General features: G+C 44.9%; 1 protein-coding gene across 2 annotated transcripts; it reads right to left on the bottom strand.

The window, feature by feature from the left end:
• Positions 1-42,240: 42,240 nt before the first annotated feature.
• LOC123052628 (WD40 repeat-containing protein HOS15) lies at positions 42,241-67,218 on the bottom strand. 2 transcript variants are annotated; one of them, XM_044475922.1, is made up of 14 exons: positions 66,932-67,218; positions 64,930-65,075; positions 64,518-64,860; positions 62,696-62,778; positions 62,552-62,598; positions 61,990-62,137; positions 61,712-61,775; positions 61,310-61,468; positions 61,107-61,228; positions 59,538-59,612; positions 43,989-44,042; positions 43,833-43,906; positions 42,868-42,942; positions 42,241-42,780 (listed from the first exon to the last, which is right to left on the bottom strand). In XM_044475922.1, exons 1-14 carry the CDS (start codon positions 66,990-66,992, stop codon positions 42,561-42,563), a joined length of 1,671 nt encoding a protein of 556 aa, XP_044331857.1. In that variant the 5' UTR covers positions 66,993-67,218; the 3' UTR covers positions 42,241-42,560. The 2 variants fall into 2 exon arrangements, with proteins under 2 accessions (XP_044331857.1, XP_044331858.1); XM_044475923.1 differs by lacking the exon at positions 59,538-59,612.
• Between the last annotated feature and the right edge of the window lie 4,871 nt (positions 67,219-72,089).

The following is a 72,089-nucleotide window of genomic DNA, read 5'->3' as shown; positions in this document are numbered from 1 at the left end:
CGGGCTGGATTTTCATGATCTGGCCCCGACCTCTATTCTGCTTATCTCGGCGTTTATCGTCACGTGCGAGGCCTTCCTTCGAGTCCCTCCACACTTCAGCTTGTGGCTCAAGACCTTCCACGTAAAGCCGCAGACGATTGGGGGCAAGCGGGCGGAGTGTGCTGGCGCCACCGTGAGCAAGCTTAATAGCGATCTTTGGCTAAAAGGATCTTTCACCGAGTCCTCTGACTTATGGCAACGGGAGTGGTTCTACATCACCGAGCCCCGTGGCTCCAAGTGGGCGGTTGCGCCTGCGTTCCGACCCAGCCCTCCGATCCAGCTCGCATCATGGATTAATAAGGGGGTTGGACTGGGGATCAATTGATGAGGTACAGACTCTTCAGAGCCGCATCAGGAGCCTCCTCGAGAGGGACATTGATCTTATCAACGTTATTCAAGTAATGCTAGTTCGTCGGACCTTGCCGTGCCAGAGGCGACCTCTCCACATGTGGGAGTTTAATCCCGAAGGGCCGCGGACACTTCAACACTTCTTCGGCACTACGCACAAAGGGATGTGGAAATTATTTTTCGGGAAGCGAAAGCAGTGGCCAGATACTACCGAAGACATTGGCCTTGACTGTAACCATCCGGACACCACGGTAAGTACCCGTCTACCGAACACCTCATAGTCAGGTATCCTGTGGTAAGACACTGAGCAAACCATCTCTTTCCAGGGCTGGATAAAGAAAGCAGAACGGATTAGGTGTCCGGCCGCTCTTCCCAAAGACTCAGCGAACCCCGTGCTAACAAGGATGCTGGCACCGGCATTGTATCAGGCGCCGGTGGAGGAGGGCAAGGTGGACAGTGGGAAGACCCGGGATGGCCTTCATTCCGGAGGTAAATTAGACACCGAGTCCGGGGAAATCGACATTTCTTCGCCCGAAGACACGGGCGAAGGAGAAGCAAGCATCCCTTCTTCATACAGGAAGAAAAGGGCCGCCTCTGAAGGTTGGGAAGAACCGTCTCCCAAGAGGGGCAAGATGACATCGTTGGGCGGCTCGGGATTGGAAGGCGACGCCGTTGAACAGCTCCGTTGTGAGGACCAGCCTTCGACCAAATCGTAAGTAAATCCGGGGTGCTTTAATCACATCCCGTTCCTTTCCTATTATCGAAGCGACACGTAATATTCACGTGTGTCTTAACAGTTCAGCGCAGAGTGTTCCTGAGCGATCCTCTTCTTCGGGAGATCTTCTCCCAGAGATGATGGAAAGCGAGACGCCTCCCCCGGCCTCCTTGCCCAATAAGGCGGATGACTCCGAAGTGTCGTCTCGGAGGGTTTTTCTTAATCGACAAGCGGCGCGAGGGACGAAGGAGGCAGTACCCGAAGGTGAGCCTCCGATCATCCGGGATTCGGGGGCCAACAATGAAGGCCCCGGACTATCCGATTTTCAACCAGCGGTGATTCCGGATACGAGTGAACAGATTCCTTCAAAGGATGGTCGTGCTCCTACAGCGGCTTCCGGAGACCCAGCGGCGCCGGATATGTTGAGGGATATGCTGCGAAAGGCATCTGTCTCGGAGGAACAACGTACCTTGATGGGTACGGTGGTTGAGAGGATTCTGTCCGCGAAGAGCGTATTGAATGAAGCCTTCATGAGCCAACTAAGAGGCTTCGAGGTTTTTGATGTAATATTTTCAACTATATTTTATTTGCAACATGCACCTGTGTATAGGTAGTAGCCCCTGAGACTCGGGTTGGCTTCCCATGGAAGGCGATCATAGGATCAAAAAGATATGCTCAGGGAATAATCTGGTTAATTGGAACACAGGCTGTGTCGCCCTTGACGACTACCCGGACTACAGAAGTTGCCGAGGTGCAGCGGAAGCTTGATGGGGCAGGGGATGATATTGCATTAATCAATAGGCGTCTTGACGAGTCGCAAGGTATGTATTCGGAGCAGTCATTGCAAATACGTGTTTATAATATAAGCGTGACGCTGAAAATTGCATACTGGGACGAGGAGAAAATATCCACGATGGCACTCGAACTAAAAAATGTCGCTGGCCGCTGTGAATTCCTCGAGAAGGAGAATAAAGCCAAGATGGCTAATCTTGACAAGGCCTTGTGAGAGGCGAAAGAAGCGCGGTCCGAATCTAGAGCGGCCCGTGAGGAGATCCGGCAAGCTGGGGAGATTGTGGCTGGTAAGCCCTTTTTATTACAGACTAAGTTCGGCAATCCGAATTATGCTCAACTTAACCAAGTGTGGAGCTCTCCAGACGTGTTTTTGGACTTGCTGAAGAGCTCTTCCGATGCGGCGCAATTTTACCAAGCGCAAGAGGGATATGCAACGGAGAAGCTTTTCTGGTCGCAGTTTGGTGCATCAAAACGCCCTCTGTTGCTGAATGAACAGATGTCCCAATGGGCCGAGCTTCATAGGATATCCGGCGCTGCCATGAAGAATGTCATAATCCAGCTGTGGCCGACTAAGCCTATTCCGACTTCGGCTTGGTGCAGCGGCTTGCTGGTGCGGTGCCACGTATCGACGCCGTTAAGCGGTCGGCGTGCATTGAAGGTGCACGGATGGCCTTTGCCCGTGTCAAGACGTACTGGGGGAAGATGAAGGCCATCGATGTTGCGGCGAAGGGTCCACCCAAGGGCAAGGACCATCTCGCACCAGAGCATTATTTTGGGGATGTCTTAGAGGCTGCCCGCTTGATAGAAGGTCAATGTTCAAAAGACATAATATTCGAGTGAAGTGTATCCGAATTGTAAAAGACAATTTTTATAATCAGTCTATATTTTAGTTTTGCCTAAAAGGCTTTTGTTCCTCCTATGCGGCCATTTGTATATGATCTAAAAGTTTTCCAGTAGTTGGCTTCAGCCCCCTCGTAGGAAATACGGGGGTGTTCGGAAAAGCATCTAAGCACTCTTGACCCAACGTCTTGGTCCGTGAAGGAGGTGTCAATGCGGCGAACGAGGCAATCGGACTATAGGGCGTTAACACTTTCACTTAGCCATAGGAGTTTTATAGGGGGGGACTACGATATAGCCCCTGGTATGTGTACGGCTTATTCCAATATGGTGCGTTGCATATATGACCTGAAGAAAAAGGTCCTTCGTATAATAAGGAGGGAATCGCGAAAGATTCCGGTAGGTCATCGAGTGGTTGACCAGCTCTCGCGGCATCATGACAGTCGGTTTTCGGCTTTCTCTACTGGGGTGCTTGACTAGATGAACCGGAAGCACAATCGTAGTAGTTCTCCCTTTACTACCCTAGCCGATAGAGCGGAATGTAAGGTAGCAAGCACAGGAGCCGGGCAACCCAACCATTGACCCAAGACATGATTTGGAGCTGATGCATATAAGGCCAAACTCGCGACGCCGAAGTACGCTATAAAGTTGTACAGACTTTGTCGGCAACTCATTTGTTCCCATACCAAGCCCCTGGCAGGTTATGCCGAGGTATGCGTGTGAAACAACCATAGGGGCCAAATTCAAAAAAGAAATGAATGATGAATGCGAATTATGTTTATTGGGACCTGAGTGATATGTCAATGGTTACTTTATAGATAAAAAGACCATAACCCCGGCTATTTGACATGCCCGGGGTCGAAGGCGGAGGAAAAAGGCATATTACAGGCTCGAAACGAAGAGTGCGGTCTACAAAAAGTTATTTTGGACCTCATGTCGCACGTCTGCGCCACCTGTCCTCGGCGAGGGGATTCCTGGATGGAAGTATCCCCCTAGGTGAGTGTACGGATCCGAAGTCCGATAGAGTCAGTTAGATGTTTGTCCTTTGCGTCACCTATTTTTAAGAGATAAGAAAGAAAGAGTATTTTAGAGAGAAAAATGTTACAGAAATGCTTGTAGGCTTGTCCATATTGTGCTTCTGCCGATGCCCATGGTATCTTAAGTGCGTAGTTATGTATGCGCGATACAAATTTCGCAGGTATATGAGGTGGGCGGCGGAAGCCGAACTGCTATTTCCGCTCCGGAATTGGTCGATCCTGTTGAATGGAGACCGGTGGCTTAATGGCCAACAAGGTATGTGGTTTAATAAGACCATTTTGTATTGAAGCTGCCGCAGTATAATTTTTAGTCCGGAGGGAGTGCTTCTCCTGCTCCCTTATAGAGTTGTGTGTCGTGTATACCATGTTCACTACTTTTACTTCGGGGGGAAATTGCTTCTGACCCCCGGTATTTGGTTGGTGAGTCTCTTTGTCGTCGCTATCACCGGGCGGCCTCCTCCCCTTGTGTTCGGCGTTAAGCTTGCCGGCCTTCTTGAAGACCCAACAGCTTCTGTTGGTATGATTAGCTGGTTTGTCGGGGTTGCCGTGAATCTGGCAGGGTCGATCCAATATCCTGTCTAAATTGGATGGCCCGTCTCTGTTCACCTTGAATGGCTTTTTCCGTTGACCGGGTTTGGGACCGTTGAATCCGGCGTTGATCTCTGTGTCGCGCGTCCTTTCATTATCATTGCAACGCTTGTGTTTGCTGCGTCGTGGCTTGCCATTGCCGTCTCGGACTTCGGAAGTGCCCGGATCGCTGGCGTTGTTGCTTCTACGAGCGAGCCAGCTGTCTTCTCCCGCGCAAAAGCGGGTCATCAGAGCGGTAAGGGATGACATGGATTTTGGTTTTTCTTGACCGAGGTGGCGGGCAAGCCATTCGTCCCGGACGCAGTGTTTGAAGGCTGCTAGGGCTTCCGCGTCCGGACAGTCGACGATTTAGTTCTTTTTAACTAAGAACCTAGTCCAGAGCTTCCTGGCTGACTCTCCGGGCTGCTGGATAATATGACTTAAGTCATCGGCATCTCGTGGCCGGACATATATTCCTTGGAAGTTGTCGCGGAAGGCGTCTTCCAAGTCTTCCCAGCAGCCAATAGAGTTTTCCGGCAGACTATTTAACCAGTATCGAGCTGGTCCTTTGAGTTTTAATGGTAGGTATTTGATGGCATGGAGGTCATCGCCGCGGGCCATCTGGATATGGAGGAGGAAGTCCTCAATCCATACCGCGGGATCAGTTGTTCCGTCGTATGATTCGATGTTTATGGGCTTAAACCCGTCGGGAACTCATGCTCCATTACTTCGTTTGTGAAGCAAAGAGGGTGTGGGCGCCTCTATATTGGGCCACACTGTGACGTATCTCCGATGGAGTCCGTTTGCGGTTTTCGGCCCGGGCGTGGCTAGGTTTGTCATGTCCGAATAGATAGCCATCATCGCGTGTCGAGGCACGTCCTCGCGATCCGTAGATCGATCTTGTATGTCCTTCTCTGCTGTCCAGGCCCTGCCGGAGGTCGTATGTATAACCTCGAGCTGTTTTATTCCTGCCCTTACAGCGAGGTGGGGCGGTCTGGTGTTCGGCTTGAGTTGCCGCTTTATCCCGACCGCATGGCGGTCGGTCGGCCGCGTTGTGAGATGATGGTACGGGCTCCAGCGCCTCGTCATCGAACTGAGGTAGCAATTTGCGCTTCGGGTAATTTTTGGCTGGGCCACTAAGGCTGTATTCCTCGGCGGCCAGGACTTCGGTCCATCTATCATTGAGCAGATCTTGGTAAGCTTGAAGCTGCAGCTGCTTCTTTTTCAGGCTCCTTGCGGTGGCTATTAGCCGGCGTTTAAAGCACTCCTGCTCGAGAGGTTCCTCCGGACTTCGGCATCGTCCGGAGTATTGTTTTCTCCGGTGCCGGTGTTGCTGTCTTTTGCACGACGTGACTTAGAGCGGCGCCGCTCGCACCGGTGTCTGGGCTGTGTCTCAGGAGGTTTGTCCTCAGCTGGATCCTCTTTGTCATTGTTGTTAGTTTCTTTAGGTGTATCCACCATGTATACATCATATGAAGAAGTGGCCGTCCATTGCCCGGTAAGCGGCGGGTTTTGGCCCTGCTCCTCATCGACATCGTCGTCCATACCGTCGATGTCTTCGGAGCCGTAATCAAGCATGTCGGTTAAGTCCTCGACAGTGGCTATGAAGTGGGTGGCGGGTGGGAAGCGGAATTCTCCCCCATCATCAGCTTCCAGTTCAAACCGGGCATAATTCGGCTGTGAGTCCCCCGTCAAGGACAGATTTCTTAATGAATTTAGCACATCACCCAAGGGCGAATGCTGGAAGATGTGTGCGGCACTGAACTCAAAGACTGATGAACGATCAAGTTCGGCATCCGCGGGCTCACATGGTTCGGAACTTATAACCAGAGACGAGTCCGGAGTTCCGGTGACACAGATATCGTGTGAGGTTAAGTCCATGTGCGGCTCCAACGCCGGGGAATCTGTGGCCTCCGTGATGGGGTTGAGCTTCCCGCCCTTGGATGGCGCAGTCTGCTTCGGATCTAAGGCCAGAGCAGTTACAGGAGCTGTCTCCTGGATGCGATCCGATGACAGATTTAGGTCATGTTCATCGGGGTGACCACGAGTGGTTGCCGCGGTCTCGAATCCGGCAAAGATCAAATCTCCACGGATGTCTGCAACGTAGTTCAAGCTCCCAAATCTGACCTGGTGGCCAGGGGCATAGCTATCGATCTGCTCCAGATGGCCAAGCGAGTTGGCCCGCAGTGCGAAGCCGCCGAACATGAAGATCTGTCTAGGGAGGAAGGTCTCGCCTTGGACGGCATCGTCGCTGATGATTGAAGGGGCCATCAAACCTTTAAGGGGCGGCATAGTGGAACTCTCAATGAAAGCACCAATGTCGGTGCCAAAACCTGCGGATCTCGGGTAGGGGGTCCCGAACTGTGCGTCTAAGGTCGATGGTAACAGGAGACAGGGGACACGATGTTTACCCAGGTTCGAGCCCTCTCTATGGAGGTAATACCCTACTTCCTGCTTGATTGATCTTGATGAATATGAGTATTGCAAGAGTTGATCTACTACGAGATCGTAATGGCTAAAACCCTAGAGGCCTAGCCTGTATGACTATGGTAATGTATCTCTCGCTCCTCCGGACTAAGTCCTCCTGTTTATATAGACACCGGGAGGATCTAGGGTCACACAGGGTCGGTTACAAAGAAGGGAATCTACATATTTGATTGCCAAGCTTGCCTTCCACGCCAAGGAGAGTCCCCTCCGGACACGGGTGCAATCTTCGGTCTTCGTATCTTCACAGCCCATCAGTCCGGCCCATGGCTAACAGGCCGGACGCCCGAGGACCCCTTAGTCTAGGACTCCCTCAACAGCAGGTCGCACTCGGTGGTGGAGTCAACAATCTGGTCGATGCGCGGAAGCGGGAACGGATCTTGGGGACAGGCCTTGTTGAGGTTGGTGAAGTCGACACACATGCGCTCCTTCCCACCCTTCTTTGGCACGACGACGGGGTTCGCCAGCCACGCCGGTTATCGGACCTCGCGAATGACACCTGCTGTGTCACACCCTGATTTTCATGCCCCAACACTTAAGCTAATAAATCATGGTAAAATGTGGATTGAAAAAAAACTTTTGAGTGTTTTGGACTTTGCTTGATTTGATTTTTGTGTGTTGGTTGCAAGTGCTCTGAAAATCAAATAAATCCTCCAACTCTTATACTCCTTCTCCTTGATCCAAAACCTTGCCCAATGATCATGCCATGTGTGTAGGACAGAAAAATAATTTCTTGCAAAAATATTTTGGCCAAAAAGTATTTTCTAAATTAGGTTTTCCAAAAAAACCCTGAATTGAGGTTTGCACTACAAGTACTTGATTTGGGGTAGGAAAAATATTTCAAAGAGTATATTTGAAACCTATTAGATATAGGACTCCCATAAACCACAATAATATAATTTTAAAAGTAATTTTCCTATTTTATTTAAAGGCTTTTTCTTAAGGCCAGAAATGGTCTTTAATAGGTTAAAATTATTTTAAATCTTCAAAAATATTTGAGAAAAAATAGGGAAACTCAGTGGACATATATTTTCCATATATAAGAGTTTCAACACATGGTCATGTTCAAAATATTGGGCAAAACCCTCCAAAACCATTTCTGTCCATTTCAAGCATTTGAAATGTTTCTACAAGAAATATTTTCCAATAAATCCAGGAAATTCTAGCAAGTCACATATGCATAATATGATGACCTTGCAAAGTTTCAGCTCAATCCAAACTGTTTTGGTTCACCAAAGTGCCCCAAAACCTTCTCTATCCTTTTCCAAGTTTGAACAACTTTGCACTGCCAAACATGTCCAAATGCTCTCAAACTTGGTGCACATGCTCAAATGTTGTAATAATGCATCTAGACCAAATGGCACAAGTTGGAGAGAATGATATCATGATCAAAGTGTTCTAAAACCCTTTCTGTCCAGAACCAAATTTGAACAACTCTACATTGCCAAGTGTGTCCTTTTGATCTGAATTTTTGTGGACATGTTCAAATCCTCAAATGATGACACTACACGAAGTGGTTCATCAAGGAGAATAGATTTGCATGACTAAATCTTGGAAAAGCCATTTCTGTTGATTTCTAGGGTTTACAAAAGTTGCATTGGCCACTTTCTCCATTTGACATCGAAATTGGTGGTCACTACTAATCTGTAATGTCACTCACTCCTCTTAAGTATCAAAGCAAGTTGAGAAAAATAGCTAGCCCAAACCACCATCAAACACCTTTTGGCAGAATTTCAAAATGCAAGTTTCAACCCCTTCCACTAATCTCCATGAGCTGAAACTCTACCCACAGCCTCATCGGGTCCTCCTCTAACTCCTACATGTTTTGCTGCCCAAGGAGCAATGATTAAGGGGGGCAGAGACCCATTTTTCTTCTCTGGACAGTGGATTCCTCCCTCTCTCTCAGCCTCCTTCTCTCCCCTCAGCTTTCCAGAGCATCCAAGGCTCTCCCTAGCTTTTGCCCACGCACCCTACAGCTGCCAGACGCAAGTGGACGCGTGCGGACGCGGGAAAGCCGCGAATGCCGGCCAAAGTCGCGCTCTGGAGCGCCTGGCAGGGCACCCGACCGTTGACGCCGCGTCCCCCCACCACCTCGAGCCTCCCCCGCGCGCTAGTCGATGCCCCTCGACGTCCTCTCCATGCCAGCAGGCCGCCCCCTTGCTCCCGCGCCCTCCTCTCTCTCCTGCAGCTTGCGCCAGCGCCGCCCCGCTCGGCCAATGGTTGCGCCGCTCCCGTGGCCCGCCCGTAGCTCGTCCCGCTCCTCCTCTGTCTCCCTGGCACCCTAGACCACTCCCATGAACACCCCCGAGCCCTTCATTCCCTCTCTAACGGCCACCCGAGCCGATCCCGCGGGCACCTGTAGGCCGCGCCTACAGTGGACCTCGGCCAGCCTATATAAGGCGACCCCGAGCCTCTCTCTCACTCCATGTCGCTCCCCCACACTCCTAACCAACCTCCCGCACCATCCATTTGTCTCTGGAGCCGCTCGAGCTCGAGATCGAGCTCGAGCTCCGCCGCCTCGGCTCGTCGGCGTTCGCGCAGTACAGGGCCCCTCCGCCCCTGTTCTCTCTTGATCTGGAACCGCGCAGCATCACTGACCCTTTCCCCTCTCTTCCCCACTCTTTTTGCAGCCGGGAACGGCCGGAACCACCGACGCCCGAAGCACCTCCGCCGCGTGACCTCGTCGCCGGCGAACCAGGCTGCTCCGGCGACCACCTCCACCACCACCCGAACGGCGACATCCCCCTGAGTCCAACGGTGCCACCCGCTCGACCTGCCGTGCCCTGCAGCGTTGCCGGTGAGCTCGCCGACCCCTCTGGTCGCGAGGTTGGAGATGACAGGCGGGCCCGGCCTGTCATCCTCACCTCTCCCTCGCCCCTCTCTCTCTTGCTGACGCCCGGGCCCCGCCCATCAGGTTTGAAAACCTGGCACGCGCGCGCCGGCTCGCCTGGGCTAGATCCCCTCCGGGCCTGCTGCACTGTGGCCTTTCTGGCCCAGTGGCACAATGCCCTCTTGCTTTTTCTTTTTCTGTGCAAATTTGCAAAAATTCCACAGAATTAAATAAATATCCAAATGCAATAATTCCAGTTCCTAAATTCTTGTAAAAATCTCACCTATTTAATGGTGTAACTTTCATACATGCCCAACCAACTTTTCTGTGTTGTTCAAATTTAAATTCAAATTTGAGCAATTAAATCCTTGTTTGAAAATCCATTGCTCTCTCCCTGTAGCTCCAAATCCAAAACTAAGAATTTTCCCCTTCTTAGTCTTCACCCTAGTATTTAACAAAAATGAGTTGACATTTTTCTAAGCAATTTGGTTTTTCTGCTTTGAAGACCAAGAAGGCTTTGCTGAGCCAGGCAAGTAGCCCTTTGACCATGTCTAAGAAACCCTTTTTGTGCATGTCATATGGCACTTTTATTGCTTGCATCGAAGTCATGATAATGTGGTGACCACTTGAGGTGGTTTGCCTTTGTTGCTTTTCTCGTTGACACTTGCATGATGCATGACCCTACCATTCTATGAGGGTTATGCGAGTGGGTATAGTTATGATGCTAAGTAGCTGCTACGGAAATGGGATGGGTATATGCATGGTGAAGGAAACCAAGTTGTTTTCAAGGACTTTTCAAAACCCCATCGGGTGCCACTAATGCCTGAGGGAGATGGTGAGCTAGGTTACCGCTTGATAAAGAAGTGGTGTACTGGAGCAAGTTGTGTGGGAGTGTTTTCGAAAACGGATTAGATTTAAGATTTGTCGACTGTCCCAACCTTACATGCGCAACCACTCTACCCTTATATGGGAAAAGGCATTATTGATTACCTAGGCCGATACTAGCTTGGAGCCCGCATTACTAGTGATGGGAGAGTCGTTGCGCTCTCTCGGGATGGGGTCGTGCCAGGTAGGGCGGCCCTGACTGTTTTCACAGGGCACCGGACACACCGTTGGTACCCCGTGCTTGTGGTATGTGATGAATATGGGAGAGAGGCTCCACAATTTTAAGATGTGAAATGTTGGGCATGGGGGTTACTACCAATCGAGTGGACTCTATGTTAGTGTCGTCTAGGGAAAGATAGTGATCGGGTGCTTACCCCGGGTACTTGAGGTACCGCGGGTCGTGGATGACATGAAAGTTCCCCGGATCTTGTGGGTAAAGTGTGCAACCTCTGCAGAGTGTAAAACTATTCGAATAGCCGTGTCCACGGTCAAGGACAGTTGGGCGGTGCTGCTTAAACTATGTCCAGAGTATTGCAAACCGTGTGTGTGTGTGTGTTGATGAAACTATTTGGGTTAAGTCAGATGACTTGACACAATGATCAAGTTGGATTGGTGTCCAACTCTGTTTATGTTGATATCTGTAACTTGTTCATACGGGTATCTGTACTCTCATGATGCATACTTTACAGGTTGATAGATCATGTCAATGCACCCAAAACTAGCTTTCTGCAAACTACCTACTTAGTGCTATATCATTGCATCGTTGTGCCTCGTTCCAATCATGGGTTGCTTGCGAGTACATTCAAAGTACTCATTGGCTTGCCACTGGTTATTTTAATTGGCCAGGCATGGAAGAACAGGAGTTCGAAGAAGAGTTCTTTGGAGACGAACATGCGAACTAGGACGTTTCCCAGTCAGAATGCCTGTAGGGTTAAGGCAGATGGCATGGGTTCTACTTATCGACAAAGACTTCTGCTGCTTAATTTTATTTGGTATTCAGCCCTTGTGGCTTTATCTATGTAAGACTTGACCATAAGGGTCATAATTTGTGTAAGACGGTATGTATGGATGTAAGACTCTTGTTATTCAGCTTCTGTGTGTTCGGTGAGCATTGATCTCTGGGATCACTGTACACGTGCATTCGGTGATCACGACTTATGAGTCGGGGTCCCAACATGCTGCCTCCAGCTTGCGGGTTTCCTGGACGATGAAGGACTGCTTCTCTATGGACTATCGCCGCGCCTTCTGCTTCACAGGGCGCACATCGGGGCACACCCTTAAGTGATGCTCGATCACCCCCCTCGGGACCCCTACCAGCTGCTTGGGTTCCCAGGAGAATACCTCCTTGTTCGCGCGCAAGAACTTCACCAATGCCTCCTCTTGATCTGGGTCGAGGTTGGCGCCTATGGTGAAGGTGGCTCCTGAGGGTCCACCTTCCTCGACCGGCACTTGCTTCGTTTCGGCCCGATCTTGAGTGAACAGCTGCTTCTTCTTCACTGGCGCGGCCTCCTTAGCTCCGAGGGTGGCCTCGTCGGCCGGGCGTGCTGCCGCGGCGGCCTTGAAGGCAAGCTTGAGCACCGTCAAAGCCTCCTTGGTGTCCCCCGCCACGGTTAGGACGCGGTTGCTCCCAGGCATCTTCATAAGGTTGTAGGTTGGATGGGTTGCCACCATAAACTGAGCCAGGGTCGGGTACCCGAGGATGGCGTTGTATGGGAGGCTGATGCGGGTGATGTTGAAGTCGATCAGCTCGGTGTGGTAGTTGTCGCGAGTGCCGAAGGTCACAGGAAGGTGGATCTGTCCTAGGGGGCTGGTGGAGCCGCTACCGACTCCGGAGAAGGGCCTGGTGGGGCGGAGCTGTTCATGCGGCACGTGGAGCAAGCCGAAAGCTTCCACGGAGAGCACATTAAGGCCGGGCCCGTCGTCGATGAGGGTCTTGGTGACGGCTGCGTTGCAGATGGTGGGCGTGCAAAGCCTTGGGAGCACGCCCGAGCTGGCAGTGGTGACGGGGTGATCCCCCGAGTCGAAGGTGAGGTCGGCCTTGGGCACCGCCCATCCTGGAGGAGCTCCTTGCTGCACAGAGGCGGCGCCGATCTGGCGGAAGAACTGCTTGGTGTGACAGTCCGAGGGCGATGCTTGCGAGCCGCCGAGGAGGGCCGCGACAGCGATAGGCGCCGGTGCCGCGAAGCTCCTCCCAAGAGGCCACAGAGGATCCTGGGAGGGTGAGCAGCCAGGCGCGTGGTGCGCCAGTGAGGGCCATGGGAAACCAGTTGTCCATGACCTTGTCATCGCCTCCAGCTTCCAGGACGGCCTCCTCATACGCTAGCAGGAAGGCCGACGGATCCGCCGCGCCGTCGTAACGCGGCGGCATCTCCGACTTGAACTTGGGCGGCCACTGCACCCGCCGCAAGGCGGGGGTAAAAGCTCTGAGCCCCTTGGCGCCGTCATGGGCGTCCGTTGACCCAGTCGGAGGAGCAACGCCGACCATGGAGACAGGACGGGGAGGCAGTGTCGGCGGAGAGGCGAACTTCGGCGCACCCCTACCTGGCGCGCCAAATGTCGGATTACGGGTTCCGGCAAAACCCTTGAGGTTCGAACTCTGGGGTGCACACGAAGATCTCTCTCCCCCTCGCTCACGCTCTCACCATGATCTCAAAGCTCAGCTCACCGAACCCGGTGAACAAGGGACACAAGAGTTTATACTGGTTCGGGCCACCGATGTGGTGTAATACCCTACTCCAGTGTGGTGTGGTCGATTGCCTTGTAGGCTGGGGTGAACAAGTACAAGGGAAGAACTACCTCCTGAGGAGAGGTGTTCCTGAGCTCGGTGAGCTTTTCTGTGTGTGGATGGAATGGATCTGATCCAAGATCAGTTGGGGCCGAATCAGTTGCCTCCTACGGTGGTGGGTAGTCCTATTTATAGAGGCCCGGGTCCTCTTCCCAAATGTTAGGCAGGAAGGGATCCCACAATGGCCAATTTGAAGGGGGCAGCAAGTACAAGCTATCCTGACAAAAGGTGGTCTTCGCCTGCCAAAGGCTCTGGTGGTGACGCCGTCGTGGGCTCCGCGATGACCTCTGTCTTGCCGTCCTGCTGGTCTTGGTCTCATTGCACCGATATGGAAACCTTTGCATGATGCCTCGGGACTCCTCGCCTGTGTCTGCGCCTGCGCCTGCTCCTTTAGCACCGAAGAGGAAACCAGTACTCTATGCCCGCTGGCGCCCGCCTGGCCTTGGTCGTCATGGATCACGTCACGGGAACCTCACGAGGTGCCCCTCGCCTTGATCTCTCCGCTCCTCGCGAGCTGGCCTAGTGAGGCTGCCCCTGAGGAGGTCTTGTGTCGCCCGCCTCGCGAGGCTTGGCCCCTCATGAGGGTCTTGAGTGTTTGCTGGTGAAGATGGGCCATACCAGGCCGCTAGTGGAGCCACGCTGTGGGCCGCAGGCAGGCAAGTCTGGGGACCCCCGTTCCCAGAACGCCGACAATCACCATTTCCTCTTCAAGGGAAAAACCAACGCAAGCTCAAGAAGTATCACACCTCCCCCCCCCCAGGCGCGCTCTGGTGGGTGGTGGCCACCTTGTGACTCTTCTGGCCTTCCGACGAATATTCTAGTGTCTCTTTTCTTCCAAAAAAATCATCAAAAAGTTTTGTTGCATTTGGAAACTTGTATTTCTGCACAAAAAACAACACCACGGTAGTTATGCTGAAAACAGCGTCAGTCCAGGTTAGTTCCATTTAAATCAGAAAAATGCACCCAAACCATATAAAATTGTTGTAACATGGCATGAATACTTCATAAATTATATATACGTTGGAGACGTATCACTTCATTTGAGAGAAACCCATCCTTTGACGACTTTGAGAGAATCCTAAGTGAGGAAAGAACCAGAGCCAAAATGATTGAGCATCACTAAAGAGATTGATTTGTGTGATCCAACACATGTTACCTTTGAAGACTGCCATTCTTCCAGATGGTTAGGCGTCAAGTTCTTGAGTACACCAAGAGTCATTATGGTGTGCCGGTGAACAAGTCTGTGAAGGTTTTGGAAGTCTACCTTGAAGACTTACCATGAGTGATTGGGCGAGGACTAAGTGACCTTAGCTCAAGAGGAATACGGTGAGGACTGTGTGTCCTCTGAGTTACGACGCGGCCGCCTCAACCAGACGTACAATTGATGCAGCAACTGGAACAGGTCTACCAAATTGCATTGTCTTCACCGAGCAAACCCGGTTTCAAATTCATCACCCTCTCTTACTTCATTCCGCTGCTGAAGAATTTGTGATCTATGCTCTGACAAATTTGAACTGAAGAATTTCATCATGCTATTTTTTATTTCCTCAGTTCATATTCTTCATGCATGTATGATTGTATGATTGCATGTTCTTCACTCTTATGTATCCTCATTGCATGAACTCTAATTCTGTGATGACTTAGCTTCCCTTGTGTTTCTATTTCTTCACTCTAATCTTCGTCAAATTCCCTAGAGTTTGATGAATTTCTAAAAATCTCCCATTCACCCCCACCCTCTAGGAGAAAACCTACGCTTTCAATTGGTATCAGAGCAAGGTACTCCCTTGTTCTATGTGATTTAGGTTTAACCACCTGGAGTTTTAGTTATACCAACCGCAGGTATGATCAAGGTTTCTGTTGCGTGCCCCATCTTCGATGGCATTGACTATCCCAAGTGGAAGGCCATGATGAGGAAGCGTCTCCTATCGACGAAAAACAAGCTCTGGACTGTACTGAGATTGTTCTTACCGATCTATGCAAGATGGAACATGCTGATGACATTCGCAAGTACACTCGGCTGGACTGGGCAAGGGATATCATCTGCTCTAGCCTATCCGGAGATGAGTTCAGGTGGATCATGCACCTAGCCAAAACGAAGCTCATTTGAGACAGGATCTCTGATGTCTATGAAGGACGCCGCACTCGTCAAGATCCCTGGTTCCTCGAGTTCAAGGAATCCCTCAAACCCATGACGTATGATCCAGACTCATCGTCCTCAGCAACATGCCTAATGGCCAAAGGCATCAAGGTGCTCAAACAGTCCTCATCTTCTTCAAGTGAAGGTGAATCTGATGAAAACACGACTCCTAGCTACTCCTAACTTGCAAAAATTGTTGCAAAGCAATGAACTGCCATGGAAAGGATTCACAAACTGTTAGATAAAACTAGCAATTTGTTGAATGATGAAATGGAATGGTCTCAAATTCTGACTGAAGACCTTGAGCATCTCCAGTCAAAATATGACAAACTTGAAATTCGTCATGTGGCCCTCTCAGCTGCACATGAGAAGATGTCCTATGAATTTCTTCAAAGGAAGCAAGAACTCGAGAAGCTGAGAGCGTCTCATGATGATCTTCAGAAAGACAATGATTCATTACTCGTTCAACAGATCAGCACCGCTCAGGAAGAATTGGTTGCTCCATGCTTAAAATGCCTTGAACGTGATAATGCAAATTCTTCAGCTGAATGTTCAAATGATTCAACTGCTACTATATCTTCAAATGATTATGTGGTTTTAATTCCCTCATCTGAGGAGACCACGAGTGTCACTGACAAAATGCAGGTCTGAAGGAATTGTGCATCACGGGCATGTACAAAAGCCTCAAAGGGCACCAAATTCTTTGTGATGTGCTCAAGAAGCATATTCGGCAGGAACCCTAGGAAAGAGCGTATTGCTTTTGAGAGAAAGATGAACGCAGATCAACCTTATTGGAAACCTGAGCAGTATCCCAAAACCACATGGATTGCTGCAAAAGGACCTCCAGATGATCCATCCACTCTATCTGACTACAATTGTGATACTCCACATTCTTCTGATGAGTCATTTGACTCCAACTATAAGCTATTCAAAAATCAGAACGGTGAAGTATTTGCTAGATTTGTTGGTACTAACTGCAGGAATGGTCCCCCAGTGAAGAAAATCTGGGTGCCCAAAAGTGTTCTTCAAAATCTTTAGGTGATGTCATCATGACACCACCGAAGAAAAGGAACAACCCCAGGGAAAATTCTTCACCTAAACTAAAGTCATCAAATGGACGCAGACCAACTCATGCTCGTACTAACACCTCTATGTAGGGAAATAGACAACGATCTGATGAATCTTCAAATCACTATGTGCACAAAACTGCTAAGAATTCCTCTGCATATTCTTATGAGTACTATACACCGCCTGTGAAGAGAAATGCATATTCTTCAATGCCTAAGTTCTCCATCAATGCGTTACATTACACTACTTCTTAGCCACCCATTCAGATGTGGGTGGTTAAGAAGAAGAACTAATCTCTTCTACAGGATCAGGTCTTCAGACACAATAAATGTCTGATGAATTTGCTGAAGGCCTGACATAATGCTTGTTGGGATGCAGGCTAATCATGATGAAATGAATTCCTCATTTCATACATCCCTATCCTACTAGTTATATGATTACTAATGAAATTCGGTGACAAAATTGATCATCATACTCTTCAACTAAAGTATATGAATTTGTAAGTGAGACTAATGCTTCTACAGGATGATGCTCCAAAAGCTACCGAATGGGTTCTGGACAGTGGCTGCACCAATCACATGAGTGCTGATAGGAATCTCCTCACCGATGCTCCCCTTGCTCCGTCTCATCTGAAGCATGTCACCTACGCCGACAAAGGAAAAAAGCAAGGAATTGGGTCTAGGTAAGGTTGCTATCTCAAAGGAGCGACACATGGAAAAGGTGATGCTTATCGAGTCCCTAGAGTACAACCTCGTGCGTGTCTCAACTCTTTGTGATCTTGATGTGATTGTCATCTTTGGCAAATATAGATGCATTGTGCTAATGGAATCTGACAAGTCCAAAGTCTTCGAAGGCTTTAGGAGAGGTGATTTGTATATTATAGATTTCTCTCTAGGTCCTCAACCTGCCACGTGTCTGTTGGTAAAAGCTTCAGAGTGCTGGCTATGGCATCGTCGACTTGGACATGCTGGCATGAGGAATTTGAGCACACTCATCAGAAGGAGCATATCATTGGCGTTGAGGGCGTCGAGTTCGTCAAAGATCACCTTTGCGGTGCTTGTGAGGCTGGAAAGATGACCAGATCAAAGCTTCCTCGAAGAGAATCATGACCAAGAAGGAAATATGCCCTAGAGGCAATAATAAAGTTATTATTTATATTTCCTTCTATCATGATAAATTTTTATTATTCATGCTAGAATTGTATTAACCGGAAACTTAGTACATGTGTGAATACATAGACAAATAGAGTGTCCCTAGTATGCCTCTACTTGACTAGCTCGTTAATCAAAGATGGTTAAGTTTCCTAACCATAGATATGTGTTGTCATTTGATGAACGGGATCACATCATTAGAGAATGATGTGATGGACAAGACCCATCAGTTAGCTTGGCACAATGATCGTTTAGTTTTATTTGCTATTGCTTTCTTCATGACTTATACATGTTCCTCTCACTATGAGATTATGCAACTCCTGAATACCGGAGGAACACCTTGCGTGCTATCAAACATCACAATGTAACTGGATGATTATAAAGATGCTCTACAGGTGTCTCCGAAGGTGTTTGTTGGGTTGGCATAGATCAAGATTAGGATTTGTCACTCCATGTATTGGAGAGGTATCTCTGGGCCCTCTCGGTAATGCACATCACTATAAGCCTTGCAAGCAATGTGACTAATGAGTTAGTTGTGGGATGATGCATTATGGAACGAGTAAAGAGACTTGCCGGTAATGAGATTGAACTAGGTATGGTGATACCGACGATCGAATCTCGGGCAAGTAACATACCGATGACAAAGGGAACAACATATGTTGTTATGCGGTTTGACCGATAAAGATCTTCATAGAATATGTAGGAACCAATATGAGCATCCAGGTTCCGCTATTGATTATTGATCGGAGATGTGTCTCGATCATATCTACATAGTTCTCGAACCCGTAGGGTCCGCATGCTTAACGTTCGATGACGATTTGTATTATGAGTTATGTGATTTTATGACCGAAGTTTGTTCGGAGTCCCGGATGAGATCACGGACATGACGAGGAGTCTCGAAATGGTTGAGAGGTAAAGATTCATATATTGGAAGGCTATATTCGAATATCAGAAAGGTTCCGAGTGATTCGGGTATTTTTTTGAAGTATCGGGTAGTTGCGGGAATTCACCGGGAGAAGTAATGGGCCTTATTGGGATTTAGTGGAGAGAGGGGAGAAGTCCAAGAGGTGGCGCGTGCCTCCCCCCTGCCCAAACCGAATTGGACAAGGGGTGGGGGCGCAGCCCCCCTTTCTTTCTCCCTCTCCCTCTATTTCCTTCTCTCCTACTCCGAATAGGAAAGGGAATCCTACTAGGACTTGGGAGTCCTAGTAGGACTCCCTATGCTTGGCGCACCCCCTAGGTCGGCCGCCTCCTCCCTCCCTCCTTTATATAAGGGGGAGGGGAGCACCCCAAAGGCACACCAAAGTTTCTCTTAGCCGTGTGCAGTGCCCCCTCCACAGTTTCACACCTCGGTCATATCGTAGTAGTGCTTAGGCGAAGCCCTGCGCCGGTAACTTCATCATCACCATCACCACGCCGTCATGCTGACGAAACTCTCCCTCGGCCTCAACTGGATCAAGAGTTTGAGGGACGTCACCGAGCTGAACATGTGCAGATTCCGGAGGTGCCATACGTTCAGTACTTGGATCGGTTGGATCATGAAGACGTTCGACTAAATCAACCGTGTTACTAAACGCTTCCGCTTTCGGTCTACGAGGGTACGTGGACACACTCTCCCTGCTCGTTTCTATGCTTCTCCTAGATAGATCTTGCGTGATCGTAGGAAATTTTTTGAAACACTACATTCCCCAACAGACCACTACTCGTCCCTTTGAATTACTTCATATGGATCTCTTTGGTCCAACTCATTATGCCACACTAACCAATGCAGCATTTCTCTATGGATTCGTCATAGTTGATGATTATTCTCGTTACACCTGGGTGCATATCATTACCTTCAAGACTCGATGCAAGAACATGACTCTCATTGAGATGGCTCGCACTATGCTTGATGAATACATGACATCTCACTGATGGTGTCCTGAAGTAATTGATACTGCTTGTCACATCATCAATCAGGTATAACTTCACAAATTCCTCAAGAAGACTTCATATGAGCTCCTCACTGACAAGAAGCCCAATGTAAGTTATTTCAATGTCTTCGATGCTAAATGCTGGATTAGAGATCCACGTCACAATTCCAAATTTGCACCGAAAGCACATGAGGATTTTATGCTTCGTTACGAAAAGGACTCGCACACCTACAAAGTCTTCAACACCTACCACAACAAGGTTGTTGAAATTGTTGATGTGCGATTCGATGAAACTAACGGCTTGCAAAGAGAGCACCTGCCTCATGTGCTAGATGAAATGCCTCCTGAGGAATCTATCAAGTTGATGGGCACTAGTGAAATAGTGCCTAGTGAAGAAATAGCTGAAGAAGAAGTGATCATTCACCGTCCTAAAGAAACTGCTGCTCCTGAAGAAAATGACTCTGAGGAAAATGCTCAACCTCAACAAGGCCCTCATTCAGCTCATTCACGAGTGGCGAATGAAGTGCAGATTGAGAAGATCCTCGACAACATCAATGCACCTGGTCCCCTCACTCGCTCAAGAGCTTCACATTTGGCTAACTTTTGTGAGCATTTTGCATTTATCTCTATCACAGAGCCCACCAAGTTGATGAAGCATTTCTGGAGCCTGAGTGGATTCAAGCCATACAAGAAGAATTGCAACAATTCAAGCTCAACAATGTGTGGGAGCTTGTGAATCATCCTGATCCACGTAAGCACAATATTATCGGCGCTAAGTGGATCTGCCGCAACAAGCAAGACAAAAATGGCCAAGTGGTAAGGAATAAGGCCCGTCTTATAGCACAAGGCTACACACAGGTTGAGGGTATTGATTTCAGTGAAACATTACCTGTTGCTAGGCTTGAAGCTATTCGTATATTGCGTGCATATGCTAACCATCACAATATTCTCTTATCACATGGATGTGAAAAGTGCATTCCTCAATGGTAAGCTTGAGGAAGAAGTATATGTTGCTCAACCACCAGGTTTTCAGGATCGAAAGCATCCCGACAAAGTCTTCATACTGAACAAGGCCCTCTATGGCCTCAAGCAAGCCCCACGGGCTTGGTATGATACTCTAAAGGAATTCCTGAAGAAAAAGGGTTTCAAACCGAGTTCACTTGACCCTACTCTTTTCACAAAGTCTTATGATGGTGAAATGTCCATATGCCAAATATATGTTGATGATATTATCTTTGGTTGCACTAACAAGCGTTTCAGTGAAGAATTTGCATATAATCAGATGTCTATGATGGGAGAATTGAAATTCTTCCTTGGTCTTCAAATTCGTCAACAATCCAATGACATCTTCATTTCTCAAGAGAAATACCTCAAAGATTGCCTGAAGAAATTCGGCATGCAAGACTGCAAAGGCCTCAAAATTCCAATGCCTACCAATGGTCAACTCAGCACTGATGAAAATGGTAAAGATTTCAATCAAAGGTATATCGCTCCATCATTATTTCGCTTCTTTACCTATGTGCATCTCGGCCAGATATTATGCTTAGTGTTTGCATGTGTTCCCAACTTCAAGCGACACCAAAGGAATCACACCACCAGGCTGCGAAACGAATTCTTCGATATTTAGATCACACACCAACGCTTGGATTATGGTATCCCAATGGCTCATCTTTTGATCTAGATGGACTTTTTGATCCTGATTACCCTGGAGATCGTGTGGATTGCAAGTCTATATCTCGCAAATGCCATTCCCTCGGACGATCTCTTGTCTGTTGGTCCTCAAAGAAGCAGACTGATATGTCTCCAACGTATCTATCATTTATGAAGTATTCATGACATTTTTGCGACAATTTTATATGGTTTTGGTATGATTTTATTAGAACTAACCCGGACTGACACAGTTTTCAACAGAACTACCGTGGTGTCGTTTTTCGTGTAGAAAAAAAAAGTTCTCGGGATGGGCTGAAAATTTACGGTAAGTTTTTATGGACCAAAAGAGACCCCCGATGCACTAGAGCTGGGCCAGGAAGTGGACGAGGGAGCCACAAGCCTGGGGGCGCGCCCACCCCCCTAGGGCGCGCCCTTCGAGTTTGTGGGCTCCTCGGGCACCCCCTTGACGTGAGACCGACGCCAAAAATTCCTATAAATACCAAAACCCTCGAAAATAACCCTAGATGAGAAGTTCTGTCGCCGTAAGCCTCTGTAGCCACGAAAAACCAATCGGGACCCCGTTCCGGCACCCTGCCGAAGGGGGAAATCATCACCGGAGGCCATATTCAGCATCTCGGCGGTCTCCATGACGAGGAGGGAGTAGTTTACCCTGGGGCTGAGGGTATGTACCAGTAGCTATGTGTTTGATCTCTCTCTCTCGTGTTCTGATTTGGCACGATCTTGATGTACCGCGAGCTTTGTTACTATAATTGGATCATATAGTGTTTCTCCCTCTCTATATTTTTGTGATGACTTGAGTTTTACCTCTGAGGTTTCACTATTATCGGATTGAATACTGTTATGGATTTGAGAACACTTGATATATGTCTTGCGTGGGATACCTGTGGTGACAATGGGGTGTTCTATTGATTCACTTGATGTATGTTTTGGCACTCAACTCGCGGATTCCCAAGGTGACATTGGGGTAATCTATGCATAGGGGTTGATGCACGTTTTCATCCTTGTTTCTCCGGTAGAAATGTTGGGGCACTCTTTGAGGTTCTTTGTGTTGGATTGAATATTATGAATCTGAAGCTGTTTGATGCATATCGTATAATTGACCCACAGACACTTGTGGTGACATTGGAGTATCTAGGTGACATTAGGGTTGATTGATGTGTATCATATGGTGTTATTTTAGTACGAACTCTATGGATGTTCGTGACACTTATAGGAGTAGCTCAAAAGATTGATCAGATAGAATAACTTTGAGGTGGTTTCGTACCCTACAAGAAATTTCATCTTATGTTCTCCGTGATAGGAACTTTGGAGTGACTCTTTGTCGCACGTTGAGGGATTGCCATATGATTTAATTATGTTATCATTGTTGAGAGACTATGCACTAGTGAAAGTATGAACCCTAGGCCTTGTTTTCAAGCATTGCAATACCGTTTTTGCTCACTTTTGTTACTAGTTACCTTGCTGTTTTTATATTTTCAGATTGCAAAAACCTATATCTACTATCCATATTACACTTGTATCACCATCTCTTCGCCGAACTAGTGCACCTATACAATTTACCATTGTATTGGGTGTGTTGGGGACACAAGATACTCTTTGTTATTTGGTTGCAGGGTTGTTTGAGAGAGACCATCTTCATCCTACGCCTCCCACGGATTGATAAACCTTACCACTTGAGGGAAATTTTCTATTGTCCTACAAAACTCTGCGCTTGGAGGCCCAACACAAGTCTACAAGAAGAAAGGTTTCGTAGTAGACATCAAGTTGTTTTGTGGCGTCGTTGCTGGGGAGGTGAGTGCTTGAAGGTATATATTTAGATCTTGCAATTGCATATTTTAGTTTCTTGTTTTCTCACTAGTTTGGTTTATAAAATAAAACTACAGAAATTGGAATTGAGGTTGCCACATATAATTCATCTTTATGATGTCTTTCTTGAAAATGATGGAGCAGAAAATTATGCTCAATTGATAGAAGAAGAATTAAGTAAAATGTTTGGCATGAAAAATTTGAATGATGATCATGATTGCCATGTTGTTAGTATGAATTCTTTGAATATCCATGATGCTAATGATTTGCAAATCCATAAGCTTGGGGATGCTATGTTTGATGAAGATAATATTTTTAGTCCCCCAAGTTTTGATGAGCAAATTTATTATGATAATAGCATGCCTCCTATTTATGATGATTAATATGATGAAAGTGGGTTTGGGAGAGTGTCAACTCTAGGAAGTAATGATCCCACTATTTTGGAGGATGTTGAATCTTGTTGTAATAATTATGAAAGTTGATTTGGAGAGGTCGTGACTTTATTTAATGATGAATCCGCTATTTCGGAAGAGGTTTCAATTGATTATCACAACAAAGTTGCTATCTATGATGATTATGGTGATGACATGTGTACTATAAAGAGTAATGATAACCATGAAACTTGCCATCATGATTTTAATGCTCAAATTGATTATGTGGATCAAGTATCATATGATAGTTATTTCATTGAATTTGCTCCCACTACTATTCATGAGAACAAATTTGCTTATGTGGAGAGTAATAAATTTTCTATGCTTATGGATCATGAAAAGAATTCTTTATGTGATAGTTATATTGTTGAATTCATTCATGATTCTACTAAAAATTATTATGAGAGGGGAATATATGCTTCTACATATCTCAATAATCTCAAGTTTCCACTCTATGTCTTTAAAGTTTTGAAGTATTGCTTGTTTTGCCTTCCTATGCTAGATGATTCTTGTTCCCATAAATTATTTTCTCACAAAATCCCTATGTAGAGGAAGTGGGTTAGGCTTAAATATGCTAGTCATATTCTTCATGATGCTCCAGTTATGTTTCAATTCTTATCTTTTATGTGAGCATCATTGTAATCATCATGCCTAGCTAATAAGGCATTAAAGAAAAGTGCTTGTTGGGAGACAACCCAACATTTACCCCTACTGTTTTGTTTGTTCACATGATTAAGCTACTGCAGTAATCATGTTTTATAGCATTTGTTTCAATAAAGTATGAAGTAAAGCCTTTGGGATAGTGTGGATGATAGTTGACTTGATTCTGTGCAAAAACAGAAACTTTTGCTTCCAGTAACAGAATTGTTTAAAATCACTGGAGCATCAAAAAATTCTGATTTTTTTACAAATGATTTACATAAAAAATTCCTACGTTTTCCTAATTTTTCATAATTTTTGGATTTACAGAAGTATTGTCATTGCCTAGATCTTTACAGATTGTTCTGTTTTTGACATATTCTGTTTTCAATGCATAGTTTGCTTGTTTTAGTGTTTCCATAGCTTATATTAAGTGATATAAATTGTGGAAATAATAAGGTACAGTAGGAATTTTGCGAGAAAAATTATGAATCTTGTCTTTGATAGTACTCAAGTGAATGATTTGTTTTATCATACTAACCTATCTCACAAAGTGTAACACCCCGGATGTAACTTTCCATATTTGTAACTCCAACTCTTGCCATTTTCGGCTATGTGCTATGATATTCCCTCCGTGGTTGGGTTTTTGTCTTTCATTTTGCATTTTGTTCATGTCATGCATTTCATATCATTTCATCATGTGCATCTCATTTTCATACGTGTTCGTCTCTTGCATCCGAGCATTTTCCCCGTTGTCCGTTTTGCAATCCGACACTCCCACGTGCACCGGCGCACCCCTCTTGTTTCTTTTCGTGAGCGGGTGTTAAACGTTCTCGGAATGGACCGAGGTTTGTCAAGTGACCTTGGTACACCACCGGTAGACCACCTGTCAAGTTTCGTTCCATTTGGAGGTCGTTTGACGCTCCAACGGTTAACCGGGTAACCGCAAAGTCCTTTTATGTGTTGCAGCAAAACCTCCCTCCAAACAGTCCAATAACCCATCTAAGTCCCCTCCATGCTCTCGGTCGTTCGATAACGATCGTGTCGGCGAAAACCGCACCTCATTTGGACTCTCCTAGCTCCCTCTACCTATAAATATGTGCACCCTCCTCCAAATTCAGGCGAAACCCTAGTCTTCTTCCACCCCGCGCCGCCGGACACGTCCGGTCCGGACAGACGCATCGCCGCCGCCGCCCCGGGCCAATCGGGAGCCGCCACGTGGCCCCCGCGCCACCGCGCCGCCGCCCCCGCGCGCGCCTCCGCCTCCTCCCGCGTGGCTCCCGCCGCCGCTCCGCCTCCTCTCGCCGGCGCGCCCCGCCGCCGACGCCCGCGACCCCGCCGGCGCCCGAGCCCCTCATCTCCCGTCGCCCTCTCCTCCCCGAGCTCCGGCCGTCCTCGAGCTCCGGGGAGCCGCTGCCTCGGCGTCCGTGCCCACCGAACCCTAGATCTCGCGAGGTTGACTTTTCCCCCCTCATTTTCTGCCAAGTCCCGAAGTTTTCACATATTATTGCTCTGTTCATTGCATCATATCTCCGTGCACATAGCTCCGTTTCGTGTGTGTAGTATATCAAAATGTTCGACTCGAGATGCTCTTCATTTTGTTCCATTGTGCCATGCTCATTTGAGTTAATCTTGATGCCCAAATCTCTGATGCAAGAGTGCTATGTGATGTTTACTGCTGTCACTTAACAGAACTTGGTGATTTGTTATTTTTGTTGCAATTGATGTGTGCATCTTATGGGCATGAGCTCTACAGGTGTTTTGATCTATGCCATGCCATATTTACAGAGGTGTATGCCATGTATTTTTGTGATCTATGTGGTGACTAGCACGAGCATGCAAACTAGGCTTCGTGATGTTTCTGTTTTCAGGGACAGGAATTTTGCCAGGTCTGTGACTGCTGTTATTTTGTTGCCACATATCCATGTGTCTTCAGTGAGATCCATGCTTATTTTGAGTATGTTCAGTAAGATTTTTGTAGATATAGTTGTGCTATATCCATACATGCCCCTGTTTGCAATTATGGAGTGCATAGCATGTCTTAATCTTGCTCTACTTTTGCTATAAAATATTCCTGGCAGATTGTTAACATGATATTCAATTTTGCCAAGGTTGTTGTAGTTGATCCATACATGCTATGTATTTGCTCCTGCCATGGTTTGCTTCATAAACATGCCATCTTGCTGTGTGTATGCTTGTTTTGTCCTGCATTGCTTTGTGATGAGTGAATCGAGCTCACCAAGATGCCTTCATAATTCTGCTAATGTCATGTTCTGTTTTCTGCTAAGTCTGGAACCTGCTAACGAAACTTGCTATGTTTACATGGGTGCCATCATATCTTATGATCCTTTTTGGCTCATGGTAAGTAAGGGACTTTTGTTCTATGCATTTAGTAGATTCATTTCATGACTTGTTTTGCTACGTTAAGTTCCTGTAGCATGTTGGTTGCTTGCTCTAAACATTGTTACCTGATGCTGTTTCAGCCATGTCCAGTAATTTCACTAAGTCTGTGAACCTGATATCTTTTGCACTTTTTCCATGCTTGTTTTAACCTGTTATTGTGTGATCTAGCCGTAGCTCAGTGTTCATATTTTATCAAGCATCTCCTGTAGATTACTTCCATATGTTTTTTTCTATGTTGGGGTGCTGTAGCATAGTTACTTGATGTATTCTAAGTGCTATCATGTTGTTAATCGCAGATTCGTGTCATTCTTGTTTTGCTTGCCATTTGCAAACCGTGCATCCGTTTCCGGTGATCTTTATATCGATTTCGACCGAAATCATCTCATCTTTCCAGTGGAATACTTGGTTTGCCAAGTTACTTCCTTGTTCATTCTTTTTCTTCCGGAGCACGCATATGCATCGCATACCACATCTCGCATATCATGCTTGTTTTGCATCATGTTGCTTGTGCATTTCCCGTGATTGATTGTGGTTCCGTTGCTTGTGTTCTTGCTGTGGGTAGAGCCGGGAGACGAGTTCGTGAACGAGGAACCTGTTGAGTACGCTTACGAGGATCAAGCTTTCGACAACTCTGAGAACCTTGCAGGCAAGATGACCATACCCTCGAAATCACTTCTATCTTTGCTTTGCTAGTTGTTCGTTCTATTGCTATGCTGCGCTACCTACCACTTGCTATATCATGCCTCCCCTGTTGCCATGTCAAGCCTCTAACCATCCTTTCCTAGCAAACCGTTGTTTGGCTAAGTTACCGCTTTTGCTCAGCCATTCTTATAGCGTTGCTAGTTGCAGATGAAGTTGAAGTTGGTTCCATGTTGGAACATGGATATTTTGGATATCACAATATCTCTTATTTAATTAATGCATCTATATATTTGGTAAAGGGTGGAAGGCTCGGCCTTATGCCTGGTGTTTTGTTCCACTCTTGCCGCCCTAGTTTCCGTCATACCGGTATTATGTTCCTTGAGTTTGCGTTCCTTACGCGGTTGGGTGATTTATGGGACCCCCTTGACAGTTCGCCTTGAATAAAACTCCTCCAGCAAGGCCCAACCTTGGTTTTACCATTTGCCACCTAAGCCTTTTCCCTTGGGTTTTCGCGAGCCCGAGGGTCATCTTTATTTAACCCCCCCGGGCCAGTGCTCCTTCGAGTGTTGGTCCGAACCAAGCAGCCTGCGGGGCCACCTCGGGGAAACTCGAGGCCTGGTTTTACTCGTAGCTTGACTTATCCGGTGTGCCCTGAGAACGAGATATGTGCAGCTCCTATCGGGATTTGTCGGAGCATCGGGCAGCTTTGCTGGTCCTGTTTTACCATTGTCAAAATGTCTTGTAAACCGGGATTCCGAGACTGATCGGGTCTTCCCGGGAGAAGGTTTATCCTTCGTTGACCGTGAGAGCTTATAATGGGTTAAGTTGGGACACCCCTGCAGGGTATTATCTTTCGAAAGCCATGCCCGCGGTTATGAGGCAGATGGGAATTTGTTAATGTCCGGTTGTAGAGAACTTGTCACTTGACTTAATTAAAATACATCAACTGTGTGTGTAGCCGTGATGGTCTCTTCTCGGCGGAGTCCAGGAAGTGAACACGGTTTGAGTTATGCATGAGCGTAAGTAGTTTTAGGATCACTTCTTGATCATGTCTAGCTTCGCGACCGTTGTGTTGCCTCTCTTCTCTCTCTCATTTGTGTATGTTAGCCACCATATATGCTTAGTGCTTGCTGCAGCTCCACCTCATTACACCATCCTTTCCTATAAGCTTAAATAGTCTTGATCTCGCGGGTGTGAGATTGTTGAGTCCTCGTGACTCACAGATTCTACCAAAACAGTTGCAGGTGCCGACGATGCCAGTGCAGGTGACGCAACCGAGCTCAAGTGGGAGTTCGACGAGGAACGTGGTCGTTACTATGTTTCTTTTCCTGATGATCAATAGTGGAGCCCAGTTGGGACGATCGGGGATCTAGCATTTGGGGTTATCTTATTTTCATTTGGATTTGACCGTAGTCGGTCTATGTGTGGTTTTTGGATGATGTATGAATTAATTTTATGTATTGTGTGAAGTGGCGATTGTAAGCCAACTCTCGTTATCCCATTCTTGTTCATTACATGGGATTGTGTGAAGATGACCCTTCTTGCGACAAAACCACAATGCGGTTATTCCTCTAAGTCGTGCCTCGACACGTGGGAGATATAGCCGCATCGTGGGCGTTACAAAAAGTTCCGTTAAGTTTTGTGTGATTGAAGTTTTCAAGTTTTGGGTGAGATATCGACATGAGGACAATAAGGAGTGGCAAGACCCTAAGCTTGGGGATGCCCAAGACACCCCAAGGTAATATTCAAGGAATACCCAAGCAACTAAGCTTGGGGATGCCCTGGAAGGCATCCCCTCTTTCGTCTTCAACATTATCGGTAACCTTACTTGGAGCTATATTTTTATTCGTCACATGATATGAGTTTTTCTTGGAGCGTCATTTTTGTTGAGATTTGCTTTCTTCTATTTAGAATAATTTTTTGCATCTTTTATTTCAATAAAAATGTCAAGTATAGCCATTACCATGCTTATTTTGCAAGTCTATGTTGTTGTTTGAAAAACAGGAAGTTTGTTATTATGTTTTGAATATTTGTGAACAGTCAGAACAAGATAAATTCTTGAAACTCTTATACAATATGCTACAAAAAAATCTACGATGTCGCAATTTTTCAGAATTTTTGGAGTTAGGGAAGTATGAATATTATTGCACTCTTTACAGATTGTCATGTTTAGACAGATTGATGTTATGTTTGCTTGTTTAATTACTCTATTTATGGATAGGAGTATTAAATGTGCAGAGGCATTTAGTATGCAATGTCAAATTATAATTTTAGTTTATACAGTAGAGAACGTTAATGTTTTGCATTGATTTATACTAACTTATCTCATGAATTCTTATTGAGTTTTATGTGGATGAAGTTTCAAGAATTAGGGAAACCGTGATATGAAAGGAATTAAGGAGACACGAGAGCTCAAGCTTGGGGATGCCCAAGTCATTCCTAGTTAATATTTCAAGAAGTCTCAAGCATCTAAGCTTGGGGTTGCCTCGGTTGGCATCCCACATTTCTTCTTCAACAATGATCGGTCAATTTTGGTTGAGCCTAAGTTTTTTGCTTCTTCACATTATATGTGCTATCCTTGGAATGTCATTTTATTTTGTTTTGCTTGTTGTTTTAATAAAATACTTAAGATCTGAAATTCTTAAATGAGAGAGATTCTTCACATAGCTACTTAATTATTTGACTACTCATTTGATCTTCACTTATATCTTTTTGGAGTAGTTTGTCATTTACTCTTGTGCTTCACTTATATCTTTTGAGCTAGGTAGTTGCTCTAGTGCTTCACTTATATCTTTTTAAAGCATGGCGGTGGTTTTATTTTGTATAAATTGATGAACTCTCATGATTCACTTATATTATTTTGAGACTCTTATAAATAGTATGGCAATTTGCTTAGGTTATGAATTTAGTCCTAATATGATGGGTATTCAAGAGGGATATAATAAAACTTTCATGAAGATCATTGAATATATGAGAAGTTTGATTCCTTGCATTTGTTTTGAGATATAAAGATGGTGATATTAGAGTCATGCTAGTGAGTAATTGTGGATTAGTAAGAATACTTGTGTTAAGGTTTGTGATTCCCGAAGCATGCACGTATGGTCTCTAGTTATGCGATGAAGTTGGAACATGATTTATTTTTTATTGTATTCCTTATGAGTGGCGGTCGGGGACGAGCGATGGTCTTTTTCTACCAATGTATCCCCCTAGGAGCATGCGTATTAGTACTTTGTTTCAATAGCTAATAAACTTTGGCAATAAGTATGTGAGTTCTTTATGACTAATGTTGAGTCCATGGATTATACGCACTCTCACTCTTCCACCATTGCTAGCCTTTTCGGTACTGCGCATTGCCCTTCCTCACCTTGAGAGTTGGTGCAAACTTCGCCGGTGCATCCAAACCCCGTGATATAATACGCTCTTTCACACATAAGCCACCTTATATCTTCCTCAAAATAGCCACCATACCTACCTATTATGGCATTTCCATCGCCATTCCGAGATATATTGCCATGCAACTTCCACCGTTCCGTTTTATTATGACACACACCATCATTGTCATATTGCTTTCATATGGATGAAGCATTCATATAGAGTCATATCTTTGTTCTAGTATAGAGTTGTAATTTTTGAGTTGTAAGTAAAGAAAAGTGTGATGATCATCATTATTAGAGTATTGTCCCATGTGAGGAAAGGATGAGGGAGGCTATGATTCCCTCACAAGTCGAGATGAGACTCCGGACTAAAATTAAAAAAAATCCAAAGAGCCCAAAATAAAAATAAAAAGAGGCCAAAGAGCCCAAAAGAAAGGAAAAAAAGAAAAATATATAAAAAATGAGAGAAAAAGAGAGAAGGGACAATGTTACTACCCTTTTCCACACTTGTGCTTCAAAGTAGCACCATGTTCTTCATATAGAGGGTCTCCTATTTTGTCACTTTCATATATTACTAATGGGAATTCTTCATTATAGAACTTGGCTTGTATATTCCAATGATGGGCTTCCTCAAATTGCCCTAGGTCTTCGTGAGCAAGCGAGTTGGATGCACACCCACTTAGTTTTCTTTTGAGCTTTCATACACTAATAGCTCTAGTGCATCCGTTGCATGGCTATCCCTACCCTTGCATTGACATCAATTGATGGGAATCTCCATATTTCTTTTATCATTTACCTACTCGAGAACAATCAGGAATTAAGCTTGGTGATGATGATACGTCTCCAACGTATCTATAATTTATGACGTATTCATTCCATGTTTGCAACAACTTTATATGGTTTTGGTATGATTTTATTAGACCTAACTAGGACTGATGTTGTTTTCAATAGAACTAACTTGGTGTCATTTTTTGTGCAGAAATAGAAGTTCTCGGAATGGGCTGAAAATTTACGGTGATTTTTTATGGACCAAAAGAGACCCCCGAAGGACTGGAGCTGGGCCAGGAAGTGGACGAGGGAGCCACAAGCCTGGGGGGCGCCCACCCCCTAGAGCGCGCCCTCCGAGCGTGGGCCCCTCAGGCACCCCCTTGACGTGAGACTGACGCCAAAAATTTCTATAAATACCAAAAACTCCAAAAAGAACCCTAGATGAGAAGTTCCACCGCCGTAAACCTCTGTAGCCACAAAAAAACAATCGGGACCCCGTTCCGGCACCCTGCCGGAGGAGGAAATCAACACTGGAGGCCATCTTCATCATCCCGGTGGTCTCCATGATGAGAAGGAAGTAGTTTACCCTAGGGGCTGAGGGTACGTACCAGTAGCTATGTGTTTGATCTCTCTCTCTCTCTCGTGTTCTTGATTTGGCACGATCTTGATGTACCGCGAGCTTTGTAACTATAGTTGGATCATATGGTGTTTCTCCCTCTCTATCTTCTTGTGATGAATTGAGTTTTACCTTTGAGGTTTCACTATTATCGGATTGAATACTTTTATGGATTTGAGAACAGTTGATGTATGTCTTGCGTGGGATACCCGTGGTGACAATGGGGTGTTCTATTGATTCACTTGATGTATGTTTTGGCACTCAACTCACGGATTCTCGAGGTGATATTGGGGTAATCTATGCATAGGGGTTGATGCACGTTTTCATCCTTGTTTCTCCGGTAGAAATCTTGGGGCACTCTTTGAGGTTCTTTGTGTTGGATTGAATATTATGAATCTGAAGTTGTTTGATGCATATCATATAATTGACCCACGGATACTTGTGGTGACACTGGAGTATCTAGATGACATTAGGGTTGATTGATGTGTATCATATGGTGTTGTTTTAGTACGAACTCTAGGGCTGTTTGTGACACTTATAGGAATAGCTCAAAAGATTGATCAGAAAGAATAACTTTGAGGTGGTTTCATACCCTACATGCAATTTCATCTTATGTTCTCCGCGATAGGAACTTTGGAGTGAGTCTTTGTCGCACATCGACGGATTGCCATATGATTTAATATATGAACCCTAGGCCTTGTTTTCAAGCATGGCAATACCGTTTTTGCTCACTTTTGTTACTAGTTACCTTTCTGTTTTTATATTTTCAGATTACAAAAACCTATATCTACTATCCATATTACACTTGTATCACCATCTCTTCACCGAACTAGTGCACCTATACAATTTACCATTGTATTGGGTGTGTTGGGGACACAAGAGACTCTTTGTTATTTGGTTGCAGGGTTGTTTGAGAGAGACCATCTTCATCCTATGCCTCCCATGGATTGATAAACCTTAGGTCATTCACTTGAGGAAAATTTTCTACTGTCCTACAAAACTCTGCGCTTGGAGGCCCAACACGAGTCTACAAGAAGAAAGGTTGCGTAGTAGATATCACAGACTAGCATGGCACTTTCCACAGTTGAGGCTGAATACATTGCCGCTGGTGCCTGCTGCTCATAGTTGCTATGGATGAAGCAAACCCTCAAGACTATGGCATCAACATGAAGAAAGCCCCTCTCTTTTGCGACAATGAGAGTGCTATCAAGATCGCCCACTACCCAGTGCAACATTCCATGATGAAGCATATTCAGATTCGTCACCATTTTCTTCGTGATCATGTGCTGAAGGGAGACATTGTCATCGACCAGGTGAAGACTGAAGACCAGCTTGCCGATATCTTCACTAAGCCCTTGGATGAAAATAGGTTCTGCAAGTTGTGGTGTGAGCTAAACATCCTAGAATCTTCGAATGTCCTCTGAAGTGGACACACATCCTAATGCTTATGCATTTTTGATGACTTTGATGCACAACACACGAAGTAATGTTTTTCTTTAACCAATAAAGACTAACCCTCTAAGTGTGAAGAAATTAATGAAGAACTTGACTCTCAGAACCCTACAATAATTGTACGTGGTGTATGTAGTCATCATAGTTCTTATACGGTGGGTAACACCGCCACCTCTTATGAAATTCTTCAAATTTGAGTTTTTCGTCATTTGCAATTTCGTCAAATTTTTCAAATTCGTAACTTGAGGTTATTCTTCACTCTTATTGTTAATGTTTTTATTTGAGTTTTTCAAGTCCTCAACAACATCCACATATTGCTAATTCTTCAATTTGATTTCTTCATTTATGTGGACGTGATCGGACCCGCTCCCCTCTATGCTAAGCTCAACCCACTTTGTTCACAAATTCTTCATATGCGTTCTACTTGACACTGTTCAAAGTCTTCATTGTGCCCTTGACAGCTGAAGAAATTGCGAACACATTTTAAAATAAAAAGTTTTTTTGGCGGTTGCCACCATAACTTCATCCCGCGCTTCCCACGCGTGTATAAGGGTGAAAATGCATGTGTGACGCGTGTCACCGAGATGCGAATAGTTAGGGGCTTATCCGTCCAAAATCTTCGGACCCCTAAGTTTTCACTGTGGCTATAAATAGCCTTGACCCTGTCAACACTAGTTCACTTTGCCTCTCAGCTTGTCGCTCTCAATCCTCAAACCCTAGTGCCGCCGGAGAAGAAGAGCTTCACTACCTCGACTTCTTCATCGACGTACTCACGTCGGTCGCGGATTTCTTCACCTCCGCCGCCACTTTAGACGTCTTTCGTCGCCGAGTTAGGGCACGGAAGATCTGAACTAATGATTTCCTTCGTCTCGTCATCTAGTTCATCGAGTTCATCTCTCGGGTAATTAAATGCTAATTTTACCACCCCATTTTATCTTCACTCTACTCACAAATCTTCAAGTGTTGTTTTTACCACTCTTTCAGTTCTTCAACACTTCCTTTTGGCTAGTCTTGAGTATTTTCATCTAAGTTATACTTAACAACTAGATTCCTCAACTGTGCAATTGCTCTATCTGTACAACTCTGGAACCTAGGTCAAGAACACTTAGTGAATTGCGTCAAGACGATAAGGTTCAATTTCCTCAACTGGTTTATTTTTGAAAAATCTCTGAGAACGCATGTGACTCTTCCTTATTTTCTCGCAACTATACTCTATTCACAGGCACAATGTCTGCCGACGAATCACTAGGTTCTCATCAAATTAATTCATTTGTAGCATTGCTTGAGGAAAACCTTCAAACATCTTTAGAGTCCTCACGTGTTCAAAAACCTCAGTTGAAGAAAACGGCTGATGGAAAGACGCCTCAGAAAGGTGGCAAAAGGAAAGAGGAACAGACTGCTTTTGAGATACCTGACAACTTGTATGCAGGGTACCGTACACCAGATGAGAATATTCATGGCCCTGAGACCAAGAAGCGGCGCAAAACGCGCACACAGAAAATCAAGATATATTGGACATATGAGTGGAGAGCATACAGATATGTCAATCCCAAATATATGAAGGATTCTTCTATGAAGCCTCCATGCAAGAGGCCACCGCTTGCTGAAGGTCAATTTGCTCATCCCTCAAGTATCGAAGGGGTGAAGAATTACCCTAGGAATGGGCCAAGCGTCAAGCTAAACTGGACAAATAAGCAAAGATAGTCGTTGAAGAATTCAACAGGGCTACAAAAGCTTCAAATGAAGCTGGTGCAAGTGGCAGTGGCAGCACAAGCGCTCCCAAGAAGGCTATGCAAAAAAAGCCTTCCAACAAGCCAAAGTCGTCTGTCCCAAAGCCCTAAGTGTCCCAGCCTACAACTTCAAAGGCTTCTGCACCCAAGACTTCAAAATCTTCAGTGTCTCCTCCTGCTTCAAGTTCCTCAATGGCAGTAGTCAGAGCTTTAACACCGGTCGTGCTCGCATCTTGCCAACGCACTGAGGGCTTTAGAGCAATCTCAATTGCTGCATCAAGTGCCTCAACTAGTGGGCAACCATCTTCTTCAAAGACCAAGCTAAAGCAAAAGGTCACTACTGGCCATGGAACTAGGCCAAGTCCCAAGAGCAAGGCCGTAGTGCCTCAAGTTGACGAACATGGGCTGGCTGATGAAGATGAGCTCGCGGAGTTCCTTAGAAGAAAGCAAGAGCAAGCTGCTTATTGCTAAGAATTCTTCAGTTCCTATGCTGCTGGACCCCAAGAAGCTCCCGGACTTCATTGGCATCCGGTGCACTAAGCCAGATACGCCGCTTGATGACTTGAATCTACCTCCTGGCCCAAGCCATGTCCTGTCGGCATTCACCTTGGATGAGAAGCACAAAATTGCTCAAGCAAAGCTGGTCAGGAAACAGTAAATGCAGAAAGAGAAGGAGCTGCGAAAGAACATGCTCTCTATTACTGCTCAACAGCTCATGACTTTACAGTCTGGAATTCAATAGTTGTCTGAAGAGTTTGAAAGATAGTCAAATCACTGATGTGTGTGCGTGATAGATTCATCACTGCAACCAACAAGTCTGTTGAAGACCACAACCAGCATGAGGCAGCAAGTTTGGCTTAGTACCACCCTCAAGTTCTTCAGCTCCACCTTCAACAACTCGGGTTAGTGAGACTGCGCCTTCATCTCCACAAGAGACTGCCAGTGCAACTGAAGAAGTTGAACCTGAAGAAAATGAAAGGGCAACTGATGAAGTCGTACCTAAAGAAACTGCCAGGGTGATTGCATCAGTCATTCCTGAAGTAATTGAACCATCAAGTTCCTCAGTAGCAGCACCACCAACTCCTTCATCTTTGAAGATTATCACCCTTCCTTCTACATCAGAAGTGAAGAAGACAAAGGCTGCTGAGAAAGAAGCAAGAAGAGAAAAGCTTCAGCTCCTCCCACTGCTCCGGAAATTGTGAAGAAATTGAAGATGGCAATATTGTCTTCAATTGTCATTCCCGTTGATGCAATTCCTATCTCATCAGCGCCCCCTGCTCCTGCATCAGATGATCGTCAGATTGTTCCATATGGGGTGGACTATCAAATCCCTCAGGCTGATGAAGATGATGATGAGAACAACTCTGCTGCTACCACAAAGCAAGTGGATGAGGAAATTCAAGTGGAAGAAGATGCTTCGCTTCACCAAATTTCATCACAGAAGCCCTCACAGGTTCCGCTGACTAAAGAACATGATGCTACTTCATCTAGAAGTAGTGAAGCAACTGAAGAGGACGTGGATATTGATGGTGCTACAACGCCAGTTCTTCATGATGAATTTTGGGAAGCAGCTCACCCAAATTCACCAGTCACCACTCCCCTTACTCTAGAGCCTCGGTCGAGCGCGCGCACTGAAGAAATACACACCAGCTCTGAGGAAAGACAGCCATCACTTCAAAGCATTCCTGAAGAAATTGCAGTTGTATCAATTGATGAAATTGCTCAAGATGAGCCAATGGTTGATGTCGTCAATACATCTCCTTCACGTGCAGACTCAATTCCTTCAGCTAACACAGACATAGTTCCTACTGCCACAGCTGAGGAAGTTGCTCGAGCTCTCGTTGTGACTGATCCAAATGATTCCACTGGGTCCCAACGACCAGTATTTTTTGTACGTCCAAAGAAGCACAACCTCCAACCTATACCTGTGATGCCAAAGATTGGCAGAGTCCTCGGGCGGCCCCAGCTTGATAATGCCAAATTCTTCGAAGAGAAGAATTTCTTCGTTGGCGAGTCCCCATATGACTCACCCAAGATTAGGCGTCTGCGCTTCTGGACAAGGACTCAGATGAACTATTATGCTTCTTTGCTATTTTACAAGAAAATGGTATTCCCGCATCACCATATTCCTCAATGTAGATATGGAGTCGATTCCCTGCTTTCGGCCAGTTCTGGCTGTTGTTCATGATGTTGGTCTACTCAACTTCTGCACTGACGTCTGCGATTGGAACCAAGAGCTAATTCTTCAATTCTACACTAATGTACATTTTTCTGGCAACGCTGACGACACTACTACATCGCTCTGGACTGGATGAGTGAAGACACTCACTACAAAGCACCTATTGATGAACTTCTTCATGCTCTTCCAGTTGGTCCACCCCAAGAAGAAGCAAGGAAAATCTATGAAGAACCTGAGCTGCCCAACCATCTGATGCAAATGCTGAAGAAGTTGTGGGAGTTATGAAGAACTTATTGTTCCACATAATTCATGGAACTCCCATCAACATTCATGATTTATTCCTGAGGACTTTGGTCACTATGGCACAGTCACCTTTTGAATTGAAACCATACGCACCATGGATTATGAGATTCATCAGATTCCAGTCTTCAATCCACTACAAGGCTGATAGTCAAAATCATTTGAGTTATTTGCCTGAAGTTGAAATTCTTCAAAGCACTCTGTCCACAGTACCTGGCAAGGGCAAGACCGTCATTGATGAAGGAATTCGTCCCCTTAATGGACAATTCCGTCAGCCTATCTCCAGCTCCAATGCTGATGAATCTGCTAGCCAGGATACAGCTGCAAAAGCCTTAAGGCCATCTTTTTCACCTGAAGCACCACGTGTCATGACTGACCATGAATTGCTCATAAGCCTTCATCAGAAAGTTGACAAAAATCACTGATGGGTTAAGCATAAATTTGCTGCTGTTCAAGCCAATATGACAGTGACGCATAACGTCGTCTGCAAGAACAGATGCTATGTCCATGAGATTTTTTATCGCACTTGGGTCATCCTTTCACACCTCAAAATAGATGAAGAACTTGCTGCTATGGATTTCCAAATGAACTTTCACTGGGCTGAACTGCCAAGGAAGAAGTTCAAGAAAACCCAAGTTCCTCCTCTGATGTCAAGTTTAGAGTCTTCATCATGCACAACTGACGAAAATGAAGTTGTTGAAGACACTGCAGCTGGTCCTTCTGCATCATGCGGCCCCGACAATGCTGGCGCTCCCTCGACTTCTCCATGATATTCTTTAGGGGCGTTAGTCCTCAGCTTTGCCTCCTTTTAGTCATTTGATGACAAAGGGGGAGAAGTTTGAGTTAGTCTTCAAGCGAGTCGATATATGGGTTGTTTTTGCTTAAGTTGCAACTCTTGACTTTATTGGATTTGCTCTTTGATGAGTTGTAACTTAATAACTATTGGTAGTCTGGCTCTTTTGCTACATTTGATATGCATGCTCTGATCTTAAATATATCTGCTCATGCATGCACAATTTCGTCAGACGCCAATTTTCATCATGCATTCATATTCTTCAAATATCTTATGATCATGCATGATTGGATTCCAAGATATAGGGGGAGATCTCCACAATTTCAACCTGCCCTGTGCATTTGCAGTCCAAAGCAAATTTCTCATATGCACATCTTCAGAGGGAGTTCCTCAATATCTTGTAACCAATTTCTTGAAAGTCTGTACTTACATTTCAATTATTTTTACTCCCTTGAAAGCCTAACCAATTTGTCATCAATCACCAAAAAGGGGGAGAATGTAAGTGCATCAGGTGCCCCCATAGTGGTTTTGGAGTATTGAAGACAAATAGGTTGAGGATCTAATGTGTTTGTGAGTATACACAGGAAACAGAGTCCCTGAAGATTTGGTTTAACACATGGAAGACGACCCTAAAAATGGATTTCTTCAAGTGAAGAATTTGGTGACGAAATTGGTACGGCCTTTGAAGAAATTGATGTGAAGACTTTGAAGCTTGAAGACTTTTGTTTTCATAGTTTCTTTTCTTCTTCTTTGAGTCATAGGAAAAACCGTATTGTTAAAGGGGGTCTAGGTGAAACATATTTCACATTTCCAAAGTGATGCTCATACTTGCTCAAAACCTATACTACACTAGCCGCTTCGAGTGAAGCCTTTGGAAATCTCCAAAACAGCTAACGCATTTGCTAGCGACAGTGACGAAGTTCATCTGGTCACTGGCGAATTTGGTCATGCTGAGGAGTTAGGAGTTCGCCAGTGCAAACTGCCTAAAAGTGAGGAAGTTGAGTGCCCCTACGAATTTGAGAGTTCAAAATCCAACCGTTGTTGCGCCGCTGGCCACCTGTCGAGTGGATCCTTATCCTGACAACGATCGAATCAGAGAAGGGCATTTATGATAATCCATGTCGAGTTGCCCCCTGGCTATAAATAGCCACCCCCACAACCACTTGTTGGTTGGCTGCTCCAAGAGAACATAACACTTGTCATTTGAGAGCAACCCATCCTCTCACGACTTTTAGAGAATCCTAAGTGAGGAAAAACCCAGAGCAAAGTGATTGAGCATAACTGAAGAGATTGATCTGTGTGATCCGACACCTGTTACCTTTGAAGACTGTCATTCTTCCAGACGGTTAGGCGTCAAGTTCTGAGTACACCAAGAGTCATTGTGGTGTGCCGGTGAACAAGTCTGTGAAAGTTTTGGAAGTCTACCTTGAAGAATTACCACGAGTGATTGGGCGAGGACTAAGTGACCTTAGCTCAAGAGGAATACGGTGAGGATTGTGTGTCCTCTGAGTTGTGACTCAGCCGCCTCAACCAGACATACAGTTAATGTAGCAACTGGAACTGGTCTATCAAATTGCATTGTCTTCACCGAGCCTACCTGTTTTCAAATTCCTCACCCTCTCTTACTTCATTCCGCTACTAAAGAATTTGTGATCTATGCTCTGACAAATTTGAACTGAAGAATTCCATCATGCTATCTTTTATTTCCTCAGTTCATATTCTTCATGCTTGTATGATTGTATGATTGCATGTTCTTCACTCTTACGTATCCTGATTGCATGCACTCTAATTCTGTGATGACTTCGTTTTCCTTGTGTTTCTATTTCTTCACTCTGATCTTCGTCAAATTCCTCAGAGTTTGACGAATTTCTAAAAGTCTCCCATTCAACCCCCCGCCCCTCTGGGAGATAACCTGCGCTTTCAACACCTGCCCTCGCATTTAATGTGGTAGGTATAGTACTAGTAGTGTAATTTCGATATCCCCAGTGCCATCTGTAGCAAATGTGGTAACCCCTTGGCATATAAAAGGGAGACCAAGCTATGGCATTTAGGGGGGACGGAGAGGTAAAAGAGGAACTCGTCCTAAGGGGAAAATCCTAGGTCAAAAATAAGATAGACACTTAGAAGATCTGCCAACTCCCTTCCCGAGACTTGCAGCACTACCCAGATTGTACTCATCCACCACTCAAACCACCAAAGCAAGCAGGAGTAGGTTATTATATGCAATGCGGCCCTCACCTGGGTAAAACCTCCTCGTCTCTAGATTCCTCACCAGCCAGAGGTCATAGCAACATCTGTGTTCGCCGCACCGCCTACCGAACCAAAAAAGGGAGCAGTCTCCTGCTCCGTTGTGTCGCAAGTGCTCACGAGCACGCACCGATAGTCCCTTGATCAACCTCTTCCTCGTCGTCGTCATCTTCGGCATCGTCACTGCTGCGCTCCTGAGTGGAGGTCGTTGTTTCAGCATCATCATCCTCGAGGGAGTCAGTAACATCACCGTCATCGGAGGCCTCGGTCCCGGATCTTCTTCCTCATCTCAGGCCTCCTTAGGCATTTTCTTCCGCCTTTTGGGGGGGTGCGCCCCTAACCTTCTCAGACTAAAAAAGGGTGGCCTCCATCAATGAAGACATACATGGCCGCGTCCACCACCTTCACCGGCAATGGGGCTCCGAGTGGTATGCCTCAAAGGCCACAAACTTCTGCACAACAAGAACGAATGGTACGCAGAGGATAAAGCCCCGAACTCCAGATAAGGAAGAACGCGAAGTTTTTGACACTTACTTGGCTCCATGGGTGGTTCGCACTGAAAGCCTCAATGGCACGACCTTGGACTCCTTGATCGTCTTTGGCTCGATCAAGGTGCAAAGATGGCGATCAACTTCTTCCGGCCCAGCTCGTCTTGCGACACCCGCGACAGGTCTGCTGCTCCCGTGTACATGTACATCGGGGACGGCCAAGTTTGTAGAGGGAGGACGTGCGGTCCACCCATGTCCTGATAACGTGGCCTCCCTTCAGCCCGGCCTCCTACAAATGGGTTGTGGCGTCAGCCAAAGCCTTGGCCTCACGGTGACAGTTGGTTCAGTGGAGCCCGGGACCCAACTTTTGCGGGTGTTCGTTCACGAAGACGGGCAGGCTGTCTCCAAACCCAAAAACATAGAACCAAGGCATGACATTCCCTAACAAATTTTGGGAGGTCTGTGGCAAAGAGCTTGGTGTTGGGGCGCAGCTGCAAGATAGCTCCCCCGAGGTCGCACACGACATCCCCGTTCGTCTGAACGTAAACTCGGAAGAAGTACCAGAACAACTCAAAGTGAGGAGCCATCCGAGGAAACATTCACAGAAAGTAATGAAATTGGCTATGCGGAGGACTCCGTTAGGCGGAATATGATGCAGTTGGTAGCCACAGAAGCGGAGCAACCCACGCACGAAACTGTGGAGGGTGAAGCCGAACCCCGGCAGCGGGCAAGTCCTGCTGGGGGCACAAGCTCTTCCCTCGCTCTGGCCTTGGCCATACCGGCAACGTTGAACCCAGCAAGGACTGGGCTGGCAAACGACGATGGACTAGCAGCGAACGAGGAGCAAAGCTAATAGCAAATTTCTTTGCTTTGGCTTCTCACATGAATCTCAAAGATAGTGTCAACATTGATGAAACAGGCTATATACATTACCATAGTAACTAATTTCTGCGAAAAGGATTTACATATTTACTGCGATTGGCTTTAAAAGAATGAAGACTGATGTAGATCATTTGAAAGCGCAGAAAGTATGCTTTTGAGCTGTTTCTCCACCCACCGCTGAACTGTTTCAATTACTCGTATGATCAGATTCCTACAAATATTCATGTAAAATACATCCTAACAAGACATTATCATTAATATCCATATGTTCCAATAAACTTGTAGCCATCTTAATCTATATCACCTAAGTCAAATGATTTGATTGCACCACAATATCTCCATACTACAACACCAATACAGTAACATCATCATGTCAACGCGCCATACATGCTCTTTTGTGAGGCTTGTGCCCTACAAGGTACTACGGTCAGGTCCTACTGTACAGCTGGGAAGCTAAATCCAAAACCTAGAGTAGACTAACAATTTCCCACCAATGGGAAGAACATATATTCTAGCCTTGTAGCTTGATACATGTACATCTTCTGGTGAAACTACATCCTGAAATCCATGACGCAGACAGTATTGTTGGAGAAGCAAGCTGCTATCTTGCTGCCTTCTTTGTTCCAGCACACTTCAAAAATGCCACCGCTCCCTCTGAAGGTCTTCAGGATCCTGCCTTCTTTGACGGACCATATATGTAGGCTTTGATCCAGCGACCCACTAGCCAGGTACTCACCATCAGGGCTAAAGGCCACAGAATAAACTGGCTGCCTGTAATCATTCGTAAATTGACAAGAATTTAGCATTCTATGTGTGACACAGTAACTCGCGATAATTTTCTTCCCTTAGTATCAGTACCTATGGCCAGCCAAGCTGTACAGAAGGTGTCCTTTCTCAACTTCCCATAGCTTGATAGATGAATCAAACGATGCGCTGCATATAAAACAAAATAGTCCATCATTGCTGATAAACACAAGCAACCTGCTGGGGTAGCAAAATTGTCCTCAGAAGCAAGGAACCTAATGCAGATACCTAATTCTGCTAGTTTACCAACTATCTTGTACACAAGGGATAAACAACGCTATCAAACAGACACTGAAACCACTGAATGGTGAACTAGGAGTTTGTACCAAAATAAACATTGACCAAGAACTTACCTACAACACGAGTTGATGCTGAAATAATATCATCTTGGACTATAAACATGTTCCGTACAAATCATGATTTGGCATGAGCTAATTTGTTACCGCTGGCTATCCACTTACAAGATGATATGTTCTCGCTGAAGCGAGGCCTAGTGTACCATATCATACAAAGGAAGCATTAATACTGGATTACAGTAGACGCTGAGAACGACTAATCACCCAACACACTACCCATCGATAATTTCCAAAATTGTAGTGGATATCATTGCAGGTAGGAGAGAGCGAACTTACTGAACAACCACTTTGCAGTGTACTGCAACTATCAAGTTTCCTACGATATACTACCTCTGTTCCAAAATACATGATGTCCCAGAAAATGTTCAGTCAAACTTTACAATCTTTGACCGCTGATTAGTAGACTAAATGAATTTGTTAGACAGAAATTGTAACACGAGATTTTTCATTAAAAATATTTTTACAATGTTCAATTTTATTATTACTAATTCATGCAGGATTAACTGGTCAAGGTTACTCACTGAAGGCTGCACATAATTCAAACGTCAGGAATTCATGTTAGAACAGGTCGGTCAGTTGACCCAACAACAGTCAACTGTCAGAAATGAAAATACAAAGGCATTATTTGTCTTTAAAGGCTCTGAGCTAATGCCCAAATTATACCTTGCCAAAAGCAGCTGTTGATTGGGATTATTTGTTCCTGGACCTGTGGGGCTCCATCTAATAGTGTATATTTCCTGCAAAAAGACAGTTGAGCAGATAAGAGAGAAAGTTAGAAAACTCAAGGGATCAAGCAAGGATAACGATTATTTGACAAACCTTGGTATGCTCTTTAAAATCATATACACATTTGTCCTGCTTCACACTCCATATCTGACAAAGGAAAAAGAAAAAGGAACACTTCATTACGAAAAAAAGACAAAGCACCTCCGCACGGTCAGCTTCTGTGAAGTGTGAACAAATATAGCAACTTGAGCCACACAAAAAGCATGTCCACGTGAGTGGCTACTGTGAATCCATATGGTTACATAAACCACCTATAATTACAATGAGAAATGTATACTGAATTACGGCGAGACATCTGGTGCAAAAGCACAACTCAATGCATAATGTGAACTTCCGATTCAGGCATTATTTTCTCTGCCATCCTGGCGCCTGTCATTTATGACTGTATGGCCCTATAATTTTGAACTTTCAGACTCAACTTATGTTTCTCATTTATTGCCTGTTATTGTGGAGTGATTAGAACTTGATTTTTTTAAACTGTAAGTAGATAGAATCGTTTGAAACATCAGCAACAGAAAATAAGAATTATTTAGGTTAACTAACAAAATATTCTGTACTGGTAAACCAGGTTGTGTTTTTTCATTACACGTTGTACAACTGGTGCCATGTATATACTGAGAAAATGCTTAGCTTTACTCGGCAAAAACCATATAATCACAACAGGTCATCAAATTACAACTTTAGAGAGTGAAATACACCTACAACCATTAAACTAGTGGTACAATTTGGTCCCTTGGAAAATGCTCACCTGGGTCAACAAACTTATTTATGCGCTGCGCTGCACATACGGTCCTACTTCCTCCATATCTTCGTATATTAGTTTTATCTAAAGTCAAAACTTCATAAAGTTTGACCAATTTTATGTTTAAAAATATCAACATAAGTTTTTTGAGAAAGTGGGAGTAAAAAAAGAGGGCTCTGTATCCCCCGCTGACATGGCATGTATCTGACAGCCTGGTCCACTAAAACTAGATGGCGGGGGTGGGGGGGGGGGGGGTATGTGGAGATCAAAATATGCACCAAACCCCTCCATCTTCACCATCAGTATCACTAAGTTCTGGTCCACCCGAAAAGACCTATCTGTCTCCACCAAACTTAAAGCCTCTCCCACGAAACACTTGCCAATTTGTCACCTATGTGTGCTCGTGCTTTCTGTTGCAGGTATAATTTGGCTACCAAGTTTATTTGATCTGCCAGATTAGTGTATATGCTAATGTTCAGTGCAGAGACACCAAGTCAGGCAAAGCAAGTTATTTCCTTGGGGCAAAAGTAGAAGGGAAGACATCTGGATGGAGGGTGGCGCAAGTGAACAAGGCAACTAGTATAAAACTTCTATTATCTGGTATGATTAGCGTCCTGGACCGGAATATTTTATTATTTCCATTATAGGCCAATGAAGCCCTGTACGAGATATGGCAGGGGAACATGGCTAGCAGGCAGGTTTTTTCTGTATACATGGCAACCAACTTAAAGTGGCCAAAACCTGTTCGGTTTGGACCTGGAGTCCTGCTCCCAAACGCAAAGTCCTGCGTGCCTTATATATAGGCCTTGGCCGATTGGAAAAAGGGCAATCAATCGATCCTTTCACAACCTTACGTTACTTTTTCTCCTACGTTCTTTTCTTTCCAGCACCTAGCTCGTAGCTTCTGCCTAGCCCTAGCAACCCTAGGGTTTGGCTGATCTTTGCCGTTTTGCATTGAAAAACAGTCGGTTTACCTCCACGAAAGCGAGGATTCTGTGGTGCTGTGTGGATCAATTTCGCACAGCAACACAATTGGCGACTCCGCTGGGGAAGAAGAAGAGGAACACAATGAGCACCGACCCCAAGGACGGGAGTGATCTCAACCCCAACAACATCATCGCCGTCACACTTGAGGATCTGCCTGAGGATGAACGGCGGAAACTTGAACAGGAGCTTGAGGAAGAGAGGGTGGAAAAGCTGAAGCAGAAGTTGGCGGGCTTCCAAAGGACAAGAAACGGCGTCATCCAGAAGGTAACTACACCAAGTCATCCTGCTGGGGTAAGTAAAACTGCTTGTACAGAAGAGATTGCACATCTAATTGATGCATCTGTAGCTAGTAAATACGGCAAACAAATGTCAGACATGGCACGCACGATTACTGAATCTGTAGTTAGCAAATTTGATGAGTTCAGAGAGCAATTTAATAAGGATATTCAGATCAGCTTGCCTCTTCAAATTCGTTCAATGGTGCTACAGGCCAATGATGAACGTTATGAGAAACAGCCGGTGCGTCCAGAAAATAGTAGGTTCACTAATGTACCTAACCCTATGCATACACCCGTTGCAGTGCCCAATGTTGTGCAGCCCCACATCCCATTAAGCAATAACCAAAGTGGCCAGAATTACATTGGCAATTCGGCCAATAATTTTGTACCTACTGCTGCTACTCCTGCTCTGACTTCGGTTCCACAAAATTTCAGCAGCAATAACCGAAGTGTTGGCTTTAATTCCAATCTGCAGCAACCCTACTATCAAACAGTAGCAAATAGCACACCACCCTTGCCACCTATTGGTACCGGGGTTCCTTACGGGCCGGTGCCAGATGCGTGTTTTAATGGTTCTCCGCAGCAAATGTATCATGCTCAAACTTCTTTGTCAGAGTTACCGCCACGTACTTATGGTGCATCTATGCCACAAGCTAGTTCTCCGCAGCCTACTGAAAATTTTAAGGATCAACTTGCTAATATACTTAGAGAATTTGGCTTGGAACCTAAGGGTAGAGCACGTGCATATCAAAAACCCTACCCTGAATATTTCGACACAACACCTTATCCTCGTGGGTTTAGAATTCCAGATTTTGTTAAGTTCACAGGAGAAGATGGTAGATCAACCTTTGAGCATGTAGGACAATTTTTAGCACAATGCAGTGAAGTTGGTACATCAGATATTTTTAGAGTGAAATTATTTCCTTTGTCTTTATCTGGTACTGCATTTACTTGGTTTACATCGCTTGCTCCTAACTCTATTGCAACATGGGCTCAATTGGAGCAGAAATTTCATGAGTACTTTTATGGTGGTGAAACTGAACTTAGACTTTCAGATTTGACAATGGTTAAGCAAAAACACAGTGAATCTGTTTATGATTATATTAAAAGATTTAGAGATGTCAAAAACCGATGCTTCAGTTTGACCATAGCCGAAAAAGATTTAGCTGATCTTGCCTTTTCGGGTTTGCTTGCTCATATTAGAGATAAATTGGAAGGGCAAGAATTTTCAGATGTTAACCAAGTTTTGCAAAAGGCTTGGGCACAGGAAAACCGTGCTAAAGAAGTTAAACCATACAGCCGGTTTAGAGATAATAAGAACAAAGACAAGGAAAAACCTACAGTTAATGTTATAGAGCATGATAGTGATTCGGCTAGTGAAGATGATGTTGATATTTGTATGGCCGAATGGGTTCGAGCACCTAAGTCAAAACCTTTTGCATGTGCTGCCCTGAAACCCACACCAGCTAAAAGAGAGGAAATCAAATATACTTTTGATGTTAGTAAGTGTGACAAGATTTTTGACATGTTGTTGCAAGGGAAGTTAATTAGAATAAAAGAAGGGCATGTGATTCCATCTCAAGAAGAACTGGGTAGAAGAGCTTATTGTAAATGGCATAACTCTTTTTCTCATGCTACTAACGATTGTAATGTGTTTCGTCGACAGGTGCAATCAGCCATTAATGACGGACGATTGGTATTTACAGAAGGTACTAAGATGAAGCTCGATAGTGATCCTTTTCCTATCAATGTGGTTGAGTTTGAGAATAAGAAAATGCTTATTCGGTCGGATCAGACCGAATCCGCAAGAGAAAAAAATGTTGTTGATAATAGTGCTCCTCCAAGGATGATTAAACCAAAGAAACCAGAAGTAGGAGTGTGGAAAATTAATGGAAGAAGGAGACAAGCTCCGAGGCCAAAGCCGACAGTTAACATGTTGTTGGAGAAATACACTTCATGCAAGACCACCAATGTATTTAACCGTCTTGGAGGTAATAAACGTCTTAGATCTCCTTCTGGACCTGTCGGTCATGAGCAATGGCAAAGAAATTCATATGACCAGCAGCCATATTTCGCAATGGAGCCAGCATATTGGGGATGTGCACCTCCTATGTATCCGCAAATTCCTCCATGGGGTTTTAATCCTTGGGCGCCATATCCTATAGGGCCAGCAGGTTATTTTCAACCAGGATGGATCCTGCCTAGGCCTATGTTCAGACCAAACATGCATGAGAAAAGGGCTCGATTTAGTCATGAAGCAAGATCACGTGATGCTATTGTGGTTCGAGGTAAAGATGGTTCAAGCAAAGGGGCTGAAGCTAGCTCATCCAGCAAAAGATTTGCGCAGAGCAGATTGTCTAGACACAATGCGGATGGCAAGGTTCACATAGGTGGCCAGAAGTTTGCATGGGTACCGGTCAGATCTAAGGGTGATGTAAAAAAATCAGTTGAACATGATGAATGTAGGTCTGGTTGTGCTATTACAAACCAACCTGGGCTGGGTGCTGCTCTTAATGTTGATAATGGTAAGCTCAAATCAGCTGCAGGTGTTGCCCCTGATCCAGAAACAATCATGATTGGAGGTTTCAGATTTGGTTCAGTTCAGAAAAGATTAGTAATGATGCATTGCAGCAACAGGGGCCTGATACATCGCAGCAAGAGGAGATTCCAGCAAAAGAAAGCAACTCACATGCTGATTTGGGTCCCAATATGCAGAAAGATGGGACCGCTAGCACAACTGATCAATACAGAATTCTTTCAGCCAAAGACAGAATGTTTGCTCCCCAAGCAGCAGCACATCAGTCCAGACCGACGAACTCGGGGGGCAGCAGAATTAGGTCAGTGGCACCAGGAACTAAACCAAAGCTTCGATGGTGCCCAACGGGGCTCACACATACTCAGAAAAGATGGGTGCAGCGGCTGCGGGCATTGGAAATTAGAGAGGAACTAGCTGAGAAGAAGCGCGACGAGTGGTTCAATAAAGATAAACCAATGGTGCCTTTGAATATGACTTGGAAAGAGAAGCGCATCGCAAGGGAGGAAGGCAACATTGTTGATGACATGGTCATGGATGGAAACTCTGGGGATAAAGAGGATATGCCTGCGGATATGGACATTAATATGGTATTTGAGCTGCCCGCTGAATTTCGTGCGCCTAAGGCTGAAGAGGCTGAAGTTGCAGAGCTTGTTCTTGGCCCAAAAAGTGTTACATTTGAGAAACCAGAGAAGCATGGACAACACCTAAAGCCTTTGTTTATCAAGGGTCACATTGATGGTAAGCCTATTGGTCGCATGCTTGTTGATGGCGGTGCCGGTGTTAATATCATGCCTTTTTCGGTTTTTTCTAAATTGGGCCGAAAAGAGGAATAACTAATGAAAACCAATATGGGACTTAGTGGGTTCTCAGGAGACTTGTCTGAAGCTAAGGGTGTTATTTCTATGGAGCTCACGGTTGGGAGCAAAACATTGCCGACTGCTTTCTTCGTTGTTGATGTCAAAGGCCGATATAATATTCTTTTGGGGCGTGATTGGATTCATGCAAATTGTTGCATCCCTTCTACTCTACATCAACGTTTGATTCAGTGGGTTGATGATGATGTTGAAGTGGTTGATGCGGATAATTCGGCCTGCATTGCATTGGCTGAGGCTCCGGTCGATTGGCAACACGGTGAGATACGATGCTTGACAGGTAGAGATTTATCAGATTATGATTATATTAGTATTGGCAGAGATGGTTTTGTTCCTGTACATGCACAGCCGGCTAGTGTAGCTCGGCTTAATGACTTATCCTTGTGAACAATGAATAAGGAAGATAGTGTTAAATGGATGCAAAGGCGTGTTGAGGAGTATCGTTCAGGAAAGAACGATATGCATGAAGCTATTGAGGATTTCGATGACATGGAGAAGCTTGGACAAGGATTCTCATTGGCTGACCCACTTGAGGAAGTTGATATTGGTGATGGAAGTGTCCCTAGACCTACATTTATTAATGCTAATATGGGGGCCGATCAGAGAGGAAAGGTATGTGCATTACTTAGGGAATTTGTTGATTGCTTTGCTTGGAATTATACTGAGATGCCCGGTTTGAGTAGGGACTTAGTTGAACACAGATTGCCTATTAAATCTGGTTTTAGGCCGCATAAACAGCCCCTTAGGCGATTCAATCCTAGTATATATGACCGCATCAAAGATGAAATTGATCGGTTGTTAAAAGCTCGGTTTATTCGGCCGTGTAGATATGCGGAATGGATTTCTAATATTGTTCCTGTTGAAAAGAAAAATACTGATAAGATTAGAGTATGTATTGATTTTAGGGATTTGAATAAGGCTACCCCTAAAGATGAATATCCTATGCCTATAGCCGACATGTTGATTAACGATGCTTCTGGACATAAAGTAATCAGTTTTTTAGATGGTAATGCTGGTTATAATCAGATATTTATGGCCGAAGAAGATATGTTTAAGACTGCTTTTCGATGCCCTGGTTTTGTTGGTTTATTTGAGTGGACTGTTATGACTTTTGGATTGAAGAATGCCGGAGCTACATACCAGCGTGCTATGAATCTGATTTTTCATGATCTTCTAGGCATCGTATTAGAAATATATATTGATGATGTAGTTGTTAAATCGGATGGGTTTGATCATCATTTAGCCGATTTGCGATTAGCTTTTGAAAGAATGCGTCGGTATGGGCTGAAAATGAATCCACTCAAATGTGCTTTCGGTGTATCGGCTGGTAAGTTCTTAGGTTTTATAATTCATGAGCATGGCATAGAGATTGATCCTAAGAAGGTAGAGGCAATCAGAAAATTGGAGGAGCCCACATGTAAAAGGGATGTGCAGAAATTGTTAGGAAAAATTAATTACTTGAGACGATTCATATCTAACCTTGCGGGAAAAATTGAATCGTTTGTTCCTTTACTTCGGTTAAAACATGAAGCCGAATTTACTTGGGGGGCAGAACAGCAAGAGGCTTTTAATAATATAAAACGGTATTTGTCAAGTCCTCCGGTGCTTTGAGCACCCAAGTCTGGTGTGCCGTTCAGGTTATACATTGCCGCACAAGACAAGGTGATCGGCGTAGTTTTAGCACAAGAGAACGGCGGGAAGGAGTACATCATTGCATACTTGAGCCGCCGCTTGCTTGACGCTGAGAGTCGGTACGTGTTTATTGAAAAATTATGTTTATCTTTATATTATGCATGTACAAAATTTCGGCCATATTTACTTTATAGTACATGTGTAGTAGCTTGCCAAGCCGACGTGATTAAATATATGCTGCAGCAGCCGATTCTTAGTGGTAGGATTGGAAAATGGGCTTATGCACTAATAGAATATGACTTGGCATATGAATCGTTGCGTGCTATGAAAGGTCAAGTCATCGCTGATTTTATTGTTGATCATAGGATTAAGGATGAAGAAGATGTTAATTATGTTAGTGTGTGCCCGTGGAAGTTTTATTTTGATGGATCGGTTTGTAGGGAGGGACAAGGCATTGGTAATGTTTTAATTTCACCAAACAATGTCATTTATGAAACATCGGTCCGTTTGGAATATCCTTGTACAAATAACCAAGCTGAATATGAAGCTTTGTTGTTTGGTTTACAAAATTGAGTAGATATGGGTGTAAAGGATATAGAGGCTTTTGGAGATTCACTTCTGGTAGTCCGGCAAATTGGTGGTGAATTTCAATGTTTTGATGGATTATTAAACAGCTATTTGGACCGATGTTTAGATATAATTAAGTCTCTGAATACTTTCACTATCAGTCATATACCTAGGGAAGAGAATTCCAGAGCTAATTGCTTAGCGCAGCAGGCATCCGGACACCAAATCAGTAGGGGGAAGTTTTTCATATTAGAGAAACCGATGTTAGATGCTGTTAATAGTAATGCTGATCTGTTGGCTATTAATTTGCTAAAAGATGCAGCAGGTCCTTGTTCAATCCAGCAGCAAGTAGTACATAGCAAAGAAGATTCGGTGCAGAAGTCACAAATAACCGAATCAGCAGCTAATTTAGAATCAGGTGATTGGAGAACTCCTCTAGTTAATCATCTAAAGGATCCTGGGCAAACAAGAGATAGAAAAATTCGGCGACAAGCTTTAAAATATACTTTGCTAGATAATGAGTTGTACCGCCGAACAATAGATGGATTACTTTTAAAGTGCTTAGGTCCTGATCAGTCAAGAGTAGCTATGGGTGAAGTACATGAAGGGCTATGCGGAACACATCAGTCGGCTCATAAGATGCAATGGTTATTAAAAAGAGCAGGTTTTTATTGGCCAACGATGTTAGGGGACTGTTTTCATAGGGTGTGAAGAATGCCAGAAATTTGGAAATGTTCAATTGGCACCTGCAGCTGTGATGCATCCCATTATTAAGCCATGGCCGTTTAGAGGATGGGGTTTAGATTTTATTGGTCAAATACATCCTGCTTCATCTAAAGGTCATCGCTTCGTTCTAGTAGCTACAGATTATTTTACCAAATGGACTGAAGCGATTCCTTTGAGAAATATGACCCATAAGGAAGTGATTAATTTTGGCATATTATTCGCAGATTCGGTATTCCTCAGACTTTGACTACTGATCAAGGTTCTTCTTTTATGTCTCATCAATTTCGTGAGTTTGCCGAATCTTTTAGAATTAAGTTGTTAAATTCGTCGCCTTATTATGCTCAAGCTAACGGGCAGGCCGAATCTAGCAATAAAACTTTGATTAAGCTTATAAAGAAGAAAATTAAGGAGCATCCAAGAAGGTGGCATGAAGTACTTTCAGAAGCTTTATGGGCTCACCGAATATCTAAGCATGGAGCAACTCAAGTGACGCCATATGAGTTAGTGTATGGACAGGACGCGGTGTTACCTGTCGAGGTTAATTTGCAAGCTCTTAGAGTAGCCAGACAAAATGATTTGTCGGCTGTAGACTATAATAATTTGATGATGGGTAGAATTGATGATGTTCCAGAAGAAAGACTAAGAGCCTTACGAGAAATTGAAAAAGAAAAATTAAGAGTAGCTAAGGCTTATAATAAAAGAGTGAGGGAAAAATCGTTTCAAATAGGAGACTTAGTGTGGAAAACGATTTTGCCTCTTGGAACTAGAAATAATAAATTCGGCAAATGGTCGCCGAGTTGGGAAGGCCCATATAGGGTTTTAGAAATTGTTCCTGGGAATTCATATTTTGTACAATCTTTACAAGGGGAAAAATTGCCTAAAGCACTCAATGGAAAATATTTGAAGAAGTATTATCCTAGCATGTGGCAAGAGGCTTGATGGCACTATGGCCGATATTATTTAAGATATCGCCCTGAGCAAAATATGGCCGATATGATTTCAAGTATCGCCCTAAGTAAAATTTGGCTGATGTGTTATTTGTATGTCACCTTGAGTAGTAATGTGACCAGTGAAAGCAGTCAACACTGTTCTGTAGTATTATTAAAGTGTTTTTGGTGAATACAAGTGTACCAAAAACAGGGGGGCATGTGTTGCAGGTATAATTTGGCTACCAAGTTTATTTGATCTGCCAGATTAGTGTATATGCTAATGTTCAGTGCAGAGACACCAAGTCAGGCAAAGCAAGTTATTTCCTTGGGGCAAAAGTAGAAGGGAAGACATCTGGATGGAGGGTGGCGCAAGTGAACAAGGCAACTAGTATAAAACTTCTATTATCTGGTATGATTAGTGTCCTGGACAGAATATTTTATTATTTCCATTATAGGCCAATGAAGCCCTGTACGAGATATGGCAGGGGAACATGGCTAGCAGGCAGGTTTTTTCTGTATACATGGCAACCAACTTAAAGTGGCCAAAACCTGTTCGGTTTGGACCTGGAGTCCTGCTCCCAAACGCAAAGTCCTGCGTGCCTTATATATAGGCCTTGGCCGATTGGAAAAAGGGCAATCAATCGATCCTTTCACAACCTTACGTTACTTTTTCTCCTACGTTCTTTTCTTTCCAGCACCTAGCTCGTAGCTTCTGCCTAGCCCTAGCAACCCTAGGGTTTGGCTGATCTTTGCCGTTTTGCATTGAAAAACGGTCGGTTTACCTCCACGAAAGCGAGGATTCTGTGGTGCTGTATGGATCAATTTCGCACAGCAACACTTTCGCCTCCGCATCCGAGGCTCCGAGCAAACACCGCATCGTCCATAGTTTGCAAGCGCACACACGTGAAGACTGTTGCCTCATGCTGTCAGGTACGCTGATGTTAAATCCTAGCATCAATTCCAATTTTTAAATTTGATCATTTAACTACAATATGGAGATGATCACTATCTCCCATGTTGCTGAGTATTCACGGGTCGCAACTGTGGCATGGGTCTTCTTCAATGCTTTGATTTCAGCATTTTGTTTTAGCACCTGCTGATGGCAGCATCAATCTCGAGGTTCCTTGCATGGCATCGTTGAAAGTGCATATATCCCCCCTGTGGGTTTTGGTGATTGATGAAAAGACATTCAATTAAGTATATTTCAGGTTTAGTATTTGGTAAGTGGATTGTAGCCCAAGGCTCTTAGTTAGGTTGCAATTTCCTAGGATTTTGGTGGATCGAAGATTCCACATTGAATCCAAGGACAACTGTGCTATCAAGAGGGTCAAATGCAAAAGATCTAGGGATGAACACCTTATATAATAACTACAGGCGCTCCCTAAGATTTCAACTTCAAATTCTTTAATCCATCTCATTTTACTCTCTCCCAATAGCTCCAGACCAGTCGGACGGTGGAGCCTAGCCAGGTGAGTTGTGAAAGTTCTGCTGAGCAAACTGGCGATTTTCCAAGGTTCCATCCAGAACAAAGCTTTTCTGTGTTTTATAACTACCTCTGTTAGCTCCAGTACCTCCGAGCTATTTCTTATTTGGCACTCTTGAGCGGTTATAGTTTGCTCCAGCCAGTTGTTCCAGTATAGATTTTGTGCTCCTGAGCTATAGTGAGCTGGGAGTAAACCATTTCTGCCAAGCTCATTTCCATAGGGTACTCTGCTAGTCCCTGTACCTCTAAGAAATCTTTTGTCTCGCACCTCTGAAATCAAAGATGCTTCTGGACAGTCCGGTACCTCCAAGTACTTTGGACAATTCCAGGGCTCTAGATTTAAACACTGAACTTGTCCTGGTATGTGTTTCTCCTATTCAAACGATCAGATTTTCACCTTTTTTATAAACTGACCCTCACATACCTTGAGTGGGGGAGGAGGCTTTATGGACGAAGTTGTGGAGACCCTCACATACCCTCTTCTCTCTCGTTGAGAAAGCCCTTTGCTTTGCATTTCACCTCTCGTACTCTCGTACTGTAATGTAAACCTATCTTTGATTCTTGAGAGATAGATCCATGGGTTCTTGAGCTTTGATTGAAGATCTTGTTGGGGAGTTCATTCAAGTGGCCTTGCTTTGTGAAAGTGCATCTCCAAGATACCCTACTGGTTTTGGTGATTTATGGCAACCATTTGAGATCAGAGGACCAATGATTTCAATGAGTATTTCAGGGACTCATTGGCTATAAGGACTAATTTTCTTAAACGAGTCCTTGCCTATAAGTGGAATATCAATGGTGACCCTACCTCAAGCTTGTGCCTTGTAGTATGTACTTTCTAGGCTTTTGGTGAACCCAGTGATTCACACTGAGTGTAGGACAACCATACTATGAAGAGGGGCACAAGCAAAGTACTTTGGTTCGAAATCCAAGAACAGATCCTAGACCAAAGTCTTCACCAAGTAGGTGATCTGTTCTTGGATTTTGGTAGGACTATTCACCCCTCCCCTCCCCCTCTCCACCCCATCTAGAACTTATAGCATCTCCAGCCGTTCGGCCCCCCATGGGCTTGAAATAGCGCCACTTGGGGGCCAACCAGCGATAAATTCGGCGTGGGGGGGCTCGGGTTCCCAGCCGACCCCCCAAGTTCCCCCCCCCCCCCAGCCGCCGATTTCGGCCCAAAGTCAGCGCAAATTAGGCCCAAATTCGGCGTGCTTCGACACAAATTCAACAAAAACTAATTTTTATCACATAGTTCATCACAGAAATCAATACAAATAAAATAGTTCAACGAAGCAAACTCATAATTCAAACACAAACTAAAACTCATAGTTCATCACACGTCGAACTAGGCGTTGCCCTTGAGCCTCCATAGGTGCTCCACCAGATCGTGTTGCAGTTCTTGATGCACCTGTGGGTCTCGGATCTCCTGGCACATATTGAGGAAGGCAGCCCATGATGCCGGTAGCTGGTGATCAACTTGGGCAAGAGGACCCTGCTTGTAATATGGTTCAGTGTCAAACACTAGCTCTTCCTGCTCGCTCTCAATAATCATGTTGTGCAAGATGACACTGCAAGTCATGACTTCCCACATTTGATCTTTCGACCAGGTCAGAGCGGGGTACCGGACAACAGCAAATCGAGATTGGAGCACACCAAATGCTCGCTCGACATCCTTCCTGCAAGCCTCCTGACACTTGGCAAAGTAGGAGTTCTTGCCTCCTGGCACAGGGTTTGAGATAGTCTTCACAAATGTGGACCATCTCGGATAGATGCCAGCTGCTAGGTAGTATCCCTTGTTGTAGTGGCGCCCATTGACGTCGAACTTCACCGGAGGAGCATGACCTTCAACAAGCTTGGCAAAGACATTCGAGCACTGCAGTACGTTGATGTCATTGTGAATTCCTGGCATACCAAAGGTGTGCCAAATCCAGAGGTCCTGTGTGGCCACTGCCTCAAGTACCACACTGCAAGCTCCTTTGGTGCATTTGTACATCCCCTGCCAAGCAAATAATGCATGCAGTCGATGCTTCCAAGCATCCCAGGAAATCCTCTTGCTGCATTTTGTGCTAGGATCCGAGCGGTGTCTTCAGCACATGGTTTTTGAGTCGGGGTAGCGACTCGGAAAAAGTCGAGCCTGCAGTTGCGACTAGTCGCGACTCGCGACTCGAGTCGACACTAAGTTGAGTCGACATTTTTTTGCGACTCATCGACTAGTCGAGCGACTCAAAAACCATGCTTCAGCATTGGGTGATCGCAAGTATTGTGGTCCAAACACTGCCACCACTGCCCTGCAGAACTTGTACAAACACTCAATGGTGGTGGACTCGGCCATGCGTCCATAGTCCTCAAGTATATCACCGGAGCTCCGTATGCAAGCATCCTCATAGCTGTCATGCACTTCTGAAGTGAGGAGAATCCCACTGTGCCGGTGCAATCCTTCTTGCAAATGAAGTAGCTGTCGAACTCCCGGATGGCATTCACAATCTTGAGGAAGAGCTTTCGGCTCATCCGATAACGGCGCCAAAATACTTTCTCGCCGTGCAGTGGAGCGTCTGCGAAGTAGTCGGCGTAGAGCAAGCAATAGCCCTTCAGTTGATGCCTCTGCTTGCTCTTATGGCGGCCCGGCGCCGAGCCACCTCGCCGCGGCTTTGCATTGCTCGCGAACAGGCTGGCCAGAGCGGCGAGGATCATGAGGTGCTCTTCGTCCTAGGTGTCGGCCTCGTCTTCCTCCTCCAGCAGCGCCGCAAACGCCTCCTCGTCGTCGGAGTCCATCGCCGAACACCTGGCGGGCGTGGTGGGTGCGCAGCCGCCGGTATCCCCCGCCTGCTTGGCCGGAGCGCTGGAAAGCTCGCCCAAGAGCAGGATGGAGGCTGCCGCGGCGAAACCCTCTCTTTCCGACAGGGAAATGGCCTTTCTAGCGGCGGAGCAGCGGCTGTGGGCAGGTGGGCGGCGCCGGGATCGGCACGGCGGCAAAAGTGGAAGTGGCGTCCTACAGCGCGCGGGGTCGAATCTGGGCGGGGAGAAGTCGTTTGTCACCTGACAGTGGTGGCCCACGCGCCGCTTTTCCTTCCGCCAGAGCCCGCAAGTACCCCCCCCCCCCCCGTGCGTTGGGTTCGGCCTGGGATCACCGGGCCAAAAAAAGGGCCCGAACCGGCGAAATTCGGCGTCCTGGAGGGGTGACTGGGGGTTTTTTCGGCGCCGACGGGAAAAAACGCGTCCTGGGGGGCGCTATTGGGGGCGCGAGTGGAGATGCTCTTAGACGGTTAGACCTAAATCCCAACACTTGTTACTCCTGGAGGGTGTGCGCCTCCTAGATGGTTAGAGTCACTTGAGAGCCTTCATGTGTGAAAGAGTCACAAAGTTTGTAAAGGCCTAGAGAACGTCTCTTTGTGTGAAGACTACCACGAGTGAGGCTCCCTTTGTGGTTGCCATGGTGGAATAGGTGGACTAGGCCCTTGGTGGCATAGCGAGCCAAGACCTTTGTGGTTGTAGGATTTTGTATACAAACCTCCGCCAACGAGTAAGATTGCACCAACAATCCAAACCTCAGGTAAGATCACCTGTGTGCGATCTCTTCCCCTTACTACTTCACTTATTGCAAACTTTGCTTCCGCTCTTAATTTCATAGACTTGCATGCAACTAGGGGTACTTAGTTTAAATCCTTCCCACTAGAAAGGATTAATTTTTGATATATTTTATTCAACACCAGCCCCCCCCCCTCCTCCCAAGACAAGTAATCATGCAAAGAGCACGAAGATGCGCAGTTCACGTTCTCCAGAAGCTCATGGCCCATAACCCCACGGACAAACGACCTTGTGGCCAAACCCAATGTCTCCACGCTGCTCTCCGCCACCGTTCTTCTCCTCCTACCTAGTAACACAGTGGCGCGTTAGTACCACCACCACATCCTCCAGTTTCGAGAGTCTAAGCCATCACACTCGTTGTCACAACATGCAAGGTGTGACAATCTCGTTGTCATAGGCTCACTGTCCGAATCCCTCCATTTTCGAGAGCTCTGAGTTTTCGCGCACCTTGCCTATCCGAACCTGCTAGAGCTGTCGTCGGGATACTTTGTTGTCATCGTGATCAACAGCAAGATGGCGGATGTGACCAAGGACATGGCAAAGGGGGCGTGCAAGAAGACAAGTCCTTGCTTTGACGAACCCTAGCCATGCTCTCATCTCTCGATGCAAGCATGTTTCCATATGCCAGGCTCTCATGCAACATCTGTCACGGCCAGGAAAACCTGCATCACCATTCAAACCCTCGCAACTAGCTCTTCTCTGTGCGCAAACCGCTGTCCACGAACATCACCTCCACAAGGGGGCAGGCATGCAGGCTGTAAAGGTAAGCTCGTCGTCCTTTGCATCAGTTGCTCCTCAGCTTCCTAAAATTGATGGAAGACTTGAGGCTTTTTTGCAGTTTCCAATCCCCTATTTACACCCCAACGAGTAAACTGGTGGACCGGAGCTATCAGATATGTGTTACGGAGGCCTCGTGTATTTAGGATTGTGCACCATATAGACAAGTTTGTTAACTTAAATGAGTATTTTCAGAGTTAAAGCACAAAATTGCACCGTCCCAAATAGTTTAATGGCTGTAGGTGTTTGTTCCACTCAAATAGACAGTTGAGATACTTATACATCTAGGAAAAAATGGAAAATGCAAGATAACATACAGTAATACATTACTCAATAGCAAGACAATGAAAAAATAACCAAAACAAAACAGCCAACAGGGAGCCTGAATTATTAGTTCGTGATGTCTTGTACACAATGGTGCAAGAACTAGAAAAACTATTAACTACTGTACAGAAAGCAAGATGATACCTTTGCAGTCCAATCATCAGAACAAGAAGCCAACAAAGAACCAGTTGGATCCCACTTGATAGCATTAACTTCACTCTGGACAGTGTATTTATAGTCAGCTGGCTACTACGCCAATACTTTTTAAGTAAAAAAATATTAATTATATTTTCATGGACAAGAATGGTACTGTAACTTATTAGCACAAACATTATGAAGCTATATAACTAATAGCTGCTCGGTGATTATACTCAGTAATCCCCGGTAGCATCTAAAATTATGTAGCCAAGCAATTTATGTATGGACAAATGAAGATAGTCATCCAAACAAAATGGTGAAGAGATGGAATTAATTGATCGGTTATTCTAGAATATGAAGGGGAAAAAAGGATGACTTGTAAAACTAACCCACCAACATGAAATGATTTTCATTTGATATAATATAATATTCATACTTTGGGGAACTTACTAACTGCGGAAGAATACTATTGAGAATTTCCACATCAGTTTTTTGGTTGTAAGGATCAAGCCAAGAAAAGGCACACGCAACACAGAAAGAATTTCGCAGTTCAAACCCCAAGAAGCCTATCTTTACAACAACCCCATGAACCAGCATACCCAGCCGCAGCCTCCCTCCACCATCCACAGAATCCCTATGGCCTCATGTGGCTCCCCACTCGTCGGAGACTGATCTGGACTATCCCAAGCTTGCCATGGCCGGAGGGTGACCTTCTCCGTGCTCACTGCTGCCGGAGCACGGCATCCTCTAGATGGGTCACCTTGCAGCTGACAGAACTTGGTGGAGTCGGTCTGCACCGACTGGTGAGTCTACCTTGGTGCCACAGCCATCCCAAGTCGATACCATCCTCCTACTTGTCAGGCGAGGTGTGGGATTTGAGCAATACTGCACTCCACGACACGGTCATATAAAGACCTACTCCGGGGTTCACGATGCCTACGCACAGCTTGTCGTGGAACTTTGGGTTCAGCTGGATGGTAGGTGCCAAAGATGCAGGAAAAGATTTATCTCTGTTCTTTATCACCTGACTGGCCAAATTGTTTGAGAACCAAGACGATGTGATGTTACCGACTATCGGCTATATTTCAAGTTTGTACTAGAAATGAAAAGCATTTTTATAGTTTGAATGAGCCTTCATAAAGTACCCTGTGATATATTGGAAAATAACTAAAGGTCTTGAACTTTCTTTCATTTTCGGGATGTTCTATTCAGACATGAAAAAGATCAAATTATTCTATCTGCTAAAGCAATTTGCATGACGATGGCGGAGCGGAGTGGTGATATAATGGCAGAACCGAGAGATGGGCAGGTAGGGATGAAGGGAGGAGGATGACAATTCTTTGTCTTCTTCTGTTATAAGGGTAGATAAGGAGACACTATGAGGAGAAAGAGGATCAAAAGGGTGCATAGCATTTGCAGCAGAGGGTGGAAGCGGGAGAAAGACACCGACATTTGTTGTGAGCCAAAGGTGAATGCCTTTGATCAATGCCTCTATACGCCCATTCATTGTGTTCTGTAGCAACACACAAGCACTTTGCTAGCACATAATAGCATGTCATGTTTAAGAAATCTTACTTGATGGCCACTGAATGTTTTAACTGGGCGTGGATCCCCAATCTTGCAAACATAGATCATGTTATCAGTTGAGCATGTTGCAAAAGAGTTGTTGTTTCGCCAATCAACATCTAGTGTTGGAGCTACATGAAGAACGAGGACAAGTTAGTTTCTGTGCTACACATTTTGTCATGTCAAAGACAACTGGACCGTGCAAACTATACCTGAATGAAATTCAAATTGCTGCTTGCACTCCCATGTCTTTGTATCCCAGACAATAGCAGTTTTGTCTACGCTGCCACTTAGAAGAAAATCACCTTTCCTATTCCATTTTAAAGAAAATATAGGTCCCTTGTGTTTGAATAAAGTCTGCTTTAACTCTCCTGAAATATTCGTTCAGATAGATAAGAATGAAAGAATGCACAAAATCAGCAGGAGGCACACTATGACCATGCTTTAAGGCCCATCCAAGTTCTGACAACTCTTGTTCGGGTAAGATGAAATTATTGACCAAGCCCATATTAGGGAAAATAATTTATTATCGATGTCTATTAAACAGAGTTTAAGGCAAAGGCTAACACACACACTGCACGCGCACCCACACACACAAGATAGTGACTTCTTACCGTCCCTACTCCATATTCTTGCTTGGCCATCATAGGAGCCCGTGGCTAATAGTGTTCCTTCCCCCTGGCATGGATGACAGGCCAAATTTTACAAGATAAAATGGCTTAGTAATGAACCTAGAGGTGAAAGTTGGCATTGGATAATGAAAAAATGAACAAGTTGGCCAAAATAGATGTGGCTGCCAATACAACATTGTACTCTAGATTAATTTTGACCAAAACACAATTAGCGAATAAGGAATTATGAATAGAAAAGTATACAGCATCAAGGAACCTACATTCCAGTCAAGTGTGGTGACATCCTTGCTCTTCTCGTTGGTCCTACCCTTAAAATGTTTCAAAACATGACCACTTGCAGGAGAGGATTGAATGGAACCACATGGACCATCAGGAATTGTCCAAATTCTAGCAGTTGAGTCTCCTGACCTAGCAAGAACAAAATAGCAGTATAACCCAACGAGGATGCATACAATAAACAACTTTGTAACTACAAGAAGGAAAATATAGACTAGAGATTCACAAATACGATGAGGGATGGGATAGAATGAGTATATGAAAGGAAAATGCAAATTATCAGGTTTGAATTTGAGAAGCCAGATATTACAAGGAAAGGAGATCTCCACTCCTTCGATCTTGACAGGTCATGCTGCAATCAGGAACTCAGCATGCATCTCAAAAAGACTTGGGCAAAAAGAATAATCAAAACAACAGACACTATAATTATTAACATATAAATTACTTGGCAATTTGATGCCATGATAAAACTGAACGCGTGAGGGGGCTACAACTACAAGTCAATACAAGAACACAACTATCTATACAATAGAGCAGATGACCCACCCAGAAGCTAGAAGAGAACCAGCTGGACTCCATGCACAAGCAAAAACCTAAAGCAAACGAATGCAAGAGAAACAGGAAGTTATAAGAGGGTTGATGAATCTATTTGACAGTGAAAAACATCTAAGACTAGAAGAACCTACTAACCTCTGAACTGTGTCCTTCCAAAACGGTTACATCCGCACTAAAAATTTCATGAGGAGTTGTACTTACATCCATTGGTTTAGGACCTGAGGTAACTATATATCAGTAGACAATACAATAGTACGATGAATAAGGCCCTGGTCCTCCACACAACTAAATTTTAAACATATTGAGACATGATATAACGGGAAGCTCTCTGAAACGCTAATACAGAAACTGAGATACCAAGAAAAAGTAAATTCACAGGGGGCTACTGCTTGCATTAAATCATAAGTCAGAAACTGTTACTCCTAGAGTTACATTAGTATCATCTTATTTTAATAAGATGGATGATATGTCCAAGAAAGAGGGGACATTGTCCTAAATCAGCTCCAACGTCCATGAGACGGCGATAATAGAGTTATTGTATGGATACATATCAGGAACTACGAATAGAAAATCATGGTGGAATAGATCATAAAGCCTATTTTGGACCACGAAGTTGAGTCAGTGTCATTTGTGTGGGTACCAGTATTTGCAGAATACATCAGCTATTTCAGCCGCTACATCTGACATTTAGAATATATGCATACATATATTAACGCAGATTTTTTACCACCCGGTTGCTATTACCCCCCCCCCCCCCCCCCGACTATACCACCCCATGCTATCTCCGTTGAAAGGTCTGCCCTCTATTGGGATTCAATTAATGAACCATGGTAATGCTCACACTAATATGGATCCAGCTGAGCAGGGGTATCAAAACGTCACATCATGAATAGTTAACCTTCTAATTTAACCTTAGATGTATGAAAATGCTATAGCTTCCTAACTATTTATAATACCAAAAAGATATTGGTTGGTGAGTAAGACGAAGATTCCCTAAAAACAAAATGCCCCATGAACGCAAAAAAAAAAAGGATGCATACACAGTATCAACTTTTAATTTTGTTACTACTCGTCATGGGCATCAAGAAGGGGAGCCTTGGCGGAGTGGTAAAGCTGCTGCCTTGTGACCATGAGGTCACGGGTTCAAGTCCTGGAAACAGCCTCTTACAGAAATGTAGGGAAAGGCTGCATACAATAGACCCAAAGTGGTCGGACCCTTCCCCGGACCCTACGCAAGCAGGAGCTACATGCACCGGGCTACCCTTTTTTTTTCATCATGGGCATCAGGCATGATTAGTCAGCTTTAAGTGTAGCATGCAGTACTAATCATGGGCATCAGGCATGATTAGTCAGGTTCAAGTGTAGTATGCAGTACAAAGTCATCAGGTGGTAATGGACTAGTCTCAGTGCAATTAGACAAATGAAAGACTAATCAATGGCAAACCTAAAAGATGCCACGAGTGTAGAATAGCTATTCTACAACCCTAGTAAAATGGTGTACAAACTACAAAATGTAGTGACTTTTGATTAATCTTTCTACTATCCAGGCCACTGTTTTACTACATTAATCCAAAACTACTAAATTCCGTACACTATTTTACTAGGGGTGTACAATACCCCATTCTACACTAACGCTTACCATATAGCATTCCTACATATATATTTTGCATGCTGAGTTACTCTTTTACAATATTTTGCATGTTGTGTCACAATGTTTACTTGTTTACACCAAGAACTGTAAAATTATTGCATCACGCGAAAACTTGCTAGCCCTATCATTTAAACAGTGCTCACCAAAATTAGAAAACAACAGCATAAATCAATTATAGTTATGAAGCATTATACATGGGCCAGAAATAATCCAGCATATAGTCATTTGAGTTTTACTAATAGTTAGCTAAAATATATTGCAAAAAGGAGTGGTAGAACGGGAACGGAACAGCTAAAAATAAATTACCTCCACTGGCAAGGGGATCCTCTTCATGCTTAACCTTATCAATATGCTCTGTGTGTTGTTTTTCCCTTTCCTTCTCTTTCTCTTGCACCTTGTCTCTTTCAGTTCTATCTCTTTCCATCTCTTGGTCTTTTTCTTTGTCATGGCGCTCTCTCTCCCGTTCACCACCAAGACGGTGTTCATGCTCCTCAATGCACTCTTTCGCTTTCCCCTTGTCCTTGTCACAATCAATTTGAAGCCTCTCCCTTTTTCTCTTCTTCACAATCTGTTGCAACTCTTCAACATCTTTTGTGATGATTTCAAGAGGTTCCAGAAGAGCAAAATCCTTCTCAACTTCTTGATCATTCTGAAACAAGAAAAGTGCATGATGTACCATACATCAGCCACACTAGAAGTATGAGATGAACATACTTACTTCATCAGTATTTGCTTCTAATTCTATGTACTGGAGGCCTTTCTGCACGATAGTGATAAGAGCGCCAGGAGGGACAACATTTCCATCTATCCCACCTTTATGTATCCCTGCTTCATACCCTAAAGTAAATGCAGCATGAACAAAACCTGGAAAGTTAGTTGGAAGAGACACAGTTAGGCCCCTTTTGGAATGCAGGAATTCAAAAACAGGAATAGCAAAAAAATACAAGAATAGGGAAGGAATCCAGATTCAAAACAGAGGATTGCAAAAACACAGGAAAATATCACAAGCAGGAAAGTGAAACAAAGGATTTGTGCACATGAAGTACTTGCATAATTGTAAACACCACATTAAGAAACTATTTAGGGAAAATAATTAAATCTTAAGCTCATACTTCAGTGAGCTAACGAATGATGCTCCTTGGCTCCCTGCATATATATACACCAAACAACAATCGCAGGCATGCTTTAAGAAAAGAAAACATGTTATTTCTCCACCACACGATACATCATTCTTATCCTCATCCTCAGTTCATCAACAGAACACCACCACCACCCCCCCCCCCCTCCTCCCTCTTCACAATGGCGCCCAGCACACAAACCTCTGCCAGTACCATGTTCAGCTTGTTGCCACAATACCATTTACATAATTGACAGAGCCCCTCTATGCCCTGGCCTACGACTCCTGGAACTTTCTTGCACTCCGTGACTTCATTCCCCTGTCTCTTTGAAGGGCTCCATGGCACCAAGTGAGCCACTGCTACGGAGGTTGCGGTGCCTCGGTCTTAAGCAAAGAGCCAAAAAAGAAACGGGAGTGGATGTTTGCAATTTTTAAGAATTTCTTAGTAAGTATGGGAAACGCGTCCCTATCCTGTAGAATTCCTATGGTCGTTCCCATGAATCAAACGGCACAAAGGGAAAATTCCCCATGTGAACAGTACTCCTTTGCTTTTTCTGTCGTTTTCCCGAGAACCAAACATGGCCTTATCAATGAGAACAGAAAACCATGCGTTCAACCATATAATAACTACATATGCCAGCAATTCTAGAAGGGTACAAAAAAATATCCTAAAGAATAACACTCCCTTCGTTCCATAACTATTGTGGTGGTTTTAGATCAAATTATGGAACAGAGGGAGTAACAAACAGCTGCACAGTAGAGCATGACAAGCTGGACAAAGTTCAGAAATACAATATCAAAAGAAAAAAGTTCAGAAATACAATCTCGAAAGAAAAATGTTCAGAAATCCCAGCATTAAACCGTCCCCACAATGCACCGATGAGTAACAGGTGCTTAAAGAAATCAACAGAACCCAAATAAGAAACAACCGATAGCACTATTTCGATGGTTTTGTCTTCTGAGGGATTGTATGAATTTCTGCATTTGAGGTCAGTAAAACCAATACTGCCGCAGAGGTGGACGAATTAGCACCAAAAGCACAATTAATTTCCTGAAACTACTACCTCCGTTTCAGTTTACAAGTCCTACGCGTATATCTAGGTTGCCAATGTTATCACCCTAATATAAACTATATAACACAAAAATTATACCTTTTGAAAGTAGAAACTCCGAAGTTTATGTTGGTATATTTTTTGTAATATATGACTTGTATTAGGTTGGTCAAATTGATGACCTAGGGGTACACGCACGCCCTGTAAACTGAGAGAGAGGTAGTAAGCGATTATATGAACAAAGCTATCTAAAACCCTAATCTGAAAAGGAATGAAAACTAAAGGTACTAATTAATAAGAGAAATAGCATTGCAAAACCTGAAACCACAATCCCAATCTAAAAGTCGCAAAACACAAACTCTAGACGCATCATATGCAGCATTCAGCGTTACCAGATCCCTATTCTCCTATGTAACACGCAAATCCACCAAAATCTCGCCATCTGCAGCACAAAGGCCCCTAACCCCTAAATCCGCGCAAAGCATGCCAGATTCTCTCGACTTAATAACCAAATAAAAACGTGGCAGGAAGGAATGGGTCTAGGTACGGACCGGACTCCTGTAGGTAGCGGAAGACGAGGAAGTTGAGCTCCGCCGAGGTTATCGCTCCCATCGTCGGCCAACGCGAGAGCGCCGCCGGATGTAGCGGGCGCGCAGCGTGCGGTGATGCGGTCGGGAGTCGGGAAGAAGGAAGATGTGAGAGAGAGAGACGGAGAGGGGACGAGGCAAGGAACGAGGATCGATGTGCGAAACCGGGAATGAAGCGGAGCGGGATGCAAATATGAAATTACTCTTCTGGCTCTAGGGCTTGTTCGGAAGTGCTCCACAGCCGCGAACTCCGCAACTCCTCAGCCAACAACAGTCCAACGCCATTACGCCAGCTTTACTATTATACTAAGAATTATTTGTACATGGTTATTTTATTTATCAACCGTCATATATGAAACGTTCTGAATTAAGAAAAAAAAACAGTAGATTTAAGCTAGTCAGCCATCGGATTCTGCGTGCCAACGTATCAGATCGCTCGATCACCCTATTATGCACACAATAGCCTATTTATCGTGTCATCATGTGCGTTATAGTTGTTCCATGTCTCTGAGCAGCTTCTTCAATGATCGACCTGGACACCTCCTTGTTTAATCGGCCCGATAAAACGGGCCTCAGTTTCTCTGCTCTCACGGGGATGGTCTGTGGTCATCAACTCATCATTACTCCGTGTCATTCTCTTCCCCTTATCATTGTAGTGGACAACCCTTTTCTCGCTTGCCTAACTTCGCTCAATTCATCTTGCTTCCTGATGCGTCCATGTCTGATGTGTAGGTTCTCTCTTCTTGCCTATCGATGTTTTGGTTGACTACATAGGTGTTAATCTCTACGTTTTGGTGTGTGTGATTGTCCCATGAATCATAGCGACAGCCGAACTGACGGATCTATGGGAACGCGGGGGCAGACGATGTGGAGGAGGAGGAGGTGGCGGCAGTGTCAACGGTCAAGGATGGGAACAAAGAGGAGTAGTGTGTGAACCAATCCTCGCTATGCTCACCTTTCTAACACAACTGCTTAGAGAGAAAGACCTTCTCATCCGCCATTGTTGCACCTCCGATCTCTCCGCATTCACGCTTTTTTATTGAGGTGATATTTTGTTGTGAATTATTTGGTAGGATTCCTGCATAATATAATTCTTTGTTCTGCTTAATTCACTCTCAGATTTAGCAATTTATATCGTGATCCCTTTGCTACAAACTACATGGATGCAACCGCTCAACTCCAGATTAAAGGTCTATATGCTTTCTCAACTTGAGCAGGAAACTTCCAACCAAATAGGAGGGAGGGGCACTCTCAAATAGGAACGCAGACATAAAACGCGTGCTCTTGAGTGCCAATCCCTCTTTTGGCCGAAGTGAACAACAAACATCCCTTCCATCTGGACATTGAATAATGAGAGAATCGTAGAAGTTATCGGAATCCGAGGATAGAGTCTTTGGCTGAACATCCAGAGGCCGATTCCCTGCGCTAGCAACTATGTGCTTAGTTACCAAGATAATAAAAATCTTGGTTGCCCACATCGTTTGCTAGCCTCTCTTGCACATATTTTTTTCTTCAGATTGCCTATTCAATTTAATTTATTGAAGTTAAATCTGAATAGTAAACAATTAGTTCTCTTGATTAGCAACTAGCACTTTCATATCGTGTATGTCTCAAAATATTTGTTCTAACTTTCCAACATTGGCATTCTAGGGATCTTACAACGTTGGAGAAATAAGAACATGACAATTATTACGTGTATTTTATTTGCTATAAGGTGAACTTTAAGTCATACTAGATGACATGTTGTGCCCTTGGCGCAAAGACCAATTGCAGCCAAGAAGTCAAGCAACCTATGAACAACATGTTTTATGAATGACTCGCAAAGGGGCAAAAATGAAACGAGAGTAGTTAGGTGTGACGGTGCGAAATGTTGTCAGATCCCTCGGCAGGGGTCCAAGCGCAGCTGGAAGTCTTAGATCGGAGATCACACGAGGGTTTTACCCAGGTTCGGGCCTCCGAAGAGTAATACCCTACATCCTGCTTGTTTTGGTTATTCATGGTGGAGGGATACCTCGTGCGAGGGGTTACAATGGTGTATGAGATTGCTATCGAAAGTTTCTATCTTAGAATAGATTAGAATGAGGGTCCCTTGGCATCCCCTTATATAGGAGGTAGAGGCCTAGGTTTACAGACAGTTAGATGTGATCTCCTCCGTCGTCGCCCTTGTCTTGGAGGGCAAGAAGGTCTCAGGCGCACTCCTGGGGTTTCTCCTTCGCTTTGGGCCTTGTGGGCCCCTAATTGAACATGAGATCAGGCTCCCTTGGGTGAGCCACCCCCGATGCGTGACACTGTTAGTTGAAGGAAATATGCCCTAGAGGCAATAATAAAGTTGTTACTTTATATTTCCTTATTCATGATAAAGGTTTATTATTCATGCTAGAATTGTATTGATCGGAAACCTAAATACATGTGTGAATACATAAACAAATATCATGTCCCTAGTAAGCCTCTACTAGACTAGCTCGTTGATCAAAGATGGTTAAGGTTTCCTAACCATGGACATGTGTTGTCATTCGATAATGGGATCACATCATTAGGAGAATAATGTGATGGACAAGACCCATCCGTTAGCTTAGCATATTGATCATTCGGTTTTATTGCTATTGATTTCTTCATGTCAGATACATATTCTTCAACTTTGAGATTATGCAACTCCCGGATACCGGAGGAATGCCTTGTGTGCTATCAAACGTCACAACGTAACTGGGTGATTATAAAGATGCTCTATAGGTATCGCCGAAGGTGTTTGTTGAGTTGGCATAGATCGAGATTAGGATTTGTCACTCCGAGTATCGGAGAGGTATCTCTGGGCCCTCTCGGTAATACACATCATAAGCTTGCAAGCAAACGACTAAGGAGTTAGTCATGAGGTGATGTATTACGGAACGAGTAAAGAGACTTGCCGGTAACGAGATTGAACTAGGTATGAAGATACCGACGATCGAATCTCGGGCAAGTAACATACCGACAGACAAAGGGAATTACGTATGTTGTCATAACTGTTCGACCGATAAAGATCTTTGTAGAATATGTAGGAACCAATATGAGCATCCAGGTTCCGCTATTGGTTATTGACTGGAGAGGTGTCTCGGTCATGTCTACATAGTTCTCGAGCCCGTAGGGTCCGCACGCTTAACGTTCGTTGACGATATAGTGTTATATGAGTTATATGATTTGGTGACAGAATGTTGTTCAGAGTCCTGGATGTAATCACGGACATGGCGAGGAGTCTCAAAATAGTCGAGAGGTAAATATTGATATATAGGACGATAGTATTCGGACACCGGAAGTGTTCCAGAGTGTATCGGGTATCTATCGGAGTACCGGAGGGGTTACCGGAACCCCCGGGGGGAATATATGGGCCATATGGGCCATGAGAGGGGAGCACACCAGCCACAAGGGGTGGCGCCCCCCCTATGGCAGGAGGCCGAATTGGAGAAGGAGAAGAGGGGGTTCAGCCCCCCTTCCTTCTCTTCTTCCCTCTTCCCTTTTTCCTTCCGGCAATTATGGAAGGGGGGAGGCCGAATTGGGGAAGACCCCAAGTAGGATTCGGCCTACTTGGGGCGCACCCCTTGGCTCCTCTTCCCTTCCTCCACCTATATATATGTGGGGGGCGCCCCTAGCACACCCAAGACAATTGCCTAGCCGTGTGCGGCGCCCCCTCCACCGTTTACTCCCTCGGTCATATCTTCGTAGTGCTTAGGCGAAGCCCTGCGCGGATCACTTCACCATCACCGTCACCACGCCGTCGTGATGACGGAGCTCATCTACTACCTCGACAACTTGTTGGATCAAGGAGGCGAGGGACGTCACCGAGCTGAACGTGCGCAGAACTCGGAGGTGTCGTATGTTCGGTACTTGATCGATCGGAGCTAGAAGAAGTTCGACTACATCAACTGCGTTGTCAAATGCTTCGCTTACGGTCTACGAGGGCACGTACTCACACTCTCCCCCTCATTGCTATGCATCTCCATGGATAGATCATTGCGTGTGCGTAGAATTTTTTTTGTTTTCCATGCAACGTTTCCCAACATCTGTAGCCCCCGAGTGCAACGGAGGTCGCAGAAGAGGTATTAGATACCTTCGGCGGGCTCTTGTCTTTCTCAATGCTCCCCTTCACTTTCTTCTCTCTGGGAGCCCGGTTGCGGGGCTTCTGTGATCATTAAGCCTCCAGGGGCTTGCTTGTTCGGGTGGCGCTTCGGTTCCTAACCAGGCCATAGTTCCACCGAGAAACTGTTCCAAGTGTATCCCATTAATCTTGCGTCGTAATGATGTTGATGCCATAAATCTCACGCCCGCACCCCACAGAAAGGGAAACCGCAAAGAGTGTTGGGACATATTATGCCATGAGGCCCGACGCTTCACTGGTCGGCTATAAGAAGGGAAACCGAGGGGTTTTCATCTTCCCCCGCTTTCGCCCCTTTCAGTCTCCTTTGCCTCTAGTGGTGGAGCGAATTCCCCTCAAATCCCTCGGTCGGGGTCCAAGCGCAGCTGAAAGTCATGGATTGGAGGTCAAAGGGGTTTATCCAGGTTCGGTCCTCCAGAGAGTAATACCCTACCTCCTGTTGGTTTTGATGATTCATAGTGGAGGGATACCTCGTGTGAAGAGATACAATGGTGTATGAGATTGCTACTGAGAGTTCTCCCATATGCGGATAGATGATCAATGTGTACCCTATATGCAGGAGAGGTATATGGTTTTACAAGGTAGATGCGATCTGGGGTGCTGCCGCCCTCTACTCTTAGGGATCATGAAGGCCATCCTCGCCTCCTAGGGTTTCCGTCGCACCCTGGGCCTGGTGGACCCATGGTCGATGAGATCGGGCTCCTGGACGTTGGCCACCCCTGGTATATGACCCCGTCAGTAGCCCCCGAGCGTAGCGGAGGTCACAGGAAAGATTGCGAGACCTCCAATGGACTCTCATATCTTCCCGTCTTCCTGGAGCCCAGGGTGCCCTTGGGTCCGACTCGACTGGGAGGTAGGATGACAGTGATACGTCTCCGTCGTATCTATAATTTTTGATTGTTCCATGCCAATATTCTACAACTTTTACATACTTTTGGCAACTTTTTATACTATTTTTGGGACTAACATATTGATGCAGTGCCCAGTGCCAGTTCC

The sequence above is a fragment of the Triticum aestivum genome, chromosome 2D, assembly GCF_018294505.1.
Source record: "Triticum aestivum cultivar Chinese Spring chromosome 2D, IWGSC CS RefSeq v2.1, whole genome shotgun sequence".
Classification (NCBI taxonomy): domain Eukaryota; kingdom Viridiplantae; phylum Streptophyta; class Magnoliopsida; order Poales; family Poaceae; genus Triticum; species Triticum aestivum.
Note: the sequence above shows the minus strand (reverse complement) of the source record. Positions and strands in the feature narration are given on the sequence as shown.

What these genes read in the sequence shown, in the direction of transcription:
- LOC123052628 (XM_044475922.1), bottom strand. Translation starts at nt 66,992, where the DNA reads ATGGGAGCGATAACCTCGGCGGAGCTCAACTTCCTCGTCTTCCGCTAC. An exon ending in CCGCTACCTACAGGAGTCCG is followed by an intron (nt 65,076 to 66,931) that starts GTCCGTACCTAG and finishes CTAACTTTCCAG; the next exon opens with GTTTTGTTCATGCTGCATTT. An exon ending in TGGAAGGACACAGTTCAGAG is followed by an intron (nt 62,599 to 62,695) that starts GTTAGTAGGTTC and finishes CGTTTGCTTTAG; the next exon opens with GTTTTTGCTTGTGCATGGAG.